Source organism: Myotis nattereri (assembly GCF_964212035.1).
Source record: "Myotis nattereri genome assembly, chromosome: 6".
Classification (NCBI taxonomy): Eukaryota; Metazoa; Chordata; class Mammalia; order Chiroptera; family Vespertilionidae; genus Myotis; species Myotis nattereri.
In genome coordinates this window covers 40505581-40577669 of record NC_138081.1, presented here as the reverse complement: position 1 = coordinate 40577669, position 72089 = coordinate 40505581, and the positions used below count along the sequence as shown (strand labels likewise).

Here is a 72089-nt window from a genome sequence, read left to right as displayed (position 1 = left end):
TATCACAAAACAAACTTGGGATTTTTCTTTTGAACACAAGTATCACTATCACATTGCATGAGATTGAAAACATGAGAATGGAAAGACTTTGTTTCCAAAAAATAACACCACATATCAAAACCATATAATAAAGCTGAATGGAGGGAAAATATCATATTATTCTTTAAAAAAAAAATCAGAAGGATTGCCATTTGGAAGTTCATTAGATATATTTACAGTAGAGCCAGAGATTATAGTTAGGACAAGTGAAGTTAAAGTCATATATTTTTTTAAAGTACTACTTAGATTAACCATGATATGGAAGCTGTTTTATAGGCCCTTCAAAGAATAAAGAGAGGGAGCCCTAGCCGGTTTGGCTCAGTGGATAGAGCGTCGGCCTGCGGACCAAAGGGTCCCGGGTTCGATTCCGGTCAAGGGCACATACCTTGGTTGCAGGCTCCTCCCTGGACAGAGCCCTGGTTAGGGCTCGTGCAGAAGGCAACTAATTAATGTGTTTCTCTCACTTTGATGTTTCTCCCTGTCTTTCCCTCTCTCTTCCATTCTCTCTAAAAATCAATGGAAAAATATCCTTGGGTGAGGATTAACAAAGAATAAAGAGAGAGGACTTGAGTTTGATATCTTCCAGTTTGAGGTTCTTTTATTCTACACAAGTGTTGTATGAAAGTGGTGTTAGCATTCTGTAAGTGGTTGGTGAACTGTTTAAATCTAATAGCTCAATTTTAGAGTATAACAGAGGATAGACTTTCTGATCAAAGTGTCTACACATCTAGGAAATAAGAATGTATTTAAATTAATTCTTTAACCCAATGAAAGGTAGGCATTTAATTTATATGACTTACTCCTAATATTTTTTGTCAACAAGAACACACAGCTTGATATTGAAAGTAAATATGGTTTTTGTTCACATGTTGCTTGAGAAATTGAAAATGGATAAACATTTAGCCACTAATCTGAATTAGTCAGCAACACAGCATCCTCATTAAAGTGCTTAGAGCTGTTCACAGAGCTGCCAACACCAGTTCTTGTTAGTCTGTTATTTCAAAAACTGTGCCATAAAAATTCAGCTTCTAATATATGTACCTGCTAAATAATATAGAGCTTTAAACAGGTTCCTCGGTTAATTGATACCATTTTTAGTGCAGTTTTATAAAAGCTAGCGTATGTCCTAGTCATTAAAATAGTAGATTGCTCTTACTAACATGTAAATTACATACATTCTAAAATACACATGAACTGCGCAAATGTTAAATTAGAGCACCAAGAGTCATTTCCTCAACACTTTCTTCATGAAGCTCAAGTGATCCCCAAAAGCCCATACAGAATTGCTGGCATTCAATTTTTCTGACTTCAGAACACGGCAGTTTCACAATGTCCAACCCGATATAAAATGGGAATATGAAAGGCTGGCATATGATTTAAACTAGTTGCTCAGAGTACATTTTTCCAGTTGGAAGAAAGTAATCTTAGGATTGGACACAGCTTTTAGATGCAATATGATCTTTTCAGTTTATGACCAAAAGAAAAAAAAATCAAAGTTGAAAGAATTAGGAGTAAAATGTGAGGATTCCCTGGGACTGGCAGAAGAGGGACCGGCTAAGTGCCGAGAGCCGAGCCCCCACAGCAGGCCACTCTGACTTTGACAATGATCCTGTCGATGCAGCTTTCCACAGAGTGGGTGGAATGGGTCCTAAAAGTAGTATTCAGACTTTTCAAAACCTGGATGATCCATGAGCAAGAGAAGTGAAAAGTTTTCCCGGGGTTATAATACCAACGTGATAACAATTGAGGTTAGTAGGCAATGCTTCATAACTTACACCTCACTTTTCCCATTACTTTGAATCTTAAACTAGAAATGATAACTTTATTGAAAGGTTTTTGTGGGAATTAAAGGAAATCCTGTCCATAGAGGACTTTCCACCTGAAAACTGTTGCAACGTGTCCATTCACTTCTCACTCTCTCCTAGCTTCTCAGGGTTTGATCACAAATCTTGTTGAGTGAGGGAAAAGGTCTTGAAAGAGAATGATTACTGGAATAGCAGCCAGCAAGTCAAGGTCAAAGGGTGCCCTTCAAACACAAAGGCTGCTACATTTTTCTTTATGACTCCACAAACATATTTACCTTTGCTCTCCTTTCTTCCTCAGCTGGCATGATTTCCCAACCAAAGTAACGCGGCTTCCTCCCAGCACTGCCCTAATGCTGATGGACTGTCAGCAGTGACCTCCCTGGTTCTAGGTTCAGTACACACTGGAGTGGCTGCGCGGCACTGGACGCTTCTCAGTGCTCTCCCTTCCCTCCATTTCTGCCGCTTGATTCCTGGTTTACCTCTACGTCCACTAATCTTCCTCTTTGCTGCTTCCCTGTTTAAGTGTCAATGTTCCCTAGAGTTCCCTGTTCATTTTCATGAGTTTCTCCATGACTTTCCTCAAACTCATGATTTTCACTACAACCTGGACATGTTCCTATACCTATATCACCATTCAGATCGTCTGCAAGTCCAACTGCCAAATGAGTAGTTCCACCCGAGTGTCCCCGAAGACATCTTGAATAAAACATAACTCCAAACTCCCCAAACCGCTGTGCTCCCATGGCACTTTGCAGATGACTCATCCTAGCATTTATCACACTAGGGGTTTTAAAAAATATTATTGCTGTTTCATGGTAAACAGGAACTGTATTTTATTCAACTTAGAATTCCTAGCTCCTGGCAAAGTACTGGCACATAGCACCCACTAAATCTGAGTGAGAAAGTACAAGTCTTGTGCTGCTGCGGAACCTGACCCAGAGCACCTCCACTCTGACTGGAGTGTTTCTTTGGCTCCTTAGTGTGTCTGGGTTGTGTTTTGGTTACAGGGTTGCTTTGTTTTCAAGGTTCTGATTGTTGCTGGGTGATTTCCTTGGGAGTCCCTCCTGGTTGCTATGCTTCACAGTGTGAGATTTCTATCTGTAGCTAAATGGTCACATTTTTTTTTCCTGCCTCTGGAATGGAACAGGGCCTAGGAGAAGCTCAATTGCAACCACACATATATTTGTGGACTATAACAAGCAGGGAAGGAGTTTGGCAGGAATCTCCTTATCTCTGCCCAGAGGCAGCCCTCCTGTCTTGTTTCACTGGCTTCTTCCTCAAAAAGAATCTCACTTTCTCACTGTTCAACTCCGGTTTGAATGTTTATTCCAACTGGTAATGGATCTATAAACTTAAAAAAAATGAGCAAGTTTATTAACCTCAAAATAAAATGAGAAAGTTGAAGCTGTTTTCTAGCTTTTGTGGGATATGGTCTTTTTGTTGTTGCTTTTCTTTTAAATTTTAAAACAAATACTCTTTAACTGATCTTTTTTTTTTTTAAATGGAAGACTTCTACTAAAATCAGGATTTGAAAGAGACAGCTAGATCATGTGCCTTTTACAAACATGTTATAGTAAGCTAACTTTTTCTGGAAATGTTGAGAACTATAGTATTCTGATTCATTGAATACTGTAGTTAATCAATCCAAAAATATTTCATAAATGTGTTCTCAACACTCTCTTGGACATCAAGAGGAAAACAAAAGATTTTACAATACAGTTGGAGATGAGGAGAATCTAAGAGTGAAAAATTTAAGATAATAGTAGCAAACCATGTAAATACTTAAATGGGCCCTAAAACTGACCAAAAATACTACATCTATCCCTCTGGTCAATTTGTTCACCCATTCTCCAAAATTAGCACTTAAATCTTCTCCACTCTCCTCCAACTCTTGACTCAATGCTATGGCTGCCACTGTCATAACCACCAACTTCACCTACACTCCTAGCACCTTCCCCATTCTCATAGGGTGACCTTAACTTACAGGAGAGAAAATAAACACAGAAGCCCTCAGAAACTTCCACATCCTCCTGATGCCAAATATATCAAACCATCCCTATCTCTTTCACTCTTTTATGATATAATAAAAGTGTCAGGCTAAATCCTCCATAATGTGATAGGTTTGTACCATCTCTTCCTTTTCAGAATTTATAAATAGGGATACCTATTCTTTCTTACTTTGTTGAAACTCTTTTTCCACTCCCTCTATTATAATTTCCCGCCAGTTTTTAAACATCTTTAAGAATTCCATTTAAAAGCTACTACTCTCAACTCCCGTTCCCCTAAAGAGACTGTGCTAGGTTTCTCTGCCCCTTCATGGGCATATTCAGTCTCCACTTCCTCCACTTTCATTCATTCATTAATCCAGTCTGACTTCAGCACCATCACTCCACCAAAAGAGCATTAGTAAATGAGACTTATGTGCTCCCTGTAGCTAAATTCAATAGGTATTTTCAGAGAGCTTCAGTTACCACTTACACAATAATAATTCAAAGATCCATTTGTGAGAGGTTGTCCTAATTCTGAGGCTTGACTCCCCGAATTTGAGTCCTATCTCTACCACTTCATACTCTAATCTCAGAGAATTTATTGAACTTCTCTATGCTGTGGTTTTATCCTTTAAAAATGTAAATAATAAGTAATAACTAACCTCAAAGACCCGTAGGTATCATAAATATTAATTCTCTTACACACATACATAAATTAATTGTAAAAGAGCCTAGAAATCACAATTTTATATCTGGCCCAAATTTCTAAACTGCATGCTGGACTCATGTATTGAACTATCTTTTCCACTTGGATGTCTCAAAGGTACTGTATTAGTTTTCTATAGTAGCTATAATAAAGTACAGCAACTTAGTGGCTTAAAACCTTTGTGTTCATATTGACCAATGTCACATCTATCTATCTATCTATCTATCTATCTATCTATCTATCTATATAAATATCTACACTAATAAAAGAGAAACATGCAAATTGGTGTCACTCCGCTATGCCCACCAGCCAATCAGAGTGACTATGCAAATTAACTCAACAAAGATGGAGGTTAATTTGTATATGCAGGTGCTGAGCGAAGACTGAAGGCTCCAGCTGCAGTGAAGACTGAAGACTGAAGGCTGAAGACTGAAGATTGAAAGGTGAAGAGGCTTGGCTTCTCCACTGCGACCACAGCGGAGAAGCCAAGCCTCGCTGTGGCTGGAGGGGAAAAGCCTAGCCTTGAGGTTTGACTTCTCTGCTCGGCTGGACCAAAGGCCTGGGTCCCGGGTCCCAGAGGAAAACCAGTGCCAGCAGCCAGAAGAAGGAAGGACTATTATGCAAATCTTCATGCAATGGGCTTCTAGTCTACACTAATAAAAGAGGAACATGCAAATTGGTATCACTCTGCTACACCCACCAGCCAATCAGAGCAACTATGCAAATTAACCCAACAAAAATGGCAGTTAATTTGCATACGCAGGCACGGAGCGAAGACTGAAGGCTACAGCCAGAGTGACGACTGAAGACTGAAAAGGCTTGGCTTCTCTGCTGCATCTGCAGCAGAGAAGCCAAGCCTCGCTGCAGCCAGACCAAAGGCCTGGGTCCCGGGTCCCAGAGGAAAACCGGTGCCGGCAGTCAAGAGGAAGGAAGGCCTATTGCGCGAATCTTCGTGCAACGGGCTTCTAGTCCAATCTAATAATAGACAAACATGGTAATTGACCGTACCTTTGCTATGCCTCCCATTGGCTAATCAGCATGATATGCAAATTAACCACCAATAAAGATGGCAGCTAATTTGCATATGTAGGCTCCAAGCAGCGGAGGGAAGACTGAAGGCGAGCCGGAGCAGCGGAGATGGAAGACGGAAGGCGGCTCTGGCCGGAGCAGCGGAGACAGAAGACGGAAGGCGGCTCCGGCTGGAGTGAAGGCCTGGGTCCCAGGTGCCAGAGGGAAACTTGTGCCGGCAGCCAGGAGAAGGGAAGGTCTAGTGCACGAATCTCTTCATGCAACAGGCCTCTAGTCCTATCTAATAAAAGAGAAACATGGTAACTGGCGTATGACCACTACCCTTCCCATTGGCTAATCAGGGCAATATGCAAATTAACTGCCAGACAAGATGGCGGCCGGCAGCCAGGCAGCTTGAAACTAACATGAGGCTTGCTTGCTTCAGTGACGGAGGACTCCAACATTCCCCGCCTGCCGAAGCAGGCCTCTGAGCTGCAACTCTAAGCAACTATGTAACATATATAGAAGCTAAACAAAACCCCAGAAACCTGCTTTAGTCCAGGCTTCAGCCAGCAGGATCGCAACATTGTAAGCAAGGCCAGAAACCTTTCAGCAGTGGAGGCCTAAGAGCTGGAGCCAAGCCTCAAAGCTAAAGCTGGCCCAGAATAAAAAAAAGAAAAAGAAAAAAGGAGCGGTTGGGAGCTTCAGTCACCTGCCAGCCTGAAAACAGCCCTCAGCCCCTCACCCAGGCTGGCCAGGCACACCAGTGGGAACCCCCACCCAGATCCAAGACACCCTTCAGGGCAAACCAGCTGAGCCATTTTACATTCCCACTAATAGTGCTGGCTTTACTATATAGTAAAAAGGTAATATGCCTCCCAGCACCGGGATCAGCGGAGCCGCGAGGCCTCCCAGCACCGGGATCAACGTGACAGGGGGCAGCGCCCAAGCTCCCTGATCGCCCTGCAGCTGTGTGTGTGACAGGGGGCGGGGCCACAACCTCCCTATCCACCCTGCTCTGTTCGTGACAGGGGAAGGCGCCCCAACCCCCTGATCAGCCCTGCTCTGTGCCTGATGGGGGGAGCTCCCCAACCCCCTGATCGCCCTGCGGCTGTGTGTGTGACAGGGTGCGGCGCCAACCCCCCCCCCCCCCCACGGGCCCTGCTCTATGTGTGATGGGGTAGAGCCATAACCTCCCCATCGGCACTGCCCTGAGTGTGAGAGTGGCGTCACCCCAACCCCCTGATCGGCCCTGCTCTGTGGGTGATAGAGGGCGGCGCCCCAACCCCCTGTTTGGCCCTGCTCTGTGCGTGTCAGGGTACAGAGCCCAAACCCCCCTGATGGGCCCTGCTCTGTGAGTGACAGGGGGAAGTGCCCCAACCCCCTGATTGGCCCTGCTCTGTGCGTGACAGGGGGTGGCACCGCAACCTGCCCATCGACCCTGCCTTGAGTGTGACAGGGGACGGTGCCCCAACCCCCCAATTGGCCCTACCCTGAGCGTGACTGAGGGTGGCATCACAACCTCCCGATCGCCCTGCTCTGTGCATGACAGGGGGCGGCGCCCCAACTCCCCAATCGGCCCTGCTCTGAGCCCAACCAGGGGCTGCACCTAGGGATTGGGCCTGCCCTCTGCCACCCGGGAGCAGGCCTAAGCCAGCAGGTCGTTATCTCCTGAGGGGTCCCAGACTGCAAGAGGGCACAGGCCGGGCTGAGGGACCTCCCTCCCCCCCGAGTGCACAAATTTTTGTGCACCGGGCCTCTAGTCCTATCTAATAAAAGAGAAACATGGTAATTGGCGTATGACCACTACCCTTCCCATTGGCTAATCAGGGCGATATGCAAATTAACTGTCAGCCAAGATGGCGGCCGGCAGCCAGGCAGCTTGAAACTAACATGAGGCTTGCTTGCTTCAGTGATGGAGGACTCCAACGTTCCCCACCTGCCGCTGTAGCCCTCTGAGCTGTCAGTTTGAAACATAGTTACAAAAATAGAAGCTAAACAAAACACCAGAAACCAGTTTTCAGCTAGCCTGGATCTCAGACCTGGAGTTGATACAGTTTCGATTGTAGAACCAAAACAAACCAGATACCTACTTTCAGGAGCGGAGGCCTAAGAGCTGGAGCCTCAGAGCTAAAGCTGGCTCAGAATTAAAAAAACGAAAAGAAAAAAAGGAATAGTTGGGAGCTTCAGTCACCCGCCATCCTGAAAACAGCCCTCAGCCCCTCACCCAGACTGGCCAGGCACCCCAGTGGGGACCCCCACTCTGAAGGGTGTGTGACCAGCTGCAAACAGCCATCATCCCCTCATCCAGGCTGGCCAGACACCCCAGTGGGGACCCCCACCCTGATCCAGGACACCCTTCAGGGCAAACCAGCCAGCCCCCACCCATGCACCAGGCCTCTATTCTATATAGTAAAAGGGTAATATGTCTCCCAGCACCGGGATCAGCATGACAGGGGACAGCGCCCAAACCCCCTGATTGCCCTGTGGCTCTGTGTGTGACAGGGGTTAGGGCCACAACCTCCCTATCTGCCCTGCTCTGTTCCTGACAGGGGAAGGCGCCCCAACCCCCTGATCGGCCCTGCTCTGTGCCTGATAGGGTGGAGCTCCCCAACCTTCTGAACGCCCTGAGGCTCTGTGTGTGACAGGGTGCGGTGCCCCAACCCCCCCACCCTATGGGCCCTGCTCTGTGTGTGACAGGGTAGAGCCATAACCTCCCCATCGGCCCTGCCCTGAGTGTGACAGTGGCGTCACCCCAACCCCCTGATCGGCCCTGCTCTGTGGGTGATAGAGGGCGGCGCCCCAACCCCCTGATGGGCCCTGCTCTGTGCGTGACAGGGGGTGGCACCACAACCTCCCCATCGACCCTGCCTTGAGTGTGACAGGGGGCGGTGACCCAACCCCCCAATCGGCCCTACCCTGTGCGTGACTGAGGGTGGCATCGCAACCTCCCAATCAGCCCTGCTCTGTGCATGACAGTGGGCGGCGCCCCAATTCCCCAATCAGCCCTGATCTGAGCCCGACCAGGGGCTGCACCTAGGGATTGGGCCTACCCTCTGCCACCCGGGAGCAGGCCTAAGCCAGCAGGTCGTTATCTCTCGAGGGGTCCCAGACTGCGAGAGGGCACAGGCCGGGCTGAGGGACCCCCCCCTACCCTCCGAGTGCACAAATTTTTTTGCACCGGGCCTCTAGTATATATATAAAAGCCTAAGCAAGCAGTAACAATGATGTGCACTGACCACCAGGGGGCAGACACTCAACATAGGAGTGGAAACCACAGGCATTGAAGCATGCAACAGACTGATGAATCTCAGAGGGAAGGAGGAAGGGGGAGGACAGGAAGAGATTAACCAAAGATCTTATATGCATACTAGAGGCCCAGTGCCAGTGGGGTCCCTCAGCCTGGCCTGTGCCCTCTTGCAAACCAGGATCCCTCAGGGAATGTCAAAGAGCCAGTTTTGGCCCAATCCCCGCAGGGCCAGCTAAGGGACCCCACTGGTACATGAATCCGTGTACCGGGCCTCTAGTTTAATAAATAAAATAAAATAATAAAATAAAATAAAATAAAATAAAATAAAATAAAATAATAAAATAATAATAAAATAAAATAAATAAAATAAAATAAATAAAATAAAATAAAATAAAATAAATAAAATAAAATAAAATAAAATAAATAAAATAAAATAAAATAATAATAAAATAAAATAAATAAAATAAAATAAATAAAATAAAATAAAATAAAATAAATAAAATAAAATAAAATAATAATAAAATAAAATAAATAAAATAAATAAATAAATAAATAAAATAAAATAAAATAAAATAAAATAATAAAATAAAATAAAATAAATAAAGTAAAATAAAATAAAATAAATAAAATAAAAAATAAAAATAAATAAAATAATAAAATAAAATAAGAAACATAAATGATGAGAATCATTGATCCCCTGCCTCCTGCATGCCCCCTACTGGGGATGGAGACTGCAACACGGCCATGTGCCCTGACCTCTTTGTTCATGGGTTGATGCTCAACCACTGAGCCACACCTGCCGGGCCTCTTGGCTTTTCACACCTTAAATTTAGAGCTGTGAACCTGTGAACCTCTCTGGTTTAAGATAAAGTGGGCCCTCCAGTTCTAGTAAGGGCTGGATATAGCACCGCTCTGAGGAAGCCCATTAAACAGCTGGTAATCAGCAGCCGCTGGGCTAGTGGCTACATGCTTGAACGTGCCCCCTCCTGAGTTATATTTAGGGCTCCTGCTTGTGGCAAATGAGATTCTGATTTCTTGCTAAATGTAATTAGAGTCACCAGGTGCCAGGACAAGTAAGATGGGAAATTCTGCTTAAGGGGGGCAGATGAGATCTTGCAGGGGAAGACTGACCACAGGTGCAGTGTAGCTGTGAGAATTGAGTGATTCGGGTGCCTGTATGTTCCCATTTACCAGTGCTGGCCCTGGACTGTGCCTGCTGTCTTCGTATATCATTAATAGGGCCCTTCTACTTTCAAAAAGTCCCAGCTTGGCTGATAATATAAATGATCACCAGGACACAACCATGCTGGCAACTTGATCTTGGACTTTCAGCTTCCAGAACTGTGAGAAATAAATTTCTGATTAATAATAATAATAATAAAATAAAACAACTTAAATTATCTTACAGTAGTTCTGAAGGTTAGAAGTTTAACATGGATCTCAATAGGCTAAAATCAAGATCTGGATAGGGCTGATTTCTCCTCTGGCTCAAGAGGAAAATCTGTTTTCTTGCCTTTTCCAGCTTCCTGCATTCCTTGGGTCATGGTTTCTTTTCCATCTTCAAAGACAAACACATTGCATTCCTTTCTCTGACTCTCTTCACTTTTTTTTTGAGATGTAATTCACATACCATAAATCTCACTATTTTAAAGTGTAAAGTTCAGTGGTCATTAGTATATTTACAAAGTTGTGCAAGCATCACCAGTAATTCCAAAGCTTTTCTATCACCTTAAAAAGACATCCTACATCCTTTAGCAGTCACTCCTCATTTCTCCCTCCCCCAGCCCCTAGCAACCACTAATCTATTTTGTGTATTTATAAATTTGCCTATTATGGACATTTGCTACAAATGGAAACATATATACATGGCCTTTTGTGTCTAGTTCTTTCATTTACTTCATCCATGTGGTAGCATGTGTCAGTACTTCAGCCATAACCCTTGTATGGATATAGTCACATACTGTCCATCCGTTCATCAGTTGATGGATATTTGGGTTATTTCCACCTTTTAGCTATTATGAATAATGCTGTTAGAAGCATTCATGTACAAGCTTTCGTACAAACATGTATTTTCAACTTTCTTGAGAAGAATCTAGTAGGATCATAACACTATATTTAACCTTTTGAGGAAGTTCCAAACCATTTTCCAAAGTGGCTGAGCCATTTTATATTCCCACTAATAGTGCATGAGGATTTCAATTTCTCCTAATCCTCACTAACACTGATTTACCTTTTTTATATTTTTCTTTTTATAATTTCTACTAGTGGCCCAGTGCACGGATTCGAGCACATTGAAAGGAAAATAATTAGAAGAAATATTTTAATATTGCTATTTGCCCTTTCTCTCTAATGGAAGTGTCAGAGCTACCGCTGGTCGCCGTCGCAATCGGCAGGGTGATCGGGCCCTGCTCACACCTGCTTTGGCCTGGCACTGCCTGCTCACCTCCTCCAGTATCCCTCCACAATCCCGCTCTTGTCAGGGCCCATCGGAACCGACAGCGCCTCCACTGCTGCCGGCTGCCAATGCCGTGTCACCAATGGCGGCTGTGTTCTGCGCCGCCCCCTGGTGTCAACACACATCATAGCAAGCAGTTGAACTCCCAGTCGACCGCCAGCCTGAGGGGACAATTTGCATATTAAGCTTTTATTATATAGGCTAACCATCTTAGTGGCTGTGAAGTAGTATCTCATTGTGGTTTTCATTTTCATTTTTCTAAGGACTAATTTTGTTGAGTATCTTTTCATGTGCTTATTGGCCATGCATATATCTTCCTTGCAGAAATGTCTACTCAAATCTTCTACTTCTCATAAATTGAGTTTCTTACATTTTATTGTTGAATTGTTAAAATTATTTTTATATTCTGGATATTAATCTTTCTCAGATATATGATATGAAAATATTTTTCTCCACACTGTGGGTTGTCTTTTCACTTTTTGGATAGTGTGCTTTGATGCACAAAAGTTTTTAATTTTAATGAAGTCCAATATACCAATTTTTTTCTTTGCTTATACTTTTCATGTCCTATCTAAGGAGCTATTGCCTAGTCAAAGGTCATGAAGATTTACACAATTTTTCTTCTAAGAGTCTTACAGTTTAAGTTCTAAGATTAAGATCTTTGAACCATTTTAAGTTAATTTTTTTATATTGTAGGAAAAAGGGGCTCAAATTCATTCTTTTGCCTATGGATATCAAGTTGTCCCATCACTATTTTTTTTTTAATATTTTTTATTGATTAAGATATTACATATGTGTACCCTCTACCTCCCCCCCTCACCCCCCCGCTCATCCCCTCACCCCCCCGCCCCGGTTGTCCGTGTCCATTGGTTAGGCCTATATGCTTGCATATAAGTCCTTTGGTTGATCTTTCCCCCTTGCCCCCACCCTCCCCTACCTTCCCTCCAAGGCCCGACAGTCCAATCAATGCCTCTCCATCTCTGGATCAGTCCTTGTTCATCAGTTTATGTTGTTCATTATATTCCACAAATGAGTGAGATCCTGTGGTATTTATCCGCTCTCCAGTTCCATCCATGCTGTGGCAAACGGTAAGAGTTCCTTTTTCTTCTTCCTCTTCTTAAAGAATACCTTTCAGCATTTCATATAATGCTGGTTTGGTGGTGATGAACTCCTTTAGCTTTTTCTTATCCGTGAAGCTCTTTATCTGACCTTCCATTCTGAATGATAGCTTTGCTGGATAAAGTAATCTTGGTTGCAGGTTCTTGCTATTCATCTCTTTGAATATTTCTTGCCACTCTCTTCTGGCCTGCATGGTTTCTGTTGAGAAATCAGCTGACAGTCGGATGGGTACTCCCTTGTAGGTAACTGACTGTCTTTCTCTTGCTGCTTTTAAGATTATCTCTTTATCTTTTGCTCTTGGCATTTTAATTATGATGTGTCTTGGTGTGGTCCTCTTTGGATTCCTTTTGTTTGGGGTTCTCTGCGCTTCCTGGACTTGCAAGTCCATTTCTTTCACCAGGTGGGGGAAGTTTTCTGTCATTATTTCTTCAAAAAGGTTTTCAATATCTTGCCCTCTATCTCCTTCTGGTACCCCTATAATTCTGATGTTGGTACGCTTGAAGTTGTCCCAGAGGTTCCTTACACTATCTTCGTATTTTTTGAATCTCTTTTCTTTTTTCTTTTTCTGTTGGGTATTTTTTGTTTCTTTGTATTTCAAATCTTTGACTTGATTCTTGGGATCCTCTTGTCTACTGTTGGATCTCTGTAAATTATTCTTTATTTCAGTCAGTGTATGCTTAATTTCTAGTTGGTCCTTTTTCATGTCCTCCATGGTCTCACTATACTCCTTGAGGGATTCATTAAATTTATCGGCGGTTTCCATAAAATTCTTGAAAAACCTTATAAACGTGGCCTTGAACTCTATATCCAGTCGTTTGCTTTCCTCCGTTTCTGCCATTTGTGACCTGTTTCTTTGTCTCCGCATTTTGGCTGCTTCCCTGTGTTGACAGAGTGGCCCTGCGCGCCAGGTGTCCCGTAGGGCCCAGTGGCTCAGCCTCCCCAGTTACCCGGGGTGGACACTCTTGGTGCACTCTTGGTGCCTTGGTTGTTGTAGGATCACTGGGAGGAATTGACCTCCAGGCCAATTGGCTGTGGGAATCAGCTGTGTCTGAAGTGGGAGAATGGTCCCCCTCTGACCACTGGGTACAGTGGCTCCTGGATCTAAGGAGGTGCTAATTCAGCCCCTGCCTGAGGCCACACAGCCGGAGTCACGAAGAGGCTCAGCTGTGATGCAATGCAAGCTGCTGCGGGGCCTTGGGCCTTCTCTTGGAAGTTCCGGGTCTGGCTGGCCCGGCTGCAGTTAGGTAATTATCAGGTTGCAAAGGGCCAGGGCATTCACATGCAAAAGCCTCTGCCCCAGCCTGGGTGGGGCGGGGTCTCAGGTAGTCAAAGGGCGGAGAATGCAGCTATGGTGATTCTCCGCGCCCGGAGTTGCGCGTCTCAGTGTCCCGGTAATGGCTGCAAGCACCTCTGAGGGAAAGCTGCCCTCAAGTTCGCCCGCTGCTGCCTGACAGAGCAGCTTCTCCCCATATGAGACCTGGGTCCCCAGAGACTTGCTGGAACCGGAGTTCAGAGCAGTCGGGAGCTTGTGATTCAAAAAGACAGCCGCGTCCTCAGGTGCCACCCCCTTTCCGCGCGCGCCAGCCGCCGCCGTACCTCTGCACTCAGCCTCCGCAGCTCCTCTGGCTCTCAGCGTGCTTTTCTTTTCTTCTAGTTGTAGAAATTACACTCAGCCAGCCTTCCTGTTGTTCGGGATGATGTTTGCTCCGACCTTTGCCGTATTTTTCAATTGTTGTGTGGGACGGCGATTTCCCGGTGTTTATCTATGCCGCCATCTTAGTTTCTCTCCCCATCACTATTTTTTGAGAAGACTATATCTTTCTTATAGAATGGTCTTGGCACCTTTGTCAAAAATCAATTGACCATAGACATATGAGTTAATTTCTGAACTCTCCACTATATGCCACTGATACATGATTAGTTTATGCCAGCACCACACTGTTTTGAGTACTGTTTCTTTGAAGTAGGGTTTGAAATCAGAAAGTAAATCCTTTAACTTTGTTCTTTTTTGAGATTCTTTCTTTTTTTCTATTTTGGGTTCCTTGAAATTCCACGTGAATTTTAAGATCAACTTGTTCATTTCTGTAAAAAACGCAACTGGAATTTTGATAAGGATTGCATTGTACCTATAGACCAATTTGGGTGGTATTGCCATCTTAACAATATTAAGTCTACCAATCCAAAAACACAGACTATCTCACCATTTATTTTATTATACTTTAATTTCTTTCATCAAAATCTTATAGTTTTCAGTGTACAAGCCTTGTACCTCTTTGGTTAAATTTATGTATAAATACATGTATTTTATCCTTGTTTATGCTATTGTAAGTGAACTTTTCTTAATTTAATTTTCAGATCACTTATTTTAATGAACAAAATAAAACTCACTTTTGTATATTGATCTTATATACTGCAAATTTACTGAAATTAGCCATACTAGCTTTTTTTGTAGATTCTTTTGTGTGTTTTTTTTTCTATGTAAGATTATGTCATCTGCAAAAGGAGATAGTTTGACTTCTTCATTTCCATTCTGGATGCCTGTTGTTCCCCCACCCCCATTGAACAGACGTGGTAAGATCAGACATCCTTTGCTTGTTCCTGATCTTAGGGGGAAAACTTTCAGTCTTTTGCCATTAAATATAATATCAGTTGTGGGTTTTTCACAGATGCTCTATATTAGTTTGAAGAAATTTCCCTTCTGCCCCTAGTGTGTTGAGTATTTTTATCATTAAAGGTTATTAGATTTGGCCAAATGCTTTTTCCACTTCTTAAAATGATCATTTCTTAAAATGATCATGTGGAGTTGGGGTTTTTTTTCTTCTATAATATAATGTATCTTGATTCATTTTTGTATGTTGAAGCAACTTTGAATTTCTGGAATAAATCCCACTTGGTCATGGTATATAATGCTTTTCATATATTGTTGTATTTCATTTACTAGTATTTTGTTGAAGAGTCATATGGGATATTGATCTGTGGTGGGGGGAGGGTTCTTATGATGCCCTTATCTAGCTTTGATATCAGGTTAATAGCGGCTTCATAGAATGAATTAGGAAGTTTTCCTTTCTCTTCTATTTTTGAAAGAGTTTTTGAAGGATCAGTGCTAATTCTTTATATTCTTACTAGAATTCATCAATGAAGCCATATACGCCTGTGCTTTTCTTTGATGGAAAGTTTTTGATTACTAATTAAAATTCCTTACTTGTTATAGACCAGTATGTGTTTTCTATTTCTTCATGAGTCAGTATTGGTAATTTGCGTCCCCTCTTTCATTCCTGATTATAGTAATTTGAACATTCTCTCTTTTTATCTTGGCTAGTATAGTTAAATGTCTGTCAATTTTGTGGATCTCTTCGAAGAACCAACTTTTGGGTTTATTGATTTTCTATATTATTTTCCTACCCTCTATTTTGTTCATTTCCACTCTGATCTGTATTAATGCCATTTTTCTGGTTGCTTCAGATTTAGTTTACTCTTTCCTTATATCTTTAGGACAAAGTTTAGGTTATTGATTTGATATATTTCTTCTTTTTAAAAAGTAGGTGCTTACAGCTGTAAATTTCCCTCTGATCATTATTTTTGCTCTATCTCATAAGTTTTGGTATGTTGTGTTTTAACTTCCATTAATCTCAAAGTATTTTCTAATTTCCCCTGTGGTTTCTCTTATAAATCATTGGTTCTTTAGATGTATGCTTTTTAATTTCCACATATGTGTGAATTTCCAAAATTCCCATCTGTGTTTTATTTCCAATTTCCTTTCATTGTGGTTGAAAAGAAATATTTTATATGATTTCAGTCCTTTTAGACTTATTGAGACTTGTTTAACGGCTTAGCATATGGTTTATTCTGGTAAATGTTCTACGAGCACTTGAGAAGAATATGTATTCTGCTCTTATGGGATGGAGCATTCTATAGATGTCTGTTGAGTCTAGTTGTTCAAATCTATTTCCTTGCTAATCTTCTGTCTACTTACCTATTCATTATCACAAGTGAGATATTGAGACCTTTAAGTATTACTGTTTAATTGTGTGTTTCACTGTTCAATTTTGTCAGTTTTTGCTTCATATACATTGAGTTTCTATTAGGTACATATATATCTACAGATGCTCCTTCACCTCTGATGGGGTTATGTCCTAGTAAGACCAATGTAAGTTGAAAATATCATATATAAGTCAAAAATGCATTTAATACACCTAACCTACCAAATATCATATTTTAGCTTAGCCTACCTTAAACATACTCAAAGCACTTACATTGGTCTACAGTTGAAAAATCATCTAACACCAGGCCGATTTTCTAATAAAATATTGAATATCTCATATAATTTATGTAATGATGGCTTGCCATCTTCATGCTAGGCAATTATCTTTACCTTCCCCTCAAGAGTAATTGACTTTCTCTTTTTCTTCTCACCAGAAGCAGGAGACATATGGGTGTTTTGTAGACATGAGGGACAAGCAAACACAAAACACAATATCCAAAAAATGCTGGCAGCACAGTATACTGTAGAGTATTGGTTGCTTACCCTCATTATTACATGGCACACTCAGCTGTGGCTCGCTGCTACTGCCTAGCATCATAAGAGAGCATCATACCATATATCACTAGCCAGGAAAAAATTAAATTTGAAGTATGGCTTCCACTAAATGCGTATCACTTCTGCACATTGTAAAGTTAAAAAAAGCTTAAGTCAAATTATTGTAAGTCAGAGACTATCTACATATTTGTTGTATTTTCCTGGTAGATTAAACTTTTCTCATTACAAAGTGTTCATCTTTGTTTCTAGAAATAATGTTTTACTTTAAGCTATTTTGTCTAATATTAGTATAGCTCTCTTTTGGTTACTATTTGCAGGTATCTCTTTCCCATTCTTTTGCTTTCAACCTATTTGTGTCTTTCTATCTGAGTCTCTTGTAGGCAGTAACTAGTTGGATCATGTTTGTTTGTTTTTTAAAAATCCATCTGCCAATCTTTGTCTTTTAACTGGAGAATTTAATTCATTTAATGTAATTATTGGTAAGATAAGATTTACATTTATTTTGCTACTTGTTTTCTGTATGTCTTATGTCTTTTGTGTTTCTCAATTCCTCCATTACTGACTTCTTTTGTGTAAACAGATATTCTATCATGTGCCATTTTAATTCTCTTGTACTATTTTTAGCATTTTACTGTATATTTCTGAATTATTTTCTTAGTGCTTTCCTGGGGATTACTATTAATATTTTAAGGTCAATTAGTCATATTAATTCCATCTGCAACCTTAATTCTTCTTTTCCATGTAACATAGTTTATTATCAGGTTCCAGAGACCAGGAGGTGGACATAGTGAAGGGACCATTATTCTGCTTATCACAGGTACTTGCATGCCAGTATGTCCAAGACCTTTTCATTAAATATCTGCCCACAAATACACACACACACACACACACACACACACATCCCACAAAATAAATAAGCATATGACAAACTCCTGATACTCTTCCAGTGCTTCCCTACCTCAGTGGCTCCCGGAACCATCAGTGTAGTTGAGTAAACTAGACCTAGGTATAATCTTTGACACCTTCCCCTCTATCATTTTTCAAATCCCACTCATCATCTAATTCTAGTGATTTACCTCCTCCAAATTTTCTATATTTCTACTCTCTCACCCTAATCTAAGCCATTTTTATTAACTTTTTCTTCACTATTATGCCATAAAAAGTCTATTAAGATATTTTTCCTAATTGTTCCACCTAAGAAATATTAATACTACAGAAAATACATGTAGCTGTGATTTATACATAAAAGGATACATATAAATCTCAATATTTGTATTCAATATTAGATGAAGAATGACTAAGTAGAATTTCCAAGTTATAAGTCAAATTAAACACTATCAATATTTAACTTAATTTTACAGACTGGCAAATCTCAGAGGGAAGTGGGGAGGAGGATGGGAAGAGATTAATAAAAAAACTAATATGCATAATCCATGGACATAGACAATAGTGCAGTGAAGGCCTGGGAGGTGGAGGGGGGCCATGGAGGGATACCTGTAATACTCTCAACAATAAAAACAAATTTTTTGAAACCTGTATATGCTGAGTAATTTTGAATGCAAGTTATATGCTTATAAATTTTAATGTGTCAAATATATGTATATACATAAATACATAATAATAATAATACCAGTGGAATTAAGTTGTAAAATAACATGAAACTATATTTTCCAGCAAAAATAAAACTATCAAAAATTAAATTAATTTCTTAAAAACTATTTTTAGTGAACTTTTGTTTGATATGAGAAAATAAATGTTAATTTAATTAGCTGCTAGATACACATTCAAATATTACTGACATTTTTTCCTTTTTAGCATTTGATGAAATGGATGATGAGTTGATTAACTTTTATCTAATTAAATAATAAAATAGAAACTATTTTTATGTAATTCTCAAAGTCCAATTCACACACAAAAGCATGAAGATCAAACATAAACAACATCTACAAAGTAGCCAATAGCAGCCCATAGCCATTCTTAGACTCATCTGTTACAATATAATTCAGGATCAAATAACCATGCAAAAGAAAATCCCAATCATAGCAATCTCTCCTATAGTTATCTAGCATTGATCTTCCATATACTTTGTATATGTTCCATGAATTCAATGCCAATGCTGCTCATATGATACCTCCGAACAACACCAAAACCCCATGAGAGAAATTAATTACTAAGGCGTAAGATTTTGTCAGTTAGGACTGAGCTCCTGAGGGCCACAAATCAATGTAATAATTAGGAGGTATTTTTTGTTCCCACTGAACTAATTTTTGCCTTGTTGAGGATGATAGTCACCCCTGTTGAGAGTTCATGGTCTAAACAATCATCATTTATTACTAGCATTCTTAAAATAATCTCCTGCTACATCTCAAGACCTCCTTCTTGCCACTCTGATCTAGTCTTCAGAATGTTATCAAACGATTTTCCAAAAACATAAACTTGATCACCCCACCCCCTTCAATACTTCCAGTGACTGTCAGAATAATGCCCCAAAGCCTACCACTGCCTAAAAATCATGCGTGTCCTGGTTCTAACTCACATCATCACATATAACAACCTCCAACCCAATCTGCACTCCTGTAACACTGGCCTTCATTTATCTGAGCTCTGGCCACAGGGTTTGCACATGCTGTTCTTCTGCCTGAAAGCTTCTTCTCTGCCAACTTGCTTATTTAAAGGCTTTTTCTTCAGAATTTTGCTTAATAATTCCTTCTTTAAAGAATCATTTCCTGTATCCCCAATATCTCCAATAACACCAAATCGACCTTTTAAAAAATCTTTGATACCATCATACCCTCCCTTCAATAACACCCATCAGTTGTAATTTTATATTCATTTGTGTTATTAGTTCTATAGACTCTAATAAGTTTTTTTTATCATTTTTTTCACCAGTATCTCCCCAGTATCTAGCATAAATCTGTCACATAGTAGGTAATCAATGAATTTATTAAATGAATGTATAATCGATGAATTAACTGTGTGCTTAAGATCTCAAAAAACTGAGTAGTTAAAATCAGTAAGAAAGAAAAATCAATGAAAGCCATAACATAATAGTCAGCAAAGGCTTGATGAGGTAAAAGTAAACTATTCTAACAAATATAAACTATAAAAATGAGCAATATGACGTTAGACCTTGAATCTTCTATTCAATTTTATTCTGGAAATCTTACTTTTAAGTCCAATTATACAAATAATGTTTGACTGAGAGCTGCCATATTGTCACCTTGGAATGCTAGCCTGTGTAGTAAATACTAAAATTGTTCCAAATGTAATGTCTTGGTTTAGATCACACCCTGGAAACATGCAGTGCCTTAGGACATTGCAAGCCACAGTTATCACAGCACAACTCAGCAGTCACAGACAACACGAGCTTGCTTTTAGGGATCTGTCAAAACTGCTGCACCAGCATTTTGCCTCCTGGACTTCTGCTGCGCTGTGGGCTGAGGATAATGCCCTGGCATACAAACGGGCAGTCAGAGCAGCTCTCACAGCCTTAGGGTGTGAAGGCAGCCACTAACCTCTATCAACAGAAAATGGCTTTCATGCCAGTTACGGCACAAGTGTTTAATGCCCTCCATGCTGAGGCCAGCATTAATGCAGTGAAAAGTATGACAGGTTTTAGTCAGAAAGTTGGGCCTCATTCCTGCCTCATCATTAACCAGTTTGATGACCTTGGAAAATGCATTTGACCTTTTTACATCTTTGTGGAACATTAAACCAGATAAGTAGTTGAAACATTTCACTACTAAGCTCTCCTGTTAATAATATTTAACCATGCACTTTGTCCTTCTAAATATTATGTAGAATGATATTTAGATAATAGAAAAAGGCACTTGGTGAGCGATAATTGTTTCATTTGTTGTTTTGTTAAAAATTCTGCCAAATCTCTAAGGGGGAATCAGGAATGGTGGTGACTCAAATGAGGGAAGCTACATTCGACAGAGAACAGGGTAGGTGATTGGGCTAGAAGGACATGTCAATTTCCTCAGGTAATTTAGCGACATTTTAATGTTTTGTTTTTATGGAACAAAATCCTATAAAACTTAGCACATCAGAAAATAAAGCCCAGCAAGAGTATCTATTACTTTGTTTAGGCATTTTTAAATATTGAAAATAGCTCATGATATTTTATTACCACCTTCAGAATTACTTAAAGATATCAGGCTAGCCTGACCAGCATGGCTCAGTGGTTGAAAGTCAACCTATGAACCGGGAGGTCATGGTTCAATTCTCGGACAAGGCATATGCCCGGTTTGTGGGCTCGATCCCCAGTGTGTGGTGTGCAAGAGGCAGCTGATCAATGATTCTCTCTCATCATTGATGTACCTATATTTCTCTCCCTCTCCCTTCCTCTCTGAAATCAATAAAATATATATTTTAAAAGATCTCAGGCTAGACACCACTGTACAAGATGGTCCCTGAGATTCCTAGAAAAAGTGTAGTCCAAAATAAGTTTCCATTAAATGAGCTTTGGGATTACTGACTTCTGTAATCTAAGGAGAGAAATTGTTTTGGAAGGGAGCAATTATCCCTTGTACATATAAAATAAAACATGTAAGACAAAAACTTAAATTATATAATTCAAGCGAAAATATATCTTACTTGCAAATATTCCTTTTATAAATATTTTTTATCCGTGGTTTAAATTCATTTACATTATGCATTCTCACTGAAGAATACTGTATCCAACAGGACAAAAGTTCTTCCTGGGGTAGTGTTACTAAATATCTTAATATTACAACAGATATGGCCCTTCGAATCTCAACTCTCCCTAATAAAATCTTATTCCTTAGTATTTAATTCCTCTTGTTAGGTTTTTGTTTTTTAGGGGTATCACATGAGCAGCATTGATGAATTCAACAAGGATACACAAAACGTAAGCCAGATCAGTTCTACAAAACTATGGCTTTGAAAAGGGTGTGAATTGAGGACTTTCTCTTGCTCCATCTCTGTCATATTGTGAGAAGTGGTCTATGCATTGGCTATGGGTTGCGGTTAATCTTGTGAATGTTTTTATGTTTGTTCTTTATGCTTTTGTGTGTGAGTTGTATTTTGAGAATTAAATTTTAAAAGTTTATATCTTATTTAATTCAACAAAAATTATTTAATACATTACCAATTATGTCAAGTGCTGAAAAAATGTCAGCAATATCTACATGAATAGCTGCTAACAGCTAAAATAAAAAGTTAAATAAATAAATAAATAAATAAATAAATAAATAAATAAATAGTATATTCTCATATCAAACAAAGGTCTAAAGTTAAGTTTGCTAAAATAATTAGAAGCCCGGCCGGTGCAGTGGGTGAGCATTGACCTATGAAACAGAAGGTCATGGTTCAATTCCCAGTCAGGGTACGTGCCTGGGTTGCAAACTCCATTCCTAGTGTGGGGAGTGCAGGAGGCAGCCAATCAATGATTCTCTCTCATCATTGATGTTTCTATGTCTCTCTCCCTCTCCCTTCCTCTCTGAAATCAATAAAAATATTTTTTAAATAATTAGGAAATTAATTTTATTCCTCTCAATTATTTCACTCTTGCTGGAAAAATGACCCTTTGAGTTATTTTTTTTAATTCAGTTACATTACTACCATTATACATATTTATATACATTGTTAGGTTTTGTCCCCTCTCTAGACTTCTTTGCATTCAATAGCTGTCTTTTAAAAAATGTTTTCTAAATTTTTTTTCAATTTAAGTATGAACATGATTGTCACAACTTTCTATGTCTTCACTGGAGCAGAATGCCACTTATTTTAATTTTGCCATGTTGATGAAGGAAAAAATACTATACAGGGACTTTTATATGTTTGAATTAAACCTTTAAGGACATAGGGGCACCTGAGATGAGGATTACTTCTCCTTCTAAAGACACTGGACACACCAGCCAATTGACTCTGAAGGGGGTCTCAGTACAGGAAAGTAGCCAAAATAAAATTTTTAGAAATGAGCCATAACCCTGGAGACAATGCTGATTCTCAGATTGTGGGGCTAAAGCTCTTCACATCCTTCTTATATAAAGTTAGTTGGTCCTCATCTTTGAACTAAAATTTCTCATGGTTTCCTTTTAGGGTCAAACACAGGTGTGGAGCCTCATTGGAGTCTTTTATCTTTGGTCTAGTAGATGTTAGCTAAAGTAGTGTAAAATGCAGATCAAGGAGCTAGAAAGGAATTCTAGCTTCTGATGTCCCTGCATGGTGGCGCTGTGTGTGGCACAGGTTACAAAAGCCCAGAAGCAGGCAGAGCATGTGTCCTCCTGAAGTTGTGTGTTCTGGTAAGTGATCATGTCCCTGAACTTAAGGGTTTTGTACACCAAGTAAAGAATATGATGAGTTAGCTGAAAACTGTGTAAAAAAAAAAAAATCTGAGCAGAAAAAATATACAATCATTTTACTGTGTAATGAGATTTAATTTATTATATTGAATGTTTCTTCCTGCCTTCATCCTAAAACTCTAAAATACTTCTTTGGAAAGCACTGATCACTTCCCAAAGCTTTTCTTCAAGGCCAAAGGCATAAGCAAAGCTCCTTAAGCTTCTTTCGCTGTCTTTGGGAAACAGTCAAATGAAACTCCCAATTTTGTTCAGGGTCCAAAATACAAAAACTGGTTGGGAACTTAAAATGTTCAAGGCTTTTCCCATCATTAAGAGAGCAAAACAGGCTCTGAGCGGTTTGGCTCAGTGGATAGAGCATCGGCCTGCGGACTGAAAGGTTCCAGGTTCGATTCCAGTCAAGGGCATGTACCTTGGTTGCGGGCACATCCCCAGTAGGAGGTGTGCAAGAGGCAGCTGATCGATGTTTCTCTCTCATCGATGTTTCTAACTCTCTCTCTCCCTTCCTCTCTGTAAAAAATCAATAAAATTATTAAAAAAGAGAGAGTAAAACAGCTTGTTTTATCATACCTAATATTACAGAGTTGGATCTAATATTAAGGAACTGTCCTGGTATCTGGTTTTCCTTACAGCGAAAGGGATGTACTTGTGTGATGACTAGCCATGTGAAGATCATGCTGACTCTGGTACCTCAGCTTTGCAGAACTCTAGGATGCACACTATCCAGTATTCATGAGATAGACCGTTAAAAGCAAAACCTATGTGGGTCTTTGGGAAGCTGACAGGCATAGCTGAACACCTCTACATTCCCATTTACCTATTACCTAGCCAATGTAGAGAATAGTTAAGGTACCCAAAATGCTAGTAATAAAAGACTGGGAAATGCCAGCCATGCCTCCTCCAGTTCTTTTCTTGGTTTCATCACTATGAGCTCTCAAAACGTTTGAATGGCAACATATCCTCCTCAAGGATCATTTCAGAAATGCAGCACCACCCATTATAATGCAGCTCTAGCTAGTTCTACTCACCAAATTCTGTGCTGTGACTTAGCTGATGTCCACAAATCAAAGCAGACTGCAGCGAGAATGCAGCTAACTACACCCTAATTCTTCTTCAGTAATGAAAGCCCCAAATGTTAGCTAGGTATATGGACACCCAAAATAAGGACTACAGTTTTCCTTGTAGTTTGGAGAGGCTATGTCAATTTCTCACTGATGAAACAGTGGGTGCAACTTTCTGGAGGACAGTTTTAAAGAGAAACAGGGAACCCTTTTCCTTCTCTTTTCTTTTCTCTCTCTCATGTCTGATGGCTAGAATGCAAACATGTTGGCAAACGGTAGAGCAACCATTGTGGACCACAAAATAGAATCTGGATATTGAAAATTAATGAAGCTCTGGAATCCGATAATTGTGAAGGTGCCAGTCAGCCCCAGACCTCTCTTGTACATGATACAAATAGATAAAAATCCACCCTGTTTAAGGCACTGTCATTTTGGATATCTGACACTCACAACAAACCTGATTAGAATTTGGTAGCTAGAAGTCTGGTGCTACAAGTAACAGAACTACACATGTGACTTAATGAAAGTGGCCAAACAGTGAAAGATAAGCAAATTAGAATGCTGCGGCAAATATTTGGTAGTAAAGTTACCATAGAAACCTAGGACAGGCAGGAGCAATGTTTAAGAAATACTCAGAATATAGGTATGTTTTGAATGTTTCTTGCTGCCTCCAGCAAAGTCTTACAAGGAAAAGATATATTTGGTAACAGGACTAATTATTACCACAGTCTCCTCTTCTGGGAATGAAACATTTCTCCCTGCATACAGAATTCACTCACTCCCTTTTCAAGGAAGATAACTCAAAAGTGCCAGTGATGCTGTCAGTCAAGCTCAGGATCTCTGGGTGAGGCATAGTAATCTTTATATCAGGGGATAATGTGCAAGTAGCCTCTACAATAAGTCCATGTGCAACTCCTCTTGATCGTAAACCCTTCCTCACCTCCCCCACACTCCAGTGGTGGAGCAGGGTTGGGATACCTTGAATAAAGGCTCACATTAAAAATAGGAAGAATGGGAAACCATTGGCCTGTTGCGATTCTGATATTAGACTGGTTAGAAGTTCTAGTTCTGCTAGCCTAAAGCAACAGGACTCATGGGCGTTTCCTATGAGGGGCTCCCCAGTCTGTGGATCTCCATGGCCCTTGGATTTTCTCTTTGGGAGGCTTCTTCTTTCCATTATCCTCTGGGCCTTGTCTGAAGTAGGCATTGAAGAATACCTCTGCCTTACAAGCTGAGCGGTTTTCTCAGCATACTTCTTGCCCATCAATGGTACGGAATCCAAGAGTCATTTTAAGTCACAATAGCCACAATTGCATTTAATCCAGATTGGTGCCTCTTTCAGATGTAAAACTGTCTTCAAAACTTAAACTTGGTTGACTTACCTATTCCCACATTTCCTTTCTAGGCATATTTCTTTGCTGTACTTCTGTGGTTTTTTGCCCCAATGCCTCCCTCATTCTCTCTCTCTCCCTCTTTCTCTCCCACTCCTGCCCTCCGTCCCTAATCATAGGTTCCTTGAGCAGAGCAGTGAGAGCAACACTTTTTCAAATTCTGAACCATTTTAAGTCACTTTGAGCCATTTGGTCCAATTGAAAGGAATTCCAGGTCACAACACCCGAATCCACATTAAGTGATCTGATCCTTGCTGCAGAGCTGAGTTTTAATAGGCCTTTCTTGTTAAAGTATCAATTTTATCTTTTACTGTTTGTGTTGAGAAGCAGCTGTCTTCTCCAACCAGACAGGTTCTTGAATTTGTAGTCTCTCTCATCTCTTTTATTTATCCTTACTGATGGATTCTTCTCCAAATATATCTCTTTCTTGTAATATCTTGCCAAATGCAGCTAATAGCAACAAATTAGGCAGTAATAATAATTTGTTTTCCACCTCTTCCCTAAAGTTAGGTAGCCTTTTACCTTCCAGTTTACTGCAGGACACACTTCTGCCAAATGTTTCACCATTAGAAACCCTGGATTTCCAGACTTTAGTAATAGTTTCCTTGATGCTCTCTGACCAGCTGTTAAGCCAAGGCCACAGATTTTAGGGCTTATTTTATTATTAAAGTAGCACTTCACTCTTATTTCTAAGTTCTGTGTCATTTAAGGATAAGATAAATAATCCTATAGTAATAAAATTTCCCCAAATATTAACAGATTAAAGAAAAGGTTTATTTTCTCTTGTACCCTATGTCCATTGGAAGTATCTTCAAAGGCTCTGCTCACTATGCTCACTCAGGGGCACCATAGACAGTCTCTATCGCAACACCCCTCTCCATAATCATAGCTTCAGAGGGGAGAGGGGGCTCCTCGTAACGCTGAAACTATTTGGTAAGCAACACAATAGAAGCTCTATAGCTGTGAGTTGAGATGCAGGGAACAGATCCCACTGTATCTAATTTAAGGAGGAAGAGACAGATTCAAGGATTCAATGGCTTTTGGATAGTTGGGAGTTATAAATAAATAGACTCTAGGTTGAACTTTCATAAAAACTCTCCGAAAGTCACACCCCAGAACCAAGTTATCAAAAGGAGCTGTGCCTCTACTGCAATCAGGAATCCACCAGTGTCAGCACTCCATGAGAATAAAAACAGTCTCAATCAGGTCACTATTGCTGCCAGTTCCAGGCCACACCACTTCTGCTACTGTCTGTGTCTGCAGAATGAATGCAGGAAGTCCTGCCTCTCAAAAACCCACAAAGCTGGTGCCTTAGATCTCTGCTGATATTGTTGTAGGAAAATGGAAAACACCAGACCCCGTAGAGATAGCTAAATGTGGTCTCCTCCCATCACATTTTGATTCAGCAGATACAGTGTCGGCCCATGGACTGAAGGGTCCCGTGTTCGATTACAGTCAAGGGCATATGCCTCAATTGCAGGCTCATTTCCTAGCCCTGGTCAGGGCTCCTGTGGGAGGCAACCAATCAAAGTGTCTCTTTCACATCGATGTTTCTCTCTCTGTGCCTCTCCCCCTCCCTTCCACTCTCTCTAAAAATCAATGGAAAAATATCCTTGGGTGAGAATTCACAAAAAATAAAAATAAATAGATGTGGCCTCCTCCTAATCTTTACTTTCCAAATCTCATGCTAGTGCATACAACTGGCCAAATCCAAATCATGCCCAGAACCCTAGTTACAGTGAGCTCCAGCATCTGCAGTACAGAGAGAAACACTACAGCAAAGATGGAGTTGAACAAAAAAACAACATGTTCCTCTCTTTCTATGCAGTAATAGGCCACATATAAGGCAGTGCATTCCATAGCAACTGTAATACTTGTATATAATACTTTTTCCCTGCTTATTTTAATTTTAAGAGGCTTACACTAAATGTTCCTAATCAAGTCCTTAGGTATTCAGGAAAAGTTAAAATTTTCCTGATCTTCAGGAGAAACCAAGATGGCGGCATAGGTTAACGCCAGAGATTGCTGCCTCGAACAACCACTTCAAAAAACAACTAAAAGACGGAACAGACATCATCCAGAACCACAGGAAGGCTGGCTGAGTGGAAATTCTACAACTAGGAGGAAAGAGAATATCATACCCAGACTCAGAGGAGGCGCAGTGCTGAAGTGAAATACTAAGGTGCGGAGTGCACGCGGAGCGGGCTGGAGGCGGAGGGCGCGGTTGTTGTTTTCATTCGGGAGGGAGTCTCAGACTCTGAGCTCCAGATCCGGGGAGTCTCTAGGGACCCAGACTCAAACGGGAGAAGCGGGACTGTCTGGCTTCGGTCGGAACTCAAAGGCAGCTTTCTCTCCGAGGTTTGCAGCGGTTGCTGGGACTCTGTGAGGCAGAGCCCCTAGGGACGGAACTGAGAGCAGCCATAACTGCTCGCTCTGGCCCGTCCTGTAGATCCCCGGGGACCCGCCCCGCCTAAGCCCTGTGCAGAGCCATTTGCTGGATAGCCTCAAGCAAACGCTAGATTAGTACCGCCCTAGAGATCCAGCACAGAAGCTCTCCCACTGCAGACACAGCGGACTCTCATAGCCAGTTAGCCTGGAGGTCAAATCACCCCTGGTATTGCCGACAACAATCAAGGCTTAACTACAACAAGACTGCGCACAAAGACCACTAGGGGGTGCACCAAGAAAGCATAAAAAATGCGGAGACAAAGAAACAGGGCAAAACTGTCAATGGAGGATATTGAGTTCAGAACCACACTTTTAAGGTCTCTTAAGAACAGTCTAGAAGCCGCCGATAAATGTAGTGAGATCCTCAAGAAATCTAATGAGACCCTCGATGTTATGATAAAGAACCAACTAGAAATTAAGCATACACGGACTGAAATAACGAATACTATACAGACTCCCAACAGAAGACCAGAGGAGCGCAAGAATCAAGTCAAAGATTTGAAATGCGAAGAAGCAAAAAACACCCAACCAGAAAAGCAAAATGAAAAAAGAATCCGAAAATACAAAGATAGTGTAAGGAGCCTCTGGGACAGCTTCAAGCGTACCAACATCAGAATTATAGGGGTGCCAGAAAATGAGAGAGAGCAAGATATTGAAAACCTATTTGAAGAAATAATGACAGAAAACTTCCCCCACCTGGTGAAAGAAATAGACTTACAGGTCCAGGAAGCGCAGAGAACCCCAAACAAAAGGAATCCAAAGAGGACCACACCAAGACACATCATTAAAATGCCAAGAGCAAAAGACAAAGAGAGAATCTTAAAAGCAGCAAGAGAAAGAAACTCAGTTACCTACAAGGGAATACCCATACGACTGTCAGCTGATTTCTCAACAGATACTTTGCAGGCCAGAAGGGAATGGCAAGAAATATTCAAAGTGATGAATACCAAGAACCTACAACCAAGATTACTTTATCCAGCAAAGCTATCATTCAGAACTGAAGGTCAGATAAAGAGCTTCACAGATAAGGAAAAGCTAAAGGAGTTCATCACCACCAAACCAGTATTATATGAAATGCTGAAAGGTATCCTTTAAGAAGAGGAAGAAGAAGAAAAAGGTAAAGATACAAATTATGAACAACAAACATGCATCTATCAACAAGTGAATCTAAGAATCAAGTGAATAAATAATCCGATGAACAGAATGAACTGGTGATTATAATAGAATCAGGGACATAGAAAGGGAATGGACTGACTATTCTTGGGGGGAAGGGGTGTGGGAGATGTGGAAAGAGACTGGACAAAAATCGTGCACCTATGGATGAGGACAGTGGATGGGGAGTGAGGGCGGAGGGTGGGGCGGGAACTGGGAGGAAGGGAGTTATGGGGGGAAAAAAGAGGAACAAATGTAATAATCTGAACAATAAAGATTTAATTTAAAAAAAAATTTTCCTGTGTTCTCTTTTATAATTCATGGGGAAATATAAAACACTTCCTTCAAACAAAATATGTTAAGCACTATGCTTCAGGCATATGCGCAATCCCATAGTTTGTCACCATCCATTTTCACACCAATTCTATGAGGTAGTGTGTCCGTTAAGGGTGGCGTTCAGCTGCATGTCACAGACACCACCTACAGTGCTCTTGATCATGCATGGTGTTCATTTTTCATATGTAATAAGCAGTCTGGAGCTGGGCAATCCAGGGCCAGTACAGGGACTGAGACGCCTGTTTTTCTGCTCTTTCCCCTAAACTTGTAGCCCCCATCCTCATAGGCATAACTTAGCTGTTCTACTTCCAGACATTATTATCAACTTCCAGGATGGAAGAAGGGGAAGAACAAAGGCAGAAGGCAGCTTCGGGGCTGGGTCTGCCTCTTTTATAGGTGGTGCTTATTCTAGCTACCATGTGACTTCTACACACAACTCATTCGCCAGAACAGCGTCACATAGAACCTCTCTCTGCTTGAGGAGCTGGGGAACTAAAGTTTGTGCTTTGTTTTTGGCCAGGACTATTGCCAGAATCAGAATTCTGTTGGTGAGGAAGAAAGCTAGTGTGAACACTGACAGGTAACTAGCAGTGTCTGCCTCAGATCAACATCATTACCTTCATTTTACAACAAGGAAACAGGGTTCAAAAAAGTTAATTTGATCAGAGCACAATGACTTGGGATTTGAATTCAAGCCTTATGACTACAAATCCAGGGCTTTTTGATAAGCATTTATTTAAAAAAATAATTTAAACTTATTTTTGTTTACATATAAAGAAGCAAATCAGATTATTCAGGGGAAAAAAAACCTATTTACTAAAGATTCTAAAGAGCAGAAGTAGGAATCGAAACGAGAAAGGTGGACAGGATGAGATTTTCTGTGGGAATAGCATGATCCCATGCTTAAAAAACCACAATAACAAAAACCCCACTGTGCTTAAAAGCAGACTTAAAGATTATGGCGCATTTTCAGGCTAGTTTTCCAGCACTGAGTAAATATGTATTGCCTTGTGACTAGAATTCAGTACAGCCTGGCAAAACTCACTTTATTGCCTGCATTAACTCCTGCCTGGTGCTTGAGATTTGTAATAGTTATTAACTAAGCTAAGCCAAAAATTATCTCTAACTGTTATATGGTATTTTCCAGAATGATTTGTCTGATTCTCATTTCCCCAAACCTGGATTTTTCTGTCCTCTTTTGGCTTTTATTGAGAAAAGGAAATAGTCCTCTCTGCCCTGAAAGGCAGGCCCGCTGTGAATAATGCAGGACGAGGGTGCTGGATGTTACTTAAGGCTCTCAAGAATTCTGAGGTTTGAAGAAAATGCAAAAGAATCAGAAATGGGGCCCTAACTGGTTTGGCTCAGTGGATAGAGCATCGGCCTGCGGACTAAAGGGTCCCAGGTTCGATTCCAGTCAAGGGCATGTACCTTGGTTGCAGGCACATCCTCAGTGGGAGATGTGCAGGAGGTAGCTAATCGATGTCTCTCATCGATGTTTCTAACTCTCTATCCCTCTTCCTTCCTCTCTGTAAAAAATCAATAAAAATATATTTTTTTAAAAAAAAAGAATCAGAAATGGGGAGCCAAGTTCCCTAGCTTAGAGGACAGGGTGTGGTCCTTGAGAGAGGGTGCTGGCAATGGCAGCTACCTACAGGAGTGTATTACTCAGTCTGAGAACTCCGTAGCAACACCTAACTGGTCGTCGGTACCTTTCAGCTTGTGGCTTTCCCCCTAATGGGGTGAGATGTCCTTGCCTTACTATATCCTCACCTTGAACCTAGAGAAGACCCTGCCTTCACTTCTGCCTCCTTAAACATGGCTGCTTTTGGCACCGGACTTGCTAACAATCTGGCAGAAAGGGGTGGGTGACCGAATATAGCCCAATCCCTGGTTCTATCTACAGAGCATGGCTAATTCGTCCCCAAATAGTTACTGGTATTTGGGAGCTACAGAAAGCAAATTAATTACACTCCTGTGACTTTAAACATCAGCAACAAGGAGACATAAATAACACAGGGATTGAACCTGAAAAGGACTGGGGGTGGGAACCTGCGTAAAACATGCATGAGATAAAGAATCCGCACACAGATGAAATCTGATTGAAAGCTGGGAAAAAACAAAAACCGGGTTCCTGTTGGAAGATCACAGGACTCCCCGGTCCCCCTTGCTATTAATGCAATTACAAGGTTTGCTTGTACAATCATTGAAATAATAAAGCCTTGAGAGGGTGTGGCTTGTGGGGGTTTGTGCAGGTTAGGTTCCATTGAGGATGCAGGGCCAGCGAATGCAATCTTGTCAGGGGCTCCAGAAGCCTCCTGCAGGGCTGCCTGGGAAGATGGGAAGGGGTGCTATTCTAGGGATCTGAAGTGTGCAGTTTTTAATCACCCTTCAGGGTCCTTGCAAGTTGAGAAGAGGAAGAAGAATGTGAAGGAAGCAGGTAGTGCCAAGCAAAACTGGAATTAAGACGAGATAAAGCACAAGCACAAAGTGAGGTCTGTGGGAGTTCCACCCACAGAACTATGCTTCTGCTTTGAAAGTGTGCTAAGAAATCAAGAGGCTTTCACAGATATACATCATTAGAATTGAAGAACCAGCATTCAGCAAATATTTGTTGAGAGCTAAGGCCTAGTCCAGAATTCTCAAATTCTAGTATAAAAATACCTGCATGTTTGAAATGCAGATTCCTAGGTCCAGCCATAAAGACTCTGAATTATTATCAGGCAGCTCCTGTGACTTTGGATGGGTGGCTCTTAGACTGTCCTAATGACTTTGTAAAAACAAAATGTGGATTCTTCAAAAGTTAGCATCCAATCAGAGACTTGACAAATAAAAATAAAATGGAATATTCTTTTGCCACCTTTTGTTTGTTGCTTTTGCTGTCGTTTTGTTACACTCCTAATCTTATTCACCTCTGGCCTGTTTACTGGAGAGTAACATAACCCAGAATCACACACCTGTCAGAGCAACAGTATATAGATTCTAAATCTGACTTCTCCAGTAATTTGTCATTACTTAGAGCAAAATCCTACTAGTAAGTGAGCCTCCTTGAAAGAGAGAAGGAGGGACAAATCAAGAGGGAGGTGATTTGCAAGTGATCATTTCCTTTCAAAATTTCCTTTCAAGATTTGAAGATTAAGGACCTTTCTTCTGAGGAACATATTAATGGAGCCCCACGGATTCAGAAGATTCATTAGGGCTATGCAGTAGCTTTAAAGTTTGTCCACGAACCCATCCTAAAAGTACATTTCAAGTCACAACCTATAAAATACACAACAAACACGCTACGTACGTATATGTATTTGTGTGTAGTGTATGTTTATGTGGGAATGTATGGACAAATGGAAACATTTTATAAGACACTACTCACCATGTGAAATGCATTCTGATTCTTTCTATGCTCTGCCTTTTCTTCTCTCTCTCTCTTGTTTCTTTCTCTCCCCCACCTTCCTTAATGATAGTCAGGACAACATGAATGATTTTGTCCTGCTGTTTGAAAACTGCTGAGGTAGGTGTAGGATTCTAGCCTCTTGGAGTAGAAAAGAAGGGAGAGGAGTTGGAATTGGAAAAGAAGCTTGCTCACGAATTTGTCCTTCTTTCTTCCTCAGGCAGTAACTCCCTTCGTCCATCCATTGTCTATCTTGGCTTAGATAGTATCCACATCCTGTAGAGAAGACTTCAGTCTTAGAGTTGATGTATCAAAGCAGGAAAAATGCTCAGGGGAATATACTGATAAGAAAAGGAGTCTTTACTTCCTACCGGGTTGGCCTCCCCGCTGTCTTGCATGTGGCAGTCTCATTTTTCTTTTATTGCCTAACCTGTAATTCTAGTTACTCACCGAACCATTCTCTTTGCCTATTCCTCTTCCCTTCAGGGCTGCCAGAGAGGTCGGCACTTCTTTTCCTAGACCTTGAAGGCTACTGAAGGTACAGGGAGAACCCTCCATTCCTTAGTGTCCAGCTCAGGCAGGTGCAATCCACTTCAAAGGAAAGAGAATCGATGTTCTTATTTATTTTCAGCTAAAGTTCTTATTTCCATCATGTGTAAATGAACTAAGAGACTCAAATGACCCAAGATTCCCACAATCAACTTCCTTTATCCAGGTAGCAAGCTTCATTTTCACTGCAGCCACTTTACTATGTGTACTAAAAGCATTCACACTTTTCTCTGCTCTTGATTGTGTTTAGTCTTGAAAAATAAACAAGCCAATTTCATGAGTCATTTTTCATCACAGGAGGAAAAAACTCACCCTAGCCCCATCTTTGTTGTGACACCTTTTTATCTCCATAAAGTAAAACAAAAATCTCTGACTGATTGGTTGGGTGTTGTACTGTGCACCAAAAGGTTGCCAGTTAGGGCATATGTTGGGTTGGTGGCTCATCTCGGGTAGAGGGCAGCTGATAGATGTTCCCTTCTCACATTGATGTTTCTCTCTCTCCCTCTCCCTTTCTCACTAAACATCAATAAAAATAACTAAAGAAAAATAACAATTCAACCCAGATTTCACTTGCTACCAGTTTCCTTCCCATACACATCTTATGAAAACATGTATTCAATGGCTTTTTAAAAACCATCAAGCACTTTGAAAATTAATTCTCTTCTAAGATAACTTCATCATAAATAGGATTTTTACATAAAATTACTAACCTTGAAGTTTTTATCCAGTTTTAGAGCAAAGAACTGGTTTTATCCCAGTTCTTTTGAGTACATTGCCATCCAGTGAAAGCAAAGAATCTATAAGCACTAGTTTGAAAAGGTTCTCATATTGAGGCATTATGAGCATAAAAAATAGCAATGATGGCAATAGGTTGAAATAAATCAAATATATAAAAATCCACAGGTTCCTTGAGATAGTATAAAAAAAGAAAGTCATTGACCACTTCTGGAGTTTGCTAGGATACCAATTATTCTGAAATTAACAAAGAAAAAAATCAAGCATTAAAATTACTTTATGATGTTGTTTTATACATATTTACAGCCTCTGTGTGACCAAAGTGGATTTGGTCATATTTACAGATAAGGCTTCAATATACTTTCCTGTGATGGAAAATTTTGTCTTCTAATATAATTTTGAAACTAACCTTGCCTAATTTTGCTTTTCCTGTAATTTCACATGAACGAAATTATTAGTATAGTCTTCTGTATTTGACTTCTTCCAGACAACATTTTGTTTTGACATTTATCCATGTAGGAAATTTTGTTCCTCTTTAGTGCTGAGTAGTCTTTCATCATATGTGTTTACCACACTTTGTTTACCCATTCAGTAGTGCTTTTCCTATAGCTGTTGAAATGATCATGCTGGCTTTTTCCTTTATCCTATTAATATGGTGAATTACATTAGACAATTTTCAGATGTTAAACCAACTTTGCATTCCCAGGATAAACCTCCCTGGTCAAGATGTAGTATCCTTTTAAATGTTGGGTTTGATATACTAAAGTTTTTGTTCAAGATTTTTATGTCTGTGTTTATAAAGGATATTGGTCTTAGCTCTCTTTTCTTTTTAAGAAAGAAATGGCCATGCAGTGGCTTTTGGTATCAGGGTAAAACTGATCTCATAAAATAAATTTGGAAGTGTTTTTGTAATGCCCATTTAATGCCTAGCAGATCTTTGAGATCAAACATCAAACTATGCATATTTAAATCATGTATATGAAAATATATGCTTCAAATATAAAAGAATCTGTTATGACCTTGTTCATTCTTTTTTAAATTTCCATTACCAATATATCCTATTCATTTTCAAGCCTAGTTTGAAATAGCCTGGATTAGTGAGTGATTTATCATCACAGATTTTTTTTAATTGTTGACAGTATTTCAGATGTCCCCCATTTTCTCCCACCTTGTCCCCTTCCACCCAACCCCTGCCCCTTCCCAGGCCTTCACCACACTACTGTCTGTGCCCATGGGCTATGCATATATGTTCTTGTAATCACAGATTTTAGGAAATAAGAGCTCAACAATTTTAGGGGTTAATGCCACTAGATATCTAGAGGCGAAAACCAAGACCCTTAGAGATTGCCAGACTTCCAGAACAGAGCACCTTCCCACACTTAGAGGTCTCCATCATATAACATTCCTTACAAGCCTTTATGAGTCGTAAACGTATAATGTGTCTGCTGTGTATATACTTACATTAAAAACTTAACGTGTCCATCCTTAATATTTTTCCTCCCTAGGAAGGTCCGCCCACACTGGCACAATCCAAAGAGGGGGCAGCAAAACAATGAAACTCCAGGATCCTGTGGCTTGGGGTTTACTAGTAGAACTGGGCATGCTCAGTCGCCAGGCAGATTTTTTTCCCGTGAATTGGAAACTACAACAGCTCCTACTGAGCGCGCAGAGGTGGGCGTGCCCTCGTGGAATTTAGAACGTTGTCGCAGCCAATGGGGCCTCGCGGCCAGCTGCCGGCGCTTCTCATTGGAGGAGCCGGGAGGCCAGCGAGTAGAGGGCCCCCTGAGGGAGCAGCGGAGGTGCAGGTCGGAGAGGCCGTGCCCCGCGCGTGAGCAGCAGCAGCGGCGGCGGCGGCAACATCCAGCGGCGGCGCCAGCAGTTCCAGCCCGTGACTTTACTTTTTAGCTGCACGAACATAGTCATTATGCCGAAGAGAAAGGTAAGTCTTACCAAAAAAAAAAAAAAAAAAAAGATTTCAAAGGCCTTCAAATTGTGCTTCCAGCAAACCTTGTCATTGCCATGGCTTGCGCGGAATGCGCCCGGTACTAGTCGGCGATTGCGAATCTCTTCGCTCCCTACGCGTGTTTTCAGATGCTTGCTGTGGACATTGCGCTCCCTCCGCCCGTCCCCATCCGTCTCGGAATGTTACTTTCTGTCCGGCGACACGGTTTCCCCTCTTTTTGAACTCATTCTCTGCGGAATGGTTTCCGTCTCCTGCAAGAAGCAGACGCGGTTTACCTTCCCCTTTCCAGGAGGGGAGTCTCCTCTGCAAACTGCCCGGTGGTAGCTCGTGTGGCGGAAAAGCGGCGGGAGGGGGGAACGAGGACGCGCACGAGGAGATGGGAAAAGATAAGTCGGGCAGATGTTGGGGCTCTTCCCAAGGGGGCCGTGCCCGCGGCGGGTGCGCCGCCAGGGCTCCGGCGGCTCCGGCAGAGGGAAAGCCATGTTTAAAATAGCGCTCACCCCCCTGCTCGCTCCGCGGCAGACCCGTATGTACCAACTCCGGTGTCAATCAGGGCCGGGGACGCCGAGGCGGGGCCGCCGTTCGCGGAGAGCGCGGCGGAGTTGGCGCCGTGCACACGGGCGGCGCCTGGCGCCGGGTCACCCACCGTGGCCGCCAAGGGCAGAGGCCACCCGGTCCGCCCCGCGACCCAAACCCACCGTCGGGGAAGGCGGGGTCCGCCCTCTCCGGCCCCCCTCCCTGCGCAGAGGAAACTGGGGTCACCCTAGTCTCTCTTCATCTGCTGCTTGCGGACTATTATGTCCCCTTCCGCGCGGGCACCGGACACCAAGTATCTCGCGCGCGGACGTCTCTTTCTCTCGGAGTCCGCGCTGCGACTTGTCATTGTCCTGGGGAGGGATGGGAAGGCGTCCCTCCGCCCGGAGAAAACAGGTGTGCGGCGGCTTGGCGCCCTCCCCCTGCCTGCGCCCATGTTCCCGCCAGTGGCCGCCAGTGAGGGGACTACCTTTGAAGCATAATTACAAATAATATCCTGTTTGATCCGTTGAAGACTGTGGACTGATTTGTGTGTTTAAGTGAATGCATTCCTTAAAAATATTGAAGTTAAAAAAAATACAGCAGCTTTTGCATTATCTGTCATTATTGAAAATTTGATGAAAACTTGTCTCTACTCCTTTTTTAAAAAACATTAATTAAACCAGTTTTTTTAAAAAATAATCTTATTTTGCACATACTGTGTGCCTCTTACTGTGAGAATATTTGACTTGCATTATCTATCTCATTTAATCCTCAAACACCTTGAGGGGTGTTATCACCGTTGTACTGGGGATTAGAAACTTGAAGTACCCACTGTCTCACCAACCAATAGCTAGTACCAAAGATTTAATTAGATTCGTAGGTCCAAATTTCTTACCTTCAGACATTATTTACTCATTCTCTTCATTTAGTCTAGAGGAATTTAGGAAATCCAAGATACTTCAAGCCTAAGAAGATGGGTGGCTTGTTGAGAGTGCCAATACTTGAGATTCATTATTTGAACTTAATTTTTATGGAAGTATTTTTTTCCAGCCCTGTTGTATTAAAAATAAGGATATTAAAGTGATTCACCATTTTCAGCATTTTATCTGAGCTTTAATGACAATGCTTGGAATTCTAGTAGAGTCAAAGGAACTACTCATCAAGAAATGGGCTACAGGGTTAGTTGGCGCCATTTCCTTTCCTTAGAATTATTAACAAATTTAGATAAACAGTAGGTTAGGTGTTCACAAACCCTTTATGTTTAATGGATCCTGACATGGTAGAATCCTTGTTGTTCAAGAGCCAGAGTTGGTGAAACCATTACTTTTTCTTTCCCTCATTGTCCACCTCTCTTAAGGAAATAGAGGGAAAGGGAAGAAAAACAGTAGAGGAGCTGGCTTTTGATTATTGTTTTATTTCTCTGGAAGGCAGCGAACCCCTTGAAAAAGCTAGCAGGCATTCTGGGACTAGGGACAGACCTCTGTACAGGCACCTGTGTATCATCCCTCAGGACCTCAGAGTGTTCTTCAGAGATGACAAACTTCTCCTTGATTAATAGAAAGGTATTCATTTGCACCTAGAGCTCAAAAACCTGGAGAGGAGCAGCCACAAATTAAACATGGCTACTTGGCCATTCCATCCATCAGTTCAACTTTATAGCTGCCTCATGGAATCCTGGAGTTCACTGGCATTTATATTGGAAGCCATTGTCATTAGGTAAAGCCTGCCTAGATGCAAAGAAAAGAACTGGACATAATCCATCCATAGCTTTTGGAGATCTGTAAAGCTGGAGTAACTGTCAAAACATTTACATACTCAGTGTTGTTGTTTTTACTAAAGGACTGCCTGTTCTACATTATAATAAGTTTTAAAAGTGCCCTCACAACACTTTATGCCATCTTGACCTCTTTTTTAACCTGTTCCCAAAAGTCAAGAAAAATTATTTAATGAGCACATGTTTAGGCTTCTGCAGAATAAGAAGGGGCATAAACCATCTGGAATAAAAGTATAATAAAATTTAACAATAATAAAAAAACATCTGGAGTCCTCGCACGGCTTTAATGCTATGGGGATGCACAGGTTGTTCTCATGGAGCTTATATTTAATTCAATGAGGTGACGGGAGTGGCAGAATCAAAACAATTGAATAATATTAAGCCTATATATATGTTCTAGAATATGTATTATAGATTCTAAAAGCTGTAGGATAGAAAAGGAAAGAAGGTTGAATTTGGGCTGGTCTTGAAAATGTGGGTAGAACTCATATACAAAGAAAAAAACAGTCATTCTCTGTTATCAGGCATTTGAATGCCTCTTCAGATTGTATCTTAACTTGATAAGGCCTTAGTCACACAACTCAAAGCCCATGATATCTATATTAATGTAAAACATTCTTACATTTCTTTTTTTTAAATTAAATATATTTTTATTGATTTCAGAGAGGAAGGGAGAGGGAGAGAGAGAGATAGAAACATCAATGATCAGAGAGAATCATAAACTGGCTGCCTCCTGCACATTCCACACTGGGGATCGAGCCTGCAACCCAGGCATATGCCCTGACTTAACCGGGAATCAAACTGTGACCTCATGGTTCATAGATTGACACTCAACCACTGAGCCACGCCAGCCAGGCCTTACATTTCTTAATCATATATTTATTTTATCTGTATCTTTGCATGTGATGACTACATTAAACCAATTGGCTTTTTATTACTGCTGTAGTATTTTTTTTTAAGTAGTACATCACTCAACAGTGAAGAGTTCTTCAGTTACATTAAATCTCTTTCTGAGTTTGTGAGATTTAAGTAAAATTGACTTTCCCATATATTTATTACCTAATGGGTGGTGGCTCAATGGGTTACTACTCATTAATAGTGAGTGGAATGGCAGGGAAAATGACAATACTCGTGGACTAAGGTGGTGGTGGGATAGTGTGTGACTGAGTTCTAGACTGTTCTGGTCAGATGTCCATGAATGTCTGCAGTGGTCAAGTTATTTGGTTATGATCTGATGTTAAGAGTATCAGCCAGGCAGGCCTGGAGTCCTGGCATGATTAGCAATAGCAAACACATTTTCACATCCTTCTTTTTTTCCCACCAGTTCCTCATTGCTAGAATTATTAGAAACTAGAGGCCCAGTGCATGAAATTCATGCATGGAAGGGAGGGTCCCTCAGCCTGGCCTGTGCCCTATCGCAGTCTGGGATTACTCGGGGGATGTCCGCCTGCCGATTTTCTTCTGACTGTTTTTAATATGTTCTCTGCCTTTGTTTTTTTGTTTTGTTCTGTTTTGTTTTTTGTAGTTTCCCTCTAATATACCCAGGTATTAATTTTTTTTTCTCCTCGCAGTCCTCGCAGTCTGGGACCCCTTTGGGGGATGTAGCAGTGCACCAAGTGGCAGGCGGCCAGGAAGGAGCCTAAACTGGTGCTGGGCACCACGCCCCTCGCGCTCATTCTGGCCCATTGCACCTGCCGCCGACACTTGGTAGTACTGCTGCGGAGTCAGGACGGGCTCCTGCCACCGCAGCTGCGCTCGCCAGCCGTGGGCCCAGCTTCTGGCTGAGTGGCACTCCCCCTATGGGAGCTCACTGACCACCAGGGAGCAGTTCCTGCATTGAGTGCCTGCTCCCTGGTGGTCAGTGAGCATCATAGCAACCAGTCGTTCTGGTTGTTCTGCCGTATTAGTCACTTAGGCTTTTATATATATAGATGTCTAGTGTTTCACATCAGAAATTCTGTCATGAGAAGATTTTCCATGAATTTGGGATGTAAACACTAGTGTTTTTTTATACTTAACACATTGTTTGCGGGTAGTTTTTATCGCACGCGCTAACAGGTGGCGCGGGCCATTTTTGCTAATTTTTTGCGCAAATGGCAACGTTCAGTAAAATTACGATAACTTTAGTTTACGTATTTATACGTTACCCGCATTCTACTGCTAGTCTATAAAAAAACGTATTAATACATGTCCCGTGCTCTACTACACTGGTAGAACGTATAAATACGTAAAACATATAAATACGTTTCCCGCATACAATGTGTTAAATAAAGGGTTAAGGGGATGGGAGGAAGGCTGTCTGCCTCCTGTTTTGAAATATGAAATTAGGTTTGTTTTTGTTTTTCTTAAAATGGAAAGGCGCAGTAGTTCTGGGCTTGGCACAGGGGATGCCTAACTAATAATACTCAAGATTCCTGATTAATCTTTCATAATAATACCACAGGTTATAACACCAGAGACAGATATAAATGAAAATACAGATACATTTGACTATATGAAAAGGAATATTTTGATATGGCAAAAGAAGAATTGTTAAAATTTAAAAACTTATGAAAAACTGGGGGAATTATTTGTACCAGATATCACTGAAAAAAAAGTTTGCTATTTTATTTTATTTTTAATAAAAAAATTTTATTACATTTATTGGAGTGACATTGGTTAATATGATCATACACGTTTCAGGTGTGGGTTTCTATGTTACAAGATCTGTATATTGCACTGTGTGCCACCACCCAAAGTCAAATCTTCTCCCATCACCATATAGTAGGGCCCTTTTATTCCCCATTCCCTTCTCTCTGGCCCCACCACACTGCTTGCTGTTTGTGTTCATGAGTTTTAGTTTTATATCCCACATATGAGTGAAATCATATGGTTCTGAGTTTTTTCTGACTGACTTACTTCATTTAGCAAAATACTCTTGAGGTCCATCCATGTTATGGTAAATGGCAGTATTTCATCCTTTCTTATGACTGAGTAGTATTCCATTGTGTATGTGTACCACATCTTTATCCAGTCCTCTATCACAGGACACTTGTGTTGTTTCCATGTCTTGGCCACCATGACTAATGGTGCAGTGAACATAGGGGTGCATATATCTTTGCAAATACATGTTTTTGAGTTTTTCGAGTATTTACCCAGGAGAGGGATTGATGGGTTGTATGGTAGCTCTAGTCTTTATTTTTTTTAAAATATATTTTATTGATTTTTTACAGAGAGGAAGTGAGAGGGATACGGAGTTAGAAACATCGATGAGAGAATCATTGATCAGCTGCCTCCTGTATGCCCCCTACTGGGGATGTGCCCGCAACCAAGGTACATGCCCTTGACCGGAATCGAACCTGGGACCCTTGAGTCCGCAGGCCAACGCTCTATCCACTGAGCCAAACCAGTCAGGGCATCTATTCTTAATTTTTTGAGGAATCACCAGACTGTTTCCCATGGTGGTTGTACCAGTCTGCATTTCCACCAGCAGTGAATGAAAGTTCCCTTTCCTCCACAACCTCTACAACATTTGTTATTACTTGTCTTGTTGATAATAGCCACTCTAACAGGTGTGAGGTGGTATCTCATTGTAGTTTTGATTTTCATTTCTCTAATTGCTAGTGAGGTTGAACATCTTTTCATATACTGTACATCTGTTGGCTGTTCATATGTCTTCTTGGGAGAGGTGTCTGTTCAGGTTCTCTGCCCATTTTTTTATTGGGTTATTTGTTTGGTGTTGAGTTTTATGAGTTCTTTATATATCTTGGAAATTAATTCTTTGTCAGAGCTACTGTTTGTAAATATCATCTCCCATTTGGTTGGCCGCCTGTTGTCAGTTTCTTTTGCTGTGCAGAGACTTTCTAGTTTGATAGTCTCAAATGTCCTTATGGAAAAGATGTATGTTCTTATAAGAAAATAACAGGCTCAAATAGATGAAAATGTTTAGTTGTACTATAAATCAAAGAAATGTATATTATTAAGAATAATGAGATGCAGTTTTTTAAAAAGATTGAAAGTACCACTGCACATGACTGAGTGATATTGACACTCCATGCAACTCTCAAGCAATGTGTTTGGAGTATAATTTCCTTTTAAAAAAAAAATTTATCCAGCCAGTTGAACATCAAACTATGAACCAAGAGTTTGATTCCTGGTCAGGACACATGCCAGATTGCCTACTTGATCCCCAGTGGAGGCGTGCAGGAGGCAGCCGATCAATGATACTCTTCTCCCTCATCCCCTCATCATTGATGTTTCTATCTCTCCTTCTCCATTCCTCTCTGAAATCAATAAAAAAAATATTTTTAAAGAAACTTTATTGAGCTATGATCTACTTACCATAAAGTTCAGTCATCTTTTCAGAGTATACAGATCAATGATTTTTAATAAATTTATAGAGTTGTATAGCATTACCATAATTCAGTTTTAAACCCTTTCTGTCACTCCAAAAAAAGTCTCTGATGTTGTTTGCAGCCAGTCCTTTTTCCCACCCCAGTCCCAGGCAACCACTAATCCACTCTCCTTAAGTTTGCCTTTTCTGGAAATTTTATATAAAAGGAATCAAACAACATGTAGTCTTTTGTGTCTGGTTTCTTTCATTCAGCATAATGTTTTTTAATTATAACACATATTAGTATTCATTCTTTTTTATTGCCCAATAATACTCCATTGGGTGGATTTACTCCTTTTTGTTTATCTTTTCACAGTTTAATAGACATTTGGATTACTTCTATGTAAGTATTTCATGGACATGTTTTCATTTCTCTAGGGAAGTTTTTAAAAGGTAGAAATGGTGGTAGCATGAAAGTGTCTTTAACCTTTAAGAAACTTCTGCACTATTTTCCAAAGTGATTGTACCATCAGTGCATAAGAGTTCAAGCTTCTCTACATCCTTGCTCATACCTGGTATTGTTAGTATTTTTGCTATAGCCATTCTGATTAATGTAATTTAGATTTCCTATAATAACTAATGATAATGAACATCTTTTCCTGTGCTTACTAGCACAGTGTATATCTTAGGTGAAATGTCTATTCAGATATTTTGCCCATTTTTGAATTGTATTGCTTATGTTACTATTGAGTTGTATGAATTCTTTGTATTTTCTGGATGCAAGTCCTTTATCAGATGTATGATTTATAGATATGTTCTTCCAGTCTGTGTCTTTAAAAAAAAAACAAATCCTGTCTTAATAATATATTTTAAAGAACAGAGTTTTAAATCTTTGCCTAATCGAAGGCCATAGGTATTTTCTTCTAGATTTTTTATCTCATATTTAGGTCTATGATCTATTTTGAGTTAATATTGGATATAGTGTGAGATAAAGGTTTAAATTTTTTTTGACATGTGGATATCCATTTGGCCCAACACCAATTGTTGAAAAGATAATTCTTTCCCACAACTTGCCTAGGTACCTTTGTTGAATATCAATTTATCATGATTGTAAAGGTTTATTTTTGGGCTCTAAGTTGTGTTCCATTCTCTCCATGTCTATTCTTACATTAATACCACATTATCTGGGTTTTATAGTAAGATCTGAAATCTAATAATGTCAATTCTCCACTTTGTTCTTCTTTTTCAAAACTGTTTTGGCTATTACGTCCTTCACATTCCCATATAAATTTTAGGAGCAGCATGTAAATTTCTACAGAAATGCCTGTTGTGATTTTGATGGAAATTTAATTACATTTATAAATTAATTGGAGAGAATTGCCATTTTAGCTATATTGAGTTTCCTGGTCTGAGTATGAAAGGGTCTGACTGATAGTATGCCATCCATAAGTGCTTACTGAATTTGAGTTAATATTGATATGGAGCCTATATTTGAGTAAAGACTCCCAAATGGCAGTCTTTGTTCATTTTGTTTATTTACTAGATGCCCGGTGCATGGATTTGTGCACCTGTGGGGCCCCTGCCCTGCGCCCTCTCTCAGTCCAGGACCCCTCGGGGGGTGTAGCAGTGCACGAGGCAGCAGGTGGCCAGGGAGGAGCCCAAGCCTGAGTCGGGCACCGCTCCTGCTCATCCAGGCCCGCTGTGTCTGCTGCTGCCGCAGCTTGGTAGTGCTGCCACAGAGGCGGCCGCCACAACTGCCCTCGCCAGCCATGATCCCGGCTTCTGGCTGAGTAGCGCTCCCACTGTGGGAACACACTGACCACCGGGGGCAGCTCCTGCATTGAGCATCTGGCCCCTGGTTGTCAGTGCACGTCATAGCGACCGGTCGACCGGTCGTTCAGTCATTCGGTCTTTCAGTCACTTAGGCTTTTGTATACATAGATTCACTCACTCCATGTTAAATATACATTTCTTGAGCATCATCTTTATGCAAGCACTTCAGGAAAGTTATTAATGTTTTTATCAATCCTTTTAAAGTAAATGAATAAATTCCCTATTTTAAGGATCTTTCAGTCTGACAGGGTAGGTTATATACATATGCAAGTATTTATAATTCATGACAAGAAGTGATAATAAGCCACAAGAAAAGCGATGAGCTATGGAGCATTTCAAGGATTGACCAGAATACATGTCCAAAGGGAAAAAAACAAAAACAAAAAACTGTCAAAAGTTGTTTGGTTTAAATCAGGGGTGGGCAAACTTTTTGACTTGAGGGCCACAATGGGTTCTTAAACTGGACCGGAGGGCCGGAACAAAAGCATGGATGGAGTATTTGTGTGAACTAATATAAATTCAAAGTAGACATCATTACATAAAACGGTAAGGTCTTTTTTTTTTAGTTTTATTCATTTCAAACGGGCCGCATCCGGCCCGCGGGCCGTAGTTTGCCCACAGCTGGTTTAAATGGTTGGGGGTTATAGCTTCTTTTTTTTATTCTTAAGAGGAGGAGTGCTAGTTTGTTACTACAGGTCATCTGTCATTGGTCTTTCTATGAAGTATTTCTTTGCTGTTTGAGGAAGTTAAATTCAATGCCTGTTAGTACAGTTGAGATTGGATTGTGAACAGTAGCCATCCTTCTCAGAGATTCAATGACTTCTTGGTCCCTATGCCTTTCTGTTAATGACCTTCTTGTGTTTTAAAGGTGGTTGTCTGGGACCACGTTTCTAAGTTGGCTCACCTTGTTTGATTTATTACCTAATTTTGAATTAACTTTGTAATCCTAATTCCACTTTAGCATGAAGTCTTTGATGGCTCTGATCTTTTTTATTCCCATAGCTCCTAGCATAGGTACTGTAACTGTTTGTTGAATGAGTACATGAATGAATGGTTTTCAATAAGTATAAATGTAATTATACTTAAGTGTAAATTTAATTATTTCATATACTTGTTCGTGAGATTGTCCAATTTGGTCTGGCTTTACAGTTTACTAGATATATGATTTAGGGCAGGTTACTTCTTCCTAAGCTTCTAAGTTCCTAAATCTCTAAGACTCAGTTTCCTCATCTATAAAACCAGAATAGAATTATCTTCTACCTCATTGGGTTGTTGGAGGAATTAAATGACATAGTGAATGCAGAGTTCTTAGCACAGTACCTGGCACATGTAAAATAGTAGAGATATTCGTTATGGGATAATGATATTTTTAATTATTAAGAGAACTACTGTGAAATAATAGGCTTGTAGTAAGCCTCAACCTTCTATTTTGTAGGAGAACAAATGGCACACACAGTGCATAGGGAGTAAGCATCTCACCCTGGATGTCTAATTTACTGCAATTATAGGAGTAAATGTTCAGCAACCAAATAGAAATGTAGTACTTTTGAAAGGACATAAGCTTTAATCTGGTTCATTTTCTTACAGAAAAGAAATGTGTTTAAAAATATCTTCACATAACATTAAAATTCCCTTAGCAAATCAGTTATCATGTGATCCTCTTCTCTTATATTTTCCTCCTAAAACATTGCTTTTGTTTACACCAAAATTAAATGTATTCCACTTTTCTTCAGGGTACAATTTGGAAATGGTGACTGAAATAAATATCATTAAAATGACTGCTTTCATAGTACCTAGTATGTTGAAATATGAGGTTAGTCTCCTGAGTAATTTAAAATTCAGTGTTGAAGATAACAAACCAAATCAAAATGTTGAATTCTTTTTTCACTGGCTGCTTATTTATTGTACATTTCATTTTCTTCTCAGAAAAGTTCAGTCAAATCATGTATTCCTAGTCAGGATTTTTATAGAATCTAATATTCGTATATCTGTGGACATGTCCAGAAACAGCCATTTAAATATGCTCGAAGCAAATGCATATTAAGTCGCCCACAAAGTAAATGATATTCATATTCACAAGTAAAGAATAGAGAAAACAACTTTAAATTTCAAAATTGGTTCTAAAATTTAATATTCGAAGAGAAATGAACATCAGTAATAACATATAAATACATTTTTTACTATTAAAATTTAAATAACTGCCATTTATTGAATGCCTGTATGTACCAGTCCTGAGCTATGGACTTTATATACATTAGGCACCTTAGTTTTAATAAAAAAATATGTGAAGTTATAAAAATATATGTGGGAAGTATTAAGGTATAATTTCATATAACTTCATTTTACTCTCACAACAGTTCTGAGGTTGTCCTCGTCTCACAGATAATGATATGACAGTCACAATAAATAACAGTTAGGTAGCTTTCTATAGCTCAGGCACTGTTCTGAGCACTTTGATTTAATGCACTGAATCCTCCCAGGAAGGTGTGTACTCCTCACACTGCCATTTTGCAGAAGGCCCCTGTGCTGGGGAATGGCCGAGCTGGGATTGTGGGCCTGGCAGCATGGCTCCAGAGCCTGTGCTCTTAACCACTGAGCCCTCGGCCTTTCTCATACACAGTAAGAATATTAGGATTTAGTGAGATTGAGGCATTTCCCCTGGGTCACACAGCTAGGAAGTGATAGAATCAGGAATTCTAACCCAGCCCTCTTTTACTCAGGAATTTTGCTCTTAACCATTCCATAATACTTCTCATAAATATTTATATCCTTTTTTTAATATTTTTAATTGATTTTAGAGAGGAAGGGAGAGGGAGAGATAGAAAAATCAATGATGAGAATCATTGATCAGCTGCCTCCTGCATACCCCCTACTGGGGATCGAACCCAAAACCCAGGCATGTGCCTGGAGTGAAACCCGGGACCTTTCAGTCTGCAGGCGGACACTCTATCCACTGAGCCAAATTGGCTAGGGCAAAAAAATGTTTTAATAGAAAACAACAGTACACCTGTTATCAGACTCTAGTTTTATTCATTATCTTGGAATGTTTTTTTTAATCTACCTGTAAGCCAGAGGATCACCACAACAGACCATGTATAGACAACCTTCATGCCTGTTGCATGGGCAACTCACCACACACCCAAGGGCATCATCAAAGACAGGCAAAGTGCAAACCAGAAAACTCAATCAGGTTGAAACTGCTATTCTCATCCCACCATCTATAGATGCTTTGTACTCAAATCTAAATATTTCTTAATTGACTGCTCTCCAAACTCAGAAATTGAGTTTATAATTTACTCTATTAACCTTTGTTTTTCTTCTGTTTCCATAGAAATTTCTCTTATTCAATTACCTGATTGCTCACATGATTACAGGCTTAATCTAGGTGGAAGCTCACCTGCAACACCAAACATCAATTCTGAGAGAGAAATGAAATGAAATGAAATGAAATGAAATGAAATGAAATGAAATGAAATGAAATAATGAAATGAAATGAAATGAAATGAAATATCCTCATGTTCATCCTGTCCTAAGTAATCATGAGTATATGCAATTGCTAATACGTCATATTGTGCGATGTACATAACAGAAGAAATTGAAACCCAATTACCCATTATTCCCAAAAATGTAAACTGACTTAGAAGTGTAAAACCTGAATCTGATTGTAACCCAATTGATGTATTTAAATCTTGGCTCCTGGGAATCTTTGCTCTGGGAAATTTTTCACTCCTTACCTATTATTCTCCTCATAGTTATCCTATTAACCTCCCTAGCAATTGTATCCTTGCAAGGCTTTTAAATTCCTTTCAGCAGCCACTCAAACATCAAGTGATTTCCAGCAAGATTAGACAACTCAAAGAATTCAATGATTCAACCACACGTGAGATATGAGACCGTATAGAATGCAGGCTTCTGACCTCAGTCAGGTGTTTCCTCCATAAGCTCATCCCATACAAAACCACAACACATGGAAAAAGATAACTCTCATGAAAGAGGCAATTCTTAACAAAGAGTTGTGTAAAATATTTTGAGTTATTTATTTCATATTAACAATATACTCCCATTGTTGAATTATGCCTATTTATGCTAATAAAATTTCACTGAACCTAGTTGAATATGGCTTTTTCTTTACTTTCAATTATCTTTTAAAATGTGAGATATTTTTCCTAAAAGTATCCCTCAGAAAAGAGAGAGCTGCTGTTTATTTCCATTCATCCAAAGTCTTTTAAAGCAAAATTATTACACAGTTACTTTTATCTTAAACAACAAAATATTACTTTGGGAAGACACAAGGCTGATACGACTTCAAAGTACAATTTGGGTTTATAGAAGTTGATGAAATCAATTGATATAAGCAAAGGAGGAAGTAGCAAACATTTAGCATGTATTTGATTATTACTCCTCTGCATATGATCTCTCAATTCCAGTATTGGATTTTTAAAGATTTATTTTAAAAAGCAGTATCGTGAAGGAAGGAGGGGGTAAGAGATCAACCAAAGGACTTGTATACATGCATGCATATAAGTATAACCCATGGGCACAAACAGTAGGGGGTGAGGGCAAATGCTCGGGGGTTGGGAACAACAGGGGAAAGGTCAATGGGGAAAAAAGGAGACATATGTAATACTTTAAACAATAAAGAATTTTTTTTAAAAAAGCAGTATAGTATTGGAAGGTCCCAAAATACACTTTTAGGATGAATGAAAAACAGCCATACTAATGTAAAACAAGGGTACTGATGGCTTTGAATAAAACTTTTAGTGTCTATTTCATGTATTATAGGAATATTTGAATTTAAGGGAACTGTTATTTGAAAAACCTCACAAGATTTCACGGACAATGTAGAGGGAAATTAACATTGCTTTATTCAAGTAGTTGAATTATGTGTTACTTTTAACAGACACGTTTCAGTCTTCTCTGGATTGGTTATTTGGGTTTTTTGTCCTAGAATGGTTGTCCTTTGCTAAACAGTTCATTTTTTTCTCCAGCCTTGCATTTGTAATAAAAATTGTAAATTAACTTTAAAAGAAATTTCAAATAATAATTTTTAAAATATTAGCCAACAAATTAAAGACAAATCACCTCCAAGTAATACATTCCCAGGTTAAAAGAAGTCATTATTGGTTATAGCTACTCCCAGCTTTTCCAGATTAGCATGGATAACCCAGTTGTTGAGACTGGATTTGTTCTATGGCTGCTGGCAAATGGTTATAATAATGCAACTAATTCACTTAAGTTATAAAGCAATAGCTTCTGTCACTAAAAATTTAGAAGTAAAACTCTGAGAGCCTATACTTACCAGGAAAGACTTTGGGGAACTTTAATATCAGGTCCAGCACACGTTGCTGAGAATCCTGAACTCTCCTCTTTCTTGTGTGAGAATGAGAAACATGGCACCAGGGGTACTAGACTCACACTTCCCAGCTTCCTGCCAAACCCTCAGTATATCTTCCTCTGCAAACCCACAGGCTATTGCCATGTGGAAGTGTTCTCGAGTAACTCTTGAAAGGATTTTCTCTGATCCCTTCCTGAGTTTGGAGGGAGAAAATTGGGCTCATGACCCCCACAGTGCCCTCTGTAAAGTGGTATCTGCTGTTTATTGAAAAAGAAGCTCAGCAATTGGGTAATTTTTCCTGTTGATTCCATATGGGTGATCTATAGCAGGGGTGGGGAACGTCCGGCCCAAGGGCCATATAAGGCCCCTGAAATCATTTGGGCTAGCCCTGCCAATGCATTAGGGGTGAGTTAATTAAATGTTTGACCAAATATAGCAGGCTAATTTTTAAGTTGATAATTTTGAATGGCCCACAACTGATGTTATAAATATCCAAATGGCCCGTGGCAGAAAAAGATTCCTCACCCCTAGTCTGTAGAATAAAAATTCCAAAGTTCTTTTCTTGCTTTCCTGATAAGGATTGCTGGTCCTGTTGTAGTCTTAAGGAAAATATAGTTGTGTCCCCTTCAGTACACTGCAGTGCCCTCACATGCAGGACCCAGGCATCTCTGTGTAATGAAAGAAAGGGTACAGTACCATTGGCCAGCTGCTGAAGGAATCCATGCTCTCTCTGCCCCACTCTCCTCCCACGCTAGTGCGAGAGGGAGAGTTTTGAATCAGTCTTCAGAGGCTTCTAGTATTGCCTGACTCCAGTTCCTTCAGATCAGCACAGATGAAGCGATTATGAATTATGTGTCTTGAACAGAAAAAGAAGAGGCAGTGTATGAACCAGATTTATAAGCTATTGAAAAAACACAGAATATGCTATGAGTAGACCCCGTCATGGAATTTGTAGTAGAGAATAGATGTGGCACTGTTAAACTGGGCTTTACTTCTCGCCCTGTCCCCACAATATTTTTAATATTGTTTGAAAAAAAAATAATACAGAAAAATCCAGGAAATAATATAATATTCCCATTTACCCACTGCTCAGAGTTTACAAAGTTGACTTATTTTTTTTAGCATATTTGGTTCAGATATTTGTAATAAATAAAATGTTACCAATAAAGTTCAAGTTTGAAACATCCTGTTTCCCTTCTCTTGTCAGCCTCCCTAGAGACAACCATTATGAATTTGGTGTGTATTCCTTCAGTCCATGATTTTATGCACTTATGATATATGTTATATATGACATATACAAATCCATAATATTGATTTGTTCCTGTTTTAAAATTTGTGAAAGTGGAATCACTTTCTTCTTTTCTTCCTTCTGTCACTTGACATTGTAAAGATTTAGTATAACTTGCTTAGTTATATTGTGATTTTTAATGTATTTGGACCTTTTCTAATCTTACTTTGTGGTTTCTATTTTCCTGTATTTTTCCTTGCTTTGTTTTTCTCTTCCTTGCCTTTTATTTGTAAAATTTGCTTATTTTCACTTCTCCTGACTTGTAAGTTTATAGATCCTATTTCTTGTCTTAAAAATGTTAAGGACTGTCTTTAAATTTTATTTTAACAAAGCCTAAAATTGTTCTGTCTTTATTGTCCTTGAGAACAAAACCAAGACCTTTGACTTCTGATCTGTTCTACTCTCCTCTTTTGTGGTGGTTATTGTCTAGAACTGTGCTGTCCATTATGGTAGCCAGTAGCTTTATGAGGCTATTAACCACATAAAAAAATAAGCTCAGTTTTTAAAACTTTATTTTTAATCTATTTAAATCTAAAAAACTGATATTAGATTCAGTTATTGGAAATTGTAATATGTTTGAAACAACCTGGATATGTAAAATCACTATAAACTTTATGAACTTTAAATACATAAATAGGTGTTCCTGGTGAAAACTTAGCACTTGAATGAAGATGTGTTATGAGTATAAAATACATGTCAGATTTTGAAGATTTAGTACAGAAAAGTTTGTGTAATATTTCAAAATTTGTGTATTGATGACACATTGAAGTGATAAAATTTTAGATATATTTAGTTAAATAAAATATTGAATTAATTTCATCTACTTTTTATTTTTCTCAATGTGGCTATTAGAAAATTCAGAATTATATATTTCTATAGGACAACCCTGATCTAGGATTTCTACTGAAACTTTTAAGCTGGTGTCCTGACATGCATTCGTAGCACAGTACCACACTATCCCAGGGTAAAGATCAGTTGGGTTGTTCCTGACTGTAGATTTGTTACCTGCTTGTTAGTACAGTGGTTCTCAACCTTCCTAATGCCACGACCCTTTAATACAGTTCCTCATGTTGTGGTGACCCCCAACCATAAAATTATTTTCGATGCTACTTCATAACTGTAATTTTGCTACTGTTATGAATCGTAATGTAAATATCTGATATGCAGGATGTATTTTCATTGTTACAAATTGAACATCATTAAAGCATAGTGATTAATCACAAAAACAATATGTAATTATCTATGTGTTTTCCGATGGTCTTGGGCGACCCCTGTGAAAAGGTCGTTCGACCCCCAAAGGGGTCGCGACCCACAGGTTGAGAACCACTGTGTTAGTAGAAAGCACTTGCGGAGAGATTACCAGAGAAACCAGCTTTGCCTAGAGTTGTAGTTCTTCACATGTCTAGTCTTATGTTCATTCATCTGAAGGCATTAATATTTTCAATTACACCTGTTTTTTTAATGGTGCATCTTTTCAAGTTTCTCTTTTTCAGTAACTTACATCCAATTCAAACATTATTAGGTCAGTGTTTAGAGTCATCTCTCAGTCACATTGCTGTCACTAATCTTCTTAGAAAAATATTGAAAATAATGTCATTTAATCATTTTTTGTTTTTTAATATCATTTAACATCAATAGCTATGTGCTGCTTATTTAAATGCCTATCAGTAACAGGTAGAAGTACCCCAGATTTAAATCTACCTAGTGGCCTGACAGGTATACGGGCAGTCCAGCACTCCTTGACAACAGAGGGTCTGGTTTGTGACCAGAAGGGTCGAGTTTGTGAAGTGAGCCGAGGATGTGAGCACAGCTGAATAGCCCATCTGGGGATTGTCTTCATGTGTTCAGACTTGCCCTCCCTAACTCGGCTGACTGATGTAGCACTAGATCTGTGAACCAGACAATCCTGTGCAAGAGAGTGGAGAACAGAAAAGGGAGGCTCAGTTTCCCTTTATGATAGAGGAGGTCCCTTGGAGGAGGGAAAAAAGTTCATTGATTTGGAAAACAAGAGAACTCCATAGGTCTAGGGGGCTCTAGAGAGAGGTTGAACTACTGGGTAGCAGGAAACCCTAGGAAGAAAGAAGATTTACTCAGTCCTTTGACTTGAAGAAAAGCTTTTGTCTTTTTCAAAGACTTTATATACTTCTGACCTATGTTTTATATAGTATTTTGTGTTTAAATTTAGCATTATTTTATGTGTTCTTTCTATGTAGTCACATAGTCTAAATATTTTAATCTCATTGCATTCATAGTTACATAGTGTATTTAAACATTTCCAGTAAGTCGTTTCCAGTTATTTCATATTAGAAAAAATACAAATAAAACCATATTTTTTTCAGAGTCTTTCTTTGAGTCCTGGTTCTAAAATTGGAATTATTGGGTTATTATATGATTAGTTGTATGTATCTTTATCATATTCCCAGTTGTTCTTTGAAAATATTATATTAATTTACAGTGTCTCCTGCCCCACCAAACAGTGGGTTTTATGATCTTATTTTTCCCCCCTCATATTAGATAAGGCATTAGCTGCTTTATATTGCTAAGCCAAACGTTGTGCCAAACATTGGTTTGCTATTTGTATTTTTTTTTCTAATGGGAACTCTATTCATATCTTAAGTAGTTTAATTTTCTGATTGTTTTAATCTTATTGTCTTAGCCAATAAAAATATATTGGGGTATATGAAAATATATTGGGGTTGCCCTGACCGGTTTGGCTCAGTGGATAGAGCATCAGCCTGCGGACTCAAGGGTCCCAGGTTCAATTCCGGTCAAGGGCATGTACCTTGGTTGCGGGCACATCCCCAGTGGGGAGTGTGCAGGAGGCAGCTGATCAATGTTTCTCTCTCATCAATGTTTCTAACTCTCATCCCTCTCCCTTCCTCTCTGTAAATATCAATAAAATACATTTAAAAAAATATATATATATAGGGTAGGGGTAGTTCGTATGTCATGTAAATCTAAATATACTTTCCCCATTGTATGCAAGCCTATAAAAGAAGCAGGTTTTAACTGTCACAAGAGTGGGTAGGCACTGCACAGGGCTGGATTAAAATCAGGGAACAAATCAGCTCGGGTGGCAGGGCTCTTGGCTCTCCTGTGAAACTGGGAGTGTGGTAGAGATGCTGGAGTTGATAATGGAAAAATAGTAACCTTTTTTAAGATTTATTTTTATTGATTTCAGAGAAGAAAGGAGAGGGAGAGAGAGATAGAAACATCAATGATGAGAGAGAGTCACTAATCAGCTGCCTCCTACAGGCCCCCTGCTGGGGATGGAGACCGCAGCCCAGGCGTGTGCCCTGACTAGACTAGAACCTGGGACCTTTCAGTCTGCAGGCCGACGCTCTATCCACTGAGCCAAACCAGTTAGGGCAAAAAATAGTAATATTTTATAAAAATAATGAGTATCAAGTCAAGTGATATCAAGAAATGGGCTAGAAATCAAAGCGAGATATCCTGCCCTCATCTCAGAGAATCAAAGCAACTGGAACATGCAGGTGGATCGCAGGCACCCCTGCCACTGACTACTGGGTTTCTGTTCTTTAACTCACAAGAATGAAAATTGCTTAGTTTGAATGTACATTGAGAACAGGGACTCATATCAATTCTTGCACCACTCCTCGTTTAAAAATGAGAGCAGTTATGCAGTGTGTGTGTGTGTGTGTGTGTGTGTGTAAACAACATATTCTCTTATAAACTTACTTTTTCCCCACAAGGTATCTGTTGGTATATGTGGTCCAGAGAATTTAAATAGCTTAAAAAAAAACTCCATCTAATGTGTGTTTCCCAATTTAAATACAATTTACTGAAATATTTTCTTTCTAGTCTCCAGAGAATACAGAGGGCAAGGATGGATCCAAAATAACTAAACAGGAGGTAAGTGTATCTTTGATATCCTGTATTCAGTTATGTAACTGGAATTTTTAATATTGTTATGATTGTCTGCATCTGAATGAATACTATTCCTGTACACGGTTGTTGAGACTACATAAGCCAGAGAGTGTCACTGTGTAGTCTCCCTTGGCCTAGGTATATTTCAGTCGGGTTCACAGATGAGTCATTTTCCACTTACTGTGTTGCTTATGTTTCTACCTGTGGGTCCTGCTGTCTTATTAAAGCAGATACTGAGAATTCCTTCTGGGCAAAAATCGAGATAATAGGTAAATTCATCAAGGAGAACAAAGTCTGCCTTTCACAGCAAGGAAATCAAAGACTGTTGATTTAATAAATTCTCTGCTCCAGTGAGTGAATTATATATCACTTTTTAGGTTCTGAAATTTGAAAGGAGTCGTGTCTAAAGCCAGAAGCTATGGAAGGATACACAAGATGTCAAAATACTAAAGTTGGGTTTTTTAAATCAGAAAAAGTCTTAGGGCTTAGGATAGTTAATTAGGCAATAATTCAAAGAAGCTCTGTATTGATATACAGAAACCTCCAAACAGCTAGGATCTTGGAAGAAATGCTTGCATTTGACCCGCTTTGCTAATATCATGAACTTCTAAAGGAGATGGATGAAAAAGTAGCAAGTGAGATGGTAACTATGGTGACAGTCATTCATTTTTGCACAGAGTTTGCAGTGAACTTATAAACTAAAATGGGTCGTGAGCTAGATAAAAACAATGTCTAGTTACAGATTCTTTGATTGGGTGGTTCATATTGAGGATAATAATCCAGAAGAGTTTATCGTGGTAGTAAAATCCCTACAGAGGATTTGTACAAAGAAATTCATTCTGCCAAGTGGAAAACCTTTAACAGCATCTATAAAGAAATAATTTAAAAGCAAAACAAAACTGCCTATAACCACATCCCCACCATCCACCTACCAAGCATTCAGTCTAACAGTTTGAGAGGTGAAGTTTGTGATCCAAAATCAAGTCACTATACTAATGTTAGAACCAACCAAAAATGATGAATGTTTGAATTTTCTTGAAAATATAATTTGTAGGACAGTTGGCTACGTGTAACGAACGTTAATGTTTTTAGATTTGGGCATGAAATGCATTTGGGTTTCTCCCTAGGGATTGCTATTGAAATTGATCTGTCAGTCAGAAAATCTAGAAAGCACTGCACACAATAGATCTTGGATAGTGAAAACAGTCTTTCCGATCCCTCTTCACTAAAAGCAATAGAGTTGCTTAGAATATATGTAAAAGAATTTTGCTTCTACAGCTGTCTCATACATATTGTTTTGGCCCTGGAATTTTTATTATTTATATTACAGGCACACCTCATTTTGTGATTCACTTCATTGTGCTTTGCAGATCTTGCATATTTTACAAATTGAAGGTTTATGGCAACTGTTGAAGGCTCAGATGGTGTTAGGCATCTTTTAGCAGTAAAGTATTTTTATTGAAATATGTACATTGTGTTTCTAGCATAATGTTATTGCACACTTAATAGACTGTAAACACAACTATTATATGGGCTGGGAAATAAAAAATTTGTGCAACTCACTTTACTGAGATATTTACTTTATTGAAGTATTCTGAGAGGTATGCCTATATTATTTTTTTAATTATTATTTTTAATATTCTATTTTATATATTTATATGTATTATAGTATTGTTAACCAAAATATTTCCTAGACAAGACTCTACTTGTCATTTAAACTAAAACCAAATTAAAACTCATGATATTCCTTCAAGATATCAACACAATTGTTTGAAAAGTGACAAGGTTAATGGATTAGCTAGTGAGTTAGGGTTTAGGGTAAGAACTGTCAGACAGTTATTTATTGATTTTACCCCCACTGAATTGTTTAGATTTTCTAGTTAGGCCACTGAGTGTGCTCAGCCCTGACTATAGCGAAGGTACCAAGGATTTAAAGAGCTTCTATTCCTTCCGTGATATTTGCAGGGTGTGGTGCAGGTTAGTATTTGGACAATAAATGACCAAAACAATATATTACAGTCATTACACTTGGCCGTTTACAAAGCCCTTTTGCATACATTCTTTTTTTTCTGAACCTTACAATAACCCTGGAATGAGAGCAAAACAGATTCATTCCTTGAAAGAAATGTATTGAGCACCCTTATGCACCAGGTGCTGTCCTAGGCTCTGCAAGAGTCCTCAGTGAACAAAAGAAGCAAAAATCTCTGCCTTCATGGAGCTTCCATTTTAGCAGGGGAGAGAGTAAAATAAAACAATTGGATATTTGCTATAAAGAAAAATAAAACAAGGGAACGGAATAGCGAATGTCAGAGAAGTGCTGTTTGATAATAGGCGATGTTATTGTCTTCATTTTCACAAATGCAATGTCCTCAGAGACATATATGGTTTTCCCCACGTGTCGCAACCTGTGAATTGCAGAACCAGGACAGGTAGCTGCATGTCCTGCTTCAAAGTCCTCAGTCCTCATGCCCCTTTTGTGGTAATCGTAAAACTCTGATTGTCCAGTGGTTTTTCTCTGCCAAGGCATCTTTCCCTCCCTCCCAGTTTTGCAAAGGTCATTTCTATTTAGTTCCTCGTTTGTTTGGGGGAATTAAAAGCAGCTTGAATTTTGGTTTTGTTTGAAAGTTCCTGGTCAAACTCAGGAGCATGAAGAAATCTCATAAAAAATAATCATGTTTACAAATTCCAATGGAATGACCCATATACTTCAAGCAGTATTCAGCAAAGTCCAAAGATTCTACTTGAATCTAGCTATCTCTATCCCAGTGAACTTTGTAATAACAAGGTTAGACTTCCATGTTGCTTTTGCCTCTAGGACATAAAAGTAAAAGAATCCATGTCTTTCAGAGTAGCCTTCACCAGAATTGTCTCCAACCCAGGGAATGATAAGCTAGTTAGTAATTGCATACTGAATAATTCCATTGTGACCAGCACCTATATACCACAGTGACAAATCCTCACATTTTTCTGTAGCTCTCTTGGTGACCTATCATTCTGAAAGTCTTCCTTCCTTCTTTGAGGACCATTCTTTTGGCCACTTTTCCTGAGGATTCACAATCAACAAATCAAGAGAAATTCTTACTATATTTATTTTCATAGCGGTCCTGCGTCTCAAATGAATACTTCAATAACCTGAGTCTCAAATGAATACTTCAAATTCGAGTGTTTCAAAGAGGAAAGAAATAGCAGTCTAGTCTATTTTATGTCCAATAAATATAGTCCAATCATTGACAGACTTTAAGGCTATGAACGCTGATAGAACTTTCCAGGAAGGTGTACACCAAGCATGTCAAACTCGCACATGTACCCAGTTCTGCTGATTAAGTGAAAGGTTTCTCTCAGCCTCCACTGTTTTCAGTGATAGAGAAAATCTCTTCTGATGGTTCCCAGAAAGGAAAATTTAAGAAAATTCTTTTTTTTTTAATAGCATAGAAAGAAGAGCTGGGAAATTGTCGGCAGGCAGTCATAAAGTGATTTTACAGTAAAAGATGTGCTTTTTAGAAATTAGTTACTTACACAGCCCAGAGAAAAAACTTTGTTTTTGCCTTAATTTCCTGACCTAGGCTTTTGATTTTCCAGCTCTGGTACTGGGCCTGGATTATAAAAGGGCAGGGAACCTTTGCATCAGAGCAGTGCTTTGGCTGGAATGTCTCTCTGGAAATCCCACAGGGCTCTCTGACATCACCCCGCCTCTTCGGGTGTTTCGGTGTTCACATTGGGAGGAAAGGAGCGATAGCAAATGTGGGGGAATTTTTATGTGCTTTGGCCTCACTTCAGTGATTATCAGGACAGCTAGTTGGCGGTTAGGGAGAAGGTTATGAGTAATGCTTAACATATTTAGTCCCTTTCAGGCCCTGCACTGAATAGGGCCTGACTGAGTGCAGGCATACATCAGAGATATTGCAGGTTTGGTTCTAGATAGACCATAAAGCAATATCATAATAAAGCAAGGATATGAGTTTTTTTGTTTCCCAGTGCATATAAAAGTTATATTTACACCCTGGCCGGGTGGCTCATGATTGGAGCGTTGTCCCATGCACCAAAAGGTCGTGTGTTCGATTCTTGGTCATGGCACACACCTAGGTTGCTGGTTCAATTCCCGGTCAGGGCTTATACGGGAGGCAACTGATCAATGTTTCTCTCTCTAAAAATCAAAATATATCCTCAGGCGAAGATTTTTTAAAATACATTACACTATACTGTAATGTATTAAGTGTGCAAGAGCATTATGCCTAAAACACAATGTACATACCTTAATTTTAAAAGACTTTATGGCCAAAAATGCTAGCCATCACTGGAGCCTTCAGGGAGTCATAATCTTTGTGCCGGTAAAGGGCCTTGCCTCGCTGTTCATGACAACGATCATCTGCAAAGTGCAGTAAGATGAAGTGGTGACTGTAGCACCCCTCCCCAGCCCACACTGCTGCACATTTCTAGTGTTCACCTCCACATTTATTGAGGGCCCAGTAGGCACGGGAGCTACTGTTAGAGAGGAAGGTCCTGTGCAGGAGGGACACAGATGGGAGAGAGACGAGGCGAACAGTGAGGTGAGGCCAGTGCGGTACACAAGTGGAGAGGAATCCGCAAGGTCCGTTCACCCCTCTTTAACGGAGAGGCTGCCGCTTTCCTTCTCCTAGACCGTCTTTCTAAGCACTTTCATGCTGACTGGGCCTTACTGTGAGACAGTGTGAGTGGTTCTTGAGGCGACACAGAAGCATCAGTGCCGAGCTCTGTTTGGTAATTGCCGGGTGCCCATTGCTCCTCCATGCTCTGACTCTGCATTGAAGAACAACTCACCACGTGCCGCCCGGTTTAACTGATAATGTTGCCTTTTCTTCCATCATACCAATTTATGCAACTCCCCATCCTGGGAAAGGCATCACAGATTTTGGGTTATGGTTCCAGTGCGACGTGGTGCATTGTCGTGATAATCCTAACAGACACGGTGGTATTCCCCATGGAGCATCTGACACAGGCAGTCCCCCTGTGCTGTTAGGATGCCCAGCGGTACATCCTCTTCCCCTTTGCAGTGAATCTATCACAGCCACCACTTAACCTGCACAGCCCCCTAGTCCCGGCACATTCTGCTGGCCGCCTGAAGTCCACTTCTGATCTTTCCTTGAGATCCCAGGGTTAAAACTATTCATGAAGGCTCTGGTCCTTCATTTTTTTTCTGTAGTTTAAAGAAAGATGAGATTAGCTTCCTGTGGCTATTTTCAGCAAGAAATTTCTTAGATCTAGAGATGGCAAGAAATATTTCTTCCAGTTTGGCCTGACCAGATGACCTAGACTGACCTAAGCACAGCTTCAAGAATTTCATGATTCTTTGCACTTATGGCACGGGCAGCTACTAATCATTTTTGCTAACCCCTTAAAGAATTATTTGAAACATTTAAGCTATTGGAATGAGACAAAGTCTGCATAAGGCAGCAAGAATTAGGAAAAGGCTTGAGTTCATTTTTTGACCAAATGTTATTGAGCATCTACAATATGTTAAGTGGCGTATTATTCTACTAGAGTTAGAGCAGGGAATAAAACAGACAAAAAGTATGGAGTGTTTATTTCTAGGACACACAAAGAAAGGCAGTTGTACTTGTAGAATGTGAAATCCCTTGGGGAGCCATCTTTTGCTGGTGGTAAATGGAATATCAATTCTGTGTGCTTATTTCTGAAATGCCTGGAAGAGTTCTGTTATCTTAAATTTTCTTTGCCATCTCATTTGTTAACTTGCACCATCACTGAAGAAAAGATTTCCTGAAGCACATCATTCTCAGCACGGTTTCTCTCTAAATTCTATAAACTTCCAAATTAAAGGAAAATATTAGTGAAACTATTTAAATCTTTAAACATATACATTTAGTAGAGACATAAATGTGTTTATTTTGTTTCAGTTTAAAGCAGCGGTTCTCAACCTGTGGGTCGCAACCCCTTTGGGGGTCGAATGACCCTTTCACAGGGGTCACCCAAGACCATCGGAAAAAACATAGATAATTACATATTGTTTTTGTGATTAATCACTATGCTTTAATTATGTTCAATTTGTAACAATGAAAATACATCCTGCATATCAGATATTTACATTATGATTCATAATAGTAGCAAAATTACAGTTATGAAGTAGCAACGAAAATAATTTTATGGTTGGGGGTCACCACAACATGAGGAACTGTATTAAAGGATCCGGCATTAGGAAGGTTGAGAACCACTGGTTTAAAGGAAACATTTCTCATTAACTGCCTAAGACTTGTTGTCATTCTCTTTTCTAACATATAACAAGGCCGAGTCCTATTATTTTGATTTCTACACAATTATGTAAGTCTCTTGTATTAACTTAAAAGTTTTAGTTCCATTTGTAAGGAACAAGAGTCACACTGGAAGCTAGTTCTTAAATAGCACCTCAATGTTCCCACTGTCAATTTTATCACAAAAGTAGAGATTATGAAAAGTAGAGATTGTGGTTTGGAGCCTAAACTCATCTTCCTTTTCTTCCCTTAGTCGCCACACCCTTAGTGAAATTATTAAATGGGAGAGGCCATTTCTTTGAACAGTGTGCCCACACCCCTTCAGAAACTTCCTCTTGAGCTTTAGGGTGCCCAGGGTCATTGAACTCACCTGGAGAGGGTGATGGGAGCCATACATTACATTCTTTCCTCAAATATAAGACATCAAGAAAGAATTTTTTAAAATCAACTTGGTTGTGTATAATTGTTGCAGGAGGATTTACTAGGCCAGATTTCCCACTCATGAATGGGAATGAGGTTCTTGGGGTACTGCTGAAATATGCATTTTCAGAAGCCCCCAGGAGAGGATGGGATGTGGAAAAGGCCTTATTTGCATGAAGTTACTTTTCTTGGGTTCCAAAGTCTCCTGCCCTTAAGCCAGTCCTGGGAAAGGTGCAGCTGGGAGTTCAGCAAAGCCAAAAGTAAGGCCAGTGTCCAGAGCTTTCGTTCCATGTTGCTACTGGGTGTAGTTCAGCATCCAAGCTAATTAAACTCCAGGTTCAGTCCATTGTGTAGTCCAAGATGGCCATGAGGGAGCGTATCATCCCATGCCACGGGAGAGCTCAGAACCCTGTGCACCAGAGAGAAAGAGAGTGAACTTCCTTTGGTTGGAATATTCAGGTTTTTCCGCACTGGCAGTGGCCATGCCCATCTGGCCACTGACTAGATTCCAGGTGTGACTGACAGGCAAGTGCCTTCCCACGTCACTCAGACCTTACTGAGAATGCATCTATTGGTCTTCCCTTCCCTCCTGTCCTGTTAAATAATAACCAGGTTATCACAATGGCATCATAATCATCAAAAACATGTCTTTTTCCATTTCCTTTGTAGCCCACAAGACGGTCTGCCAGATTGTCAGCGGTGAGTACTCTCGAACCCCCTGGTATTAGTTCCTCTGAGTTCATGTTCCCCGTGTCCAGAGCTGAGCAGCAGAAGGAAGATTGTTTCCCTTGAGTGTTTTATTTGCTTTTTGGAAATTATGTGGGTCACAATAAATAGCAAATTCAACCATTGTTGCCAAGCAATTCCCTTGATCAGATGTGTCCGTGAAAAACAGTGCCCAGCCCCATTACCAAGAATATAAAGCACAGGAAGTTGTTTGACATTGCTAGATTTCTGAAACAAAGGAAATATGTTAAGCAAAATCGTAGCCTATGATGTGCTAAAGTGGACAAGAATTCTGATTCTCTGTCTACAATGCATACTTTAGTCAAAATGTTCTGAAAGTTATGACTCCATATGCTTTAGCCTCATTTCAGAACTAGAGAATCTTTGAAAAGGTAATGATTCCACTTTGCCACTTGGAGTCTGTCTTTGTGAGCCAGGCCCAGGGAAGAGGTGAAGGTTAGATCATTAAAGCAGGGATGGCAAGTATGCCAGGCCTGGTGATGCGCGCTCCCGCTCTTCTCACCACACTGGGCTCCTCGCTGGCTCTTGTGCTCCTCCTTGTTGCTGCTGATTGGTGTCTGGTTTTCATTCTGCGAAGACAGGTCAGCCTGGCTATCTGGTAGAGGATTTGGGTTAAAATACCAGCAGCCCACACTGCCCACTGAGATGTAGGGGAAAGGCATTAACCTCAGCTGACAGTTTATATCACCATACTAGATCGTACAGGAGCTGCAAGCTCCTTTGGCCTTTGAGGAAGCATGGAATTCATCCTCCGCCAATACCCGTGCCTGGCACAGATTAATAAATCAAAGCAGAAATGTATATTAGGACCAGTCACAAATTCAGAAGTGTAACTGGGTTTGAGTTGGACCAGTCACAAATTCCGAAGTGTAACTGGGTTTGAGTTGAGTGAGCCAGTGTTTCACACGAGTCCCAGCCTAAGGAAGTGGTATCAGAGGGAGAGCTGGGAGGTGCGGTTATGTGTGTACATAGTTATTCCAGATTCTCCCGAAACCCCTCAAAGATGGTGTGCTCTATCTGAGAGTAACTTTCAGCGAGGCTCAGAAGTGAGTTTAAACGCTCTTTAGCTTAACTATAGATTTTACTGAAAGCCATTGTATTCCATGGATCTCTAGCCCATTAAGGGGATGTAAGTCACATAATACCCAGATCTTAAAAGAAGGCTTTTCCTGAGCACCAGGAACCGGCAATATAAGCACGTGCCACTGAGATCATCGCTGCCAGTGCTGACGCAGAGCCTCGTCAGAGGCCAGTGGGGTTACAGACTGAAACCTCGTCATTTCCTGTCCCATCAAAACACGTGAATGCTGAGTTGGGGGCGGGGCGGGAGCTGTCTTACAGAAATACTAGAAAGGGAAATTCTTTGCTGTAAATTGAGAAAACACATGTATATTAATACAATATGTCAAAGCTAAAAATAAAACTTAAAATCCTGACAGTTTGGGGGCCATGCAAGCTACTGTATTTGGGGAACAGACGCAGATTTAGAGTGGTAAGAAGATGAATAAAAACATTCCTGACTTTTCAAGCTCAGTTTTCTTTTTTCATTGGAAAGGTCATGTCTAACAGCCAGCCTTCAGGAATCGAACTGTCTACAATTTTACTTTATGCCCTTGATGAAAAGCAACTAGAGGCCTTGGGGAGGAACATGTATTTTTCTCCACAGGGGGAGACCCTGGCCCGTGTTTTCTATAAAAAAACCATTCTCCCTAGTGCCAGAAGAGATGTACATGCATTTTTTCTAGCTGAATGAGAGAAATACTTTTCCAAAAATAGCTATAGAAAACTAGAGGTCTAAACTGGTTATTTTCCCCAGCATCCTCATGTGCCACCCATTCTCAGGGCCCTGGAAAGCAGGCCAAGGCAGAAGCCCTGTGTGTAGGGGACCATGGCCACAGGGCACGCCAGCACCGCTCACAGGAATGGGAAGGAGAACCATATGAGGCAACAGAAAAATAGTTGCCTCGTGGGCTCTCTGGTTAATACAATCTGTGAAAAATCTTAAACTTCGGGGGCTAACAGTAGACATTTCGTCATTACAATCGTGTTCTTAATAGAAAGCTCCAGGGGCAAAATGAGCCATCATCTGGGTGGGCAAGAGATTCTGTTCACCTTGAGCTGGCATTGGAGACGAAAGTAAGAAGGTGCTTGGCTCCAGAACTTGAAATCTACATCAGGGGTGAAAGGATTTGGAAATGATTTTGAAATACTTCCCAGGCAGCAGTCTTCATTACCGGATGGGCTTTGCCTGTGATTATGCTGTGACTTCTAGACTGTTGGGAAGGCTAGTGTGACTGAATTCATTGAGTCATTTGGACGAGAGCCTGAGTCATTCCTCCTGCTGCTGTGCTGTGATAAAAGGAAGCACCAGACATCAGAGATAGAAGCTTAACCTGTTCCCGGAGAAGAGCTATTCTGGACGCGGGAATAATGAGTCGGCTTTTAAATCTCACCTGCCGTTCACTTGAGGACCCAGATGAAAGTAGTTATGAAATTGCAGAGAGCTTTATGCTGTTAGCTGATGCTGAAAATAGAACGAAATATTTTTTAAATGAACAAAATCATAGTCAAAATGCACTGTTGTCTTTTGTAGCCTTTTTGTGTTTTTCTGGTTTAGTTTTTTTGTTGGGTTTTTTTGGGGAGGGGAGGGGAGAGGGTTGTACTGAGGGTTGCCTTTGTCAGTATTGGCATAATTTAATTTATCTTTGCAGAAACCCGCTCCACCAAAACCTGAACCTAAAGCAAGAAAAACATCTGCTAAGGTAAGAGGTGCTCCCACTCCCACTTTGGCTTTTTAAACAATGAATAAATTATAATTTCATATCCAAAAGTCATCCAAGGAAAGATCACGTTTAATGCTTCAGGCTAAATGTACTGACTAAAAACCTGTTACCCCTGCTACAGGCTTTCTCAACAGGCATAAAGCACAGTTTAATGTAACTTTTACCAGGGATGTGTTTTCCATGTGGTTAGTAAAGCGAGGAAAGTCAGCGAACAATGCTCTGAGGAGCCTCATGTCCATGAGGGTTTGGTACTTCCTCAGGAGCGTGCTGTTCACACGGTGCTCAGAAGGGTGGGCCTGGCCGTGGGCAGTACTGCTGCCGAGAGCGGAGGACCTCGGGAAAGGGCTTCTGACTTCATATCAATGGTCTTAGTCGGCCAGTCTAACTCATAGTAATCACGTACTAACTAATACTAGCAAATAACTAACACCAGCAAACATTGATATGGCCCTTATACTAAGCCAGACCCTGTTCTGACTGCTTTCCTCATATAACCCTCACATCAGTCCTACTGAGGTAGGTGCGAATAGCCCGTGTTGCCGATGGGGAAACTAAAGCACAGAAACTGACCCAAAGTGGCTTTTCTCAACTCTACTCTGTCCTTCAGAGCCTTGTCCCTTCTTGTGAATTGTTTTAAACTGTGCTGTGGTGTGAGTAGGTGATGCTGAAGCAGCACTCAGTTCTGTGGCTTGGTCTTAAAACAAGGATCTAGGTCTTCATTTTCAAGTTCTCTCTCAGCTTTGTAGTCACTCAAGCCCATGTCCCCGCGTGAGGTGTTTCATGTGCTGGGTTCTTCCCTGGCTTTGCCTCTTCCTTCACCAGCTGCTGCTGTTCTCTCCATGCCAGAACCACCTCCCACTTCATCAGGAGAGGAGGGCCACCAAACAAATACACGAGGGGAATCATCATGTTTTCGCAGAAGGGAAGGTCCAGTGGGCTCGAAGCAGCCTGTTACATGTTCAGAGACTCCACAGGACTCAGTTGGTGCCCAGAAAAACTGGGTTCCCATTTTCCCCCAAAAGCTACCGAGTTGGCCATGGTTGTGCTTTACCTTGTGTTTGGACGGAGACTGACTGACGTTAGCTGACAGCACACCGTGTCTAACATACTCTGTGCTTCGATTCTCTGTTAGAAAGAACCTGGAACAAAGATTAACAAAGGTGCTAAAGGGAAGAAGGAGGAGAAGCAGGAAGCTGGAAAGGAAGGTACTGCTCCATCTGAAAATGGTGAAACTAAAGCTGAAGAGGTACTTTGCATAAATACCTCCCACTGATTGAATCAGTGTCTTGAGAAATTGCTGGATCCTTCAGCTGCTGGTAGCATGTTCTTAATGTCTCTTTTCATTGCCTGTAATGTTATTGCAGATCCACATCTATCGCTCAACTGTTAGTGTCTCAACCTCCAGAGGTACCCCACCCAGCACACTGTCAGGAAAGGGGCAGATTGAAACAGTGAGAGTTAAGGGTACAGTAGAAAATTCTGCATGTGTGCAGTGACTAGAATTAGATAGTGGTGTGGTGCTGTGTCTTCGGAGCAGTGGGAGCTTGTAGGGAAAGCTTCTGCGTTCGTTTGAAAAGCAGAAAGCAATAAATGCAGCAAAGTGTTTGCGTAATATATTCCTGCCTTGTCTGTCTCACACCCAGAGTTGAAATAGGTTTTGGGGTAGAGCTGCTAAAAAACAGATGTTCTAAAGTGTGTGTGTTGGCGGGGTGGACTTTTATTTGGCTTATAGTAGTTTTAATAGTAACTATGTTTTTTTCCCTTTTTTCCCCCCACAGGCACAGAAAACTGAATCTGTAGATAACGAGGGAGAATGAATTGTCATGAAAAATTGGGGTTGATTTTATGTACCTCTTGGGACAACTTTTAAAAGCTATTTTTACCAAGTTTTTGTAAATGCTAATTTTTTAGAACTCAACTAGTTGGCATACAAAAATATATAAGGATGGACATTTTACCTTCTTATAATACATCTTTTTGGAGATTTCCATCATCCTCAAGTTAAATAAATTTAATATTGGAAGCTGTGTGTAAAATTGATTCAGCATTCCATGCATTCGCTTTAAAAACTTAGTCCTGTGCATACTGTGGTGTTTTTACTGTGCATATTTGAATTTTTCATGCAGTTTTTCTAGAGCAATAATCAGTGGTGCTTTTGTACCTAGGTCTATGTGATTTTATTGAAACATGGGTAGTTGTGGCCACCTGCTGACTATTTGTGGTTTAAAATAAAAAGGTGTTCTTGCCTGCAAAATACCTGCTTCTTAGTGTTTTCACTAAATTTAGGCAGTGTTTCATTTTTGCAGAAGATGTAAAGAATTTCTACAGTCTGTGCCCTGAGGGTATCTTTACTAAGTCAAGTAGGATTGTTTCTTAATTTTCTGGCATTTAAGAATGCCACTATTTTAATAAAGTCATCTGTGAGTGCCAGTGTGGAATCACATCTAAAACACTTCATACCAGAAGTGGCCTGCAATGATTACCATATATAAAACAATAAGACACCACTTTTTTGAAGTCCTTATAAACAGATAGTGTTCTGCTAAACCACAACTTGTGAAAAACCATAAACTCAGGCTCATCCTTGAAAAGTCCCCACTTTCAAAATAATACCGAGTCACATTCTTTGAGGACTTCACAGCTTTGAAAACATTTTACCCAGCGTGACCACATTTCAGCCTTGGAGCAGCCTGAGAAGGGAGTTGGCATAGGTATTATTAGAGCTTCTTTCTAGGCTAAGAAATAGGGACATGGAGAGTATGTGACTTACTTCAGGCCCATGGGAAGAAGAAAAAACAGAACTTGAACCTGGTCTTTTGAATTGTATACATAGTGTCTATTTTAGTCTGTTCAAGCTGCTATAACAAAATATCACAGACTGGGTAGCTTATAAACAACAGAAATTTCTCTCTCACAGTTGTGGAGGCTGTAAGTCGAGATCAGGGTGCCATTCAGTAGGGTGAGGGTCCTCTTCCAGATCACAGACTTCTCATTGTATCCTCAGGTGGCAGAAGGGGCCAGGGAGCCTCTGGGACCTCTTTCATAAGGCCACTAATCCCACTCACGAGAGTTCCACCCTCGTGACTTAGGCATCTCCCAAAGCCCCACTTCTACTACCATCATCTTTGAGTGGTAAGATTTCAGCATGAACTTTGGAGGGACACAAACATTCAGACCATAGCGATGGCCTTTTGTATCTGGAAGTCCATGGCTGTGTTGGGAACAGAGGAGCTATTTTATTACTGTAAATTTTTTTGTTCGCTTACATTTCCTGAGAAGTTTAGTAACTGCATGAGCGCTCAGGGAAGCTGAATTCTGGGCATTCCTCTTAGATGAAGACCTTCTGAATTTTTAGGATGTGAATAGTGCCTGTGCTGCTCAGGGACTCTTACCAAAAGGCTGTTGTTCCTCAGAGCCTCAGATGCTTTTCTGTTGTGGTTATCAACAAACACAGGCCCCTCCATCATGCTTGTATTTTGTGTCATTGTCCCTAATCTAGCATTAATCTACTGCAGATAACAACCTTAGTACACAGAATAATCTCATTCAGTTTCCTTTGCTTCTGATTAGGCAATGTACCTTAATTCATGAGTGTTATATGTACTGAAAACCACTTTTACCCCCAAGAAAAAATAGCTGGTATCCTGTGAGCACTTCATAAAAATATTTTCAATAATTTTTGGTACATTGCTGGCTAGCTTCCAATTCAGAAGTGGAATATAAACTCCATAGACTTACTTTTTTTAAAATTATAGGTGCTACAGGTAGTTTTTAAAAATATCAGACATTACAATAATAAATAAAGGGAAAAGTCAAAGTTTTCCTTTCCCCTATTCATGAGTTCCAGAGGTAATCCCTGCACACCATTTTCTCTATGACTATGCATACGTGTGTATGCAGATACGCACATACATAAACATGTACACATGATTTTTAAAGGAAGGAAATATACATCCTATCTAGAATTATTCAACCAATAAATTGTAATTGGAGACAGATTTCAAATATTGCAATGCTGCCATTGAGACTGCAATAAACATTCTTGTGCACAAAGCTTTGCCTACTTATATATTTCTATTCAAATAAGTTCCTAGAAGTGGAATGTCTGAAGTGGAATGTCAACGGGAAGGTACATTTGACTATTGCCAAAGGCATTGTGCCCATCCACTCTGTCAACAGCGTGCAAATGACATCTCTTCTTACCTTATTTTAGTCTCATAAATGAAAAATAATGCCTTACTATTTTAATTTTAAATTTATTTTACCACAAGTAAATTGAGTTTTTCATATGTTTAATGGTCATTTGAATTTCTTCTGTGAATTGTGATTTTTCCCCCCTATTTTTTTTACTGGGAAGTCGCTGTTTTAAATCATTATTATTTACAGTGTCCATTGATGCCATTACTTTTATTTCAAACATGGGTTCTGCAGGCCATGGATGTGTGTCTATTAAAATTTATGGGTATTATTACCACATTGACAAAACAAGGGACTACTATAAAGCAGACAGCTACCAAAATAACCCAGCACTTGAATGGATGTACTTACTGCAAACATATAGAAGGCGGGAGGTACCCATTACTGCCACACTGCTACTCCTTCAGTGGATTTATGCAGGCTGGGAAAAGGATCCCCTTCTCCAAACGTGTGTGTGCATTTGCTGGAAAGTTGTAATAGCCCTTTGCATCTATAATGACTTTGAGTTACATGGCACCCCTGTTGTTAAGCAGTGAACTGCTTGTACAATCATAGGTGATGTCCTCAAATCCTTCCTGGAGACTCCCCCACAAATTGTGGTGGAGTGAGAGGGGTTTTGAGAGGCAAATGCCCTGAAATTCCTATTTTTAAATTCTGTGAAAAGATAATCTGAACCAAAAGTCAAGACCTTGGTCCAACTATAGTGAACTGTCCCATAAAATTTTGAATGTACATTTACACAGTTAAGGAGTTTGAAACAGGTCATGGAAAAAAGATTTTCCTTGTCCTCAATTTTTAGAGGACTTCACTCTTTTTAAAAAAAAATATTTTTATTGATTTCAGGGAGGAAGAGAGAGGGAGAGAGAGATAGAAACATCAATAATGAGAGAGCATGATTGATCAGCTGCCCCCAGCACACCCCACAGTGGGGATTGAGACTGCAACCTGGGCATGTGCCCTGACCAGGAATCGTACGGTGACCTCCTGGTTCATAGGTCAGTGCTCAACCACTGGGCCACACTGGCTAGGACTTCACTCTTGATTAGAGGTACAGTGCTGTTCCTTAGGTTGCCAGTCCTAGCAGGCATGGGAGGTTGTCTCAACTTCTCAAATGTGTAAGAGCTATTACTGAAGCCTAACCTCTTCCACAGTAAATCCTTCTTGTACCTCTAATGGAGTCTATTTTAGAAAGATGTTAGCCACAAACCCACAAGAAACTAAATAACTTAACTTATTGAATGGCTTTTTAAGTATTATTCACTTGGTTGTTATAGAGTACCAACAAATGACAATTTGGACTTGGTAGAAAGAAAGTTCAGTTGTACTTCCAGGAAATAATTGGTTCTGAGTATTTTCTGTGGCTCTTACACAGCTGTCTTTTTGACTAGAAGAGTCCAGTCTGTCACAAAATGACCTGAGGAATTTGAATGACTTGGCAGGTAAAACAGAATTTGAGGGGAGTAGAGGATGGGAGGAAGGGGGTCTCAGAGTTGGGAATCACAGAACTGGGATAGATCTTTGTGAGTATCTGATGTCCTTTCCTTCTTAGAGGTGAGTCTCCTTTGAATTCCGAAAGAATTGGTGTATTTTTTCCCCCTAGGAAATTTTCAAGGTTTTCTAATAGTAGGCTTTAAATCAGGATAAGATGATTTAAAAATATGCATTCTTTTTGATGGAATTCAATTTTAGAAATGGTTTAAAAACCGGTTTATTCAGCACATACTAAGTCCCACAAGCTGCATTTAACTAGCGACTGTTAACCAGCTACTGTGTTCTGAGCACTTTGCTGGAGAAGTAATAGCAACCCCAAGAAGAGATGTCATTTTTGGCTTTGTTCTTATGAGATGAGACAGGCCTTTGGCCATATGCACTTCCAGATTTTTTAAATAGAAAGTTTAATACTGATTCATCAAAACTGAGACAGTAAAATCCTTGAGTGTCTACATTGTTCCCAATGGTGGAGAGAAGCAAATGAGAATTTCACTGATCTTCTCTGACACAATGAGTTGCTTTCCCTCTTGCATTCACACAGCACTTTTCTTGACCTAAATTTTGTACTTATTTCATTCTGTCCGAATCTGTAAAACAATGTTTCTTTTTTATTTCCTCAAGTAGAATTTGAGCCTCTTCAGGCAGGGAGTTTCTTCCTTATAATCTTCAATGTACTTACCTGGTGCCTGGTACTTAGTAGTTACTCAATGAACGTTTATGGAATGTTTAGATGAACTAATTGTAAGTCCACGATGTTCTCCCAACTTTCAAAGTATTACTGATCTCTGAGGGAGGCAAAACTAAAATATATAAAAAAGGAACAGAAAACTCCAGGGTACAAAATTAAGTGTTAAATGTGTTAAGTTCAGACAAAAGACTCCAGGAGACCAGAGAAGAGAACCATCTTGAGCAGCAGGGGAGAGATTTAATGCTGGTGAAAGCATAGTACTCCCGTTTTTGAAGGAGGTATGAGTGAGTCAGAAAGGAGCTGAAGGATCCTTCAGACAAGT

General features: G+C 40.1%; 1 protein-coding gene across 5 annotated transcripts; it reads left to right on the top strand.

Moving 5' to 3' along the window:
• The first annotated feature begins 35795 nt into the window (after positions 1–35795).
• Positions 35796–69441, top strand: HMGN3 (high mobility group nucleosomal binding domain 3). 5 transcript variants are annotated; one of them, XM_081095081.1, is made up of 7 exons: positions 36039–36229; positions 55134–55184; positions 62531–62560; positions 65320–65370; positions 66524–66637; positions 66756–66798; positions 67170–67641. In XM_081095081.1, exons 1-7 carry the CDS (start codon positions 36215–36217, stop codon positions 67181–67183), a joined length of 318 nt encoding a protein of 105 aa, XP_080951207.1. In that variant the 5' UTR covers positions 36039–36214; the 3' UTR covers positions 67184–67641. The 5 variants fall into 5 exon arrangements, with proteins under 5 accessions (XP_080951208.1, XP_080951209.1, XP_080951207.1 ...); XM_081095080.1 differs by having other exon boundaries at positions 66756–66855; XM_081095082.1 differs by lacking the exon at positions 66756–66798 and having other exon boundaries at positions 35796–36229; positions 67170–69441.
• The last annotated feature ends 2648 nt before the right edge of the window (positions 69442–72089 follow it).

What these genes read in the sequence shown, in the direction of transcription:
- HMGN3 (XM_081095079.1), top strand. An exon ending in GGTCTGCCAGATTGTCAGCG is followed by an intron (nt 62,561 to 65,319) that starts GTGAGTACTCTC and finishes TTATCTTTGCAG; the next exon opens with AAACCCGCTCCACCAAAACC. An exon ending in GTGAAACTAAAGCTGAAGAG is followed by an intron (nt 66,638 to 66,755) that starts GTACTTTGCATA and finishes ATGTTATTGCAG; the next exon opens with ATCCACATCTATCGCTCAAC.